Raw genomic sequence first — 71,195 nt, 5'->3', positions numbered from 1 at the left:
GTATAAAAGGTATGTTCTTGACCTTTAAAGTTTACGTAGTATTGAACGTTTTTACCTTAAAGGTCCAAGCTTTATAGTATATACGGGATATATATACGAACGAAAACGGTTAGGGAACGTAGGGGGTGATGTCGAACCATAACAAGGGTATTAAAATCGCCAAAATGCTTGATAAAAACCAAACCCGTAGCTGACCTGAACAACTTCGCCTGCAAAAGCTTAACTTCGCCTTCAAAGCATAACTTCGCCTTCAAAGCATAACTTCGCCTTCAAAGCTTAACTTCGCCTACGGCCAAGTTCGCCTAACTGGTAACTTCGCCTAAGGCCAAGTTCGCCTAACTGGTAACTTCGCCTAAGGCCAAGTTCGCCTAATTGGTAACTTCGCCTAAGGCCAAGTTCGCCTAATTGATAACTTCGCCTACGGCCAAGTTCGCCTAACTGATAACTTCGCCTAAAGCCAAGTTCGCCTAACTGATAACTTCGCCTAAAGCTAAGTTCGCTTAAGGTTTAACTCCGCCTAAAGTTAAGTTCGCTTAAGGTTTAACTTCGCCTAAAGTTAAGTTCGCTTAGAAAATAAATTAAAAACCTAATGGAAAATGTGTTAAGACAGTTAATGTAAATAAAATTTTTCCAAGCTGACCTGTCAGCTCGACCCCAGCCAGGGGCTCTGCCCCTTGGACCCTGCTAGGGGCTGCCGCCCCTAGACCCCACTGCCAGGGGCGCTGCCCCCGGACCCCCGTTCGTTGTGGGTAGTAGTTAAGACTAGAAAGATGATATGAGTAGTGATAGTTAATTGATACGTATACTTGTTATACAGTCAGCCGTACACAACTGAAGCAAGGGATTACGATTAACAGTGAACGTAACCGTGTTCAGGTGAGTTTCTAGCCCCAATTATGTGTTATGTTTTCGGGGCTGTGTGCATACTCGATATGTTTGTTAATACGTTTATCCTAAGAGATAAGTGTATACCTTATGTGAATGATGTGATATGTATGAATGATGGCTTGACGGTACGTGAACGATCTTCGGATATTGCACGTTCTGTCAGGTTGTAACGCTAAGTATAAGGTAAGTATGATATGTATGCTTATGTGTATGAATGTGATAAAGTTAATAAAAGAAGGAAAGGATGGTTGTATGGTTACGAAGAGGGTACCGGACCATAATAATACTCGAGGTATGATGTATGGTTGTATGGTAACGAAGAGGGAATCGAACCCTACTAATATTCGAGAACTAGGGAACCGAACCCTACTAATATTCGAGGAAGGAGGGTACCGAGCCCTAATAATACTCGAGGAAGGAGGGTACCGAGCCCTAATAATACTCGAGGAAGGAGGGTACCGAGCCCTAATAATACTCGAGGAAGGAGGGTACCGAGCCCTAATAATACTCGAGGAATGTAGGGCGTAATGCTCTTTATAACGTAAGATATGAAAGTAAGTTAATACAAAAGAAAGTATGGAAGTATGAAAGTATGAATGAAAGAATATAAGTTTATGTGTATTGTATAGTGTATGATTAACTAGAACTCACTCAGCGTAGCTGACTTTTAGTATGCACGCATGTGAGTAGGATGAGGCAGCTCGCTTGAGGAGACACGTAGCACTGAATAAGAGGCTGGCATCGGAAGACTCAAGACGTTTAAGTTTAATGTTTCGTTTATTTTGAAAGACAAAATGATGTTTTAAGACAAGACGTGTTTTGTTATGAAATGTTTTATGAAAGCTTTTATATTCCGCGAATGTTTTAATTAACTCTGATATTTAGAACTGTGTTTATGAGTAAATCCAACACGAAAGTAGGGCTACCGGTAACGGGGCCTTACAAGTTGATATCAAAGCTTATGTTTTTTATTTTTTTGTTTTTTTTTGTCTATTTGAGTTTTAAAGACAGTTAATGTTTACGGTTGCACACACAACATTAGTAAAATGATAATGCCGACAATTTGAATTATGTCATTTACAATGATAATAACTAATAAGTATTATAAAATACTCTAATAAATTTACACTTGTAAATAGAGGTGAGCACGGTTCGGTTCGATTATTGGGTGAAACCCAAACCTAAACCTAAGCTATATGTTATTTTAGAATACCAACCAATCGGTTTTCGGTTATTCGATTATTCGGTTTTCAGTTATTTTCGGTTTCGGTTTAGGTTATTTTCGGGTTTTTTTTATTGTGAGTAGACATTACAAAAAAAATAAAAAATGAGTACCTCATACATATTGAATTCAAAATACAAAAATAGGCACGTGTTATGTGGAACCAAACAAATACAAAGTTGTTTGAGTAGTAGAGTTTAAAATTCAACAACGTTCTTAATAAAAAATACTAAAGGTTTCCCGAATCTCTATTCATTGTCTTATTCATCTTCAAAGTTTAGACCCAATCTTGATCATCTTCATCACCATCAATGGTAGATTATTTTGGTGTTATGTTTCTGGTCATTAAATCTTAAAAAAAAAACAAGTAGAAAACATAGGTTCGATTAATCGGTTTGGTTCGGTTTTTTTCGGTTTTTTTAAAATTGATAACCTAACCTAAACCCAAAAATCGGTTTTTCGAAAAACTAAAAATTTAACCGTCGGTTAATACTTCAGCTCTGTTTTTTCGATTATTCGGTTTCAGTTCGGTTACTTCGGTTTTATGCACACCCCTACTTGGTAAACAGCCTAATATAAAGCTGCACAAAAAACCCAAACCCGGAACCGAACCCGAAAAAAAAACCCGGAACCGGTTTTTCTAAAACCCGGGTTTTTAGTACCCGAACCATAAACCGACCCTACCTGTAGGGTACGGATAGGGTATGACTTTCAATGTTGAAACCCGAACCTGATCTAAACCCGATAATACCCGAAACCCGAAACCCGGTTTAGCTATACCCGAAACCCGGTTCTAGTTATACCCGAAACCCCGGTTTTTTGCATACCCAAAACGGATTTTTTGCATGCTAGGATATTAGTGTTTGTGCACATGTTTTTGTGTGGATGTCCACAGATCTATAGTCGTTCTCCAACGGATCTTTTTTGGAGCACGTATATGATATAAATACTTGTTTAGAGCAACACCTTTTGATATACCAAACAACAACTGAAAACACATAAATATGTGTTTTTTGTATCATTGTTTAGTTGTTTATGTATGTTTGAATGAACTTTGAAGTTTGTATGCAAAAAAATGGAGTTAGGATAAAAAAATCAAGCAGACCTGTTAACAGAAGAAAACTATAGGAAATGGGTTTTTTTTAATACTTGGAAAATAGGGTATTCAAAACCCATAAAACGGGTTTTTTCAATACCCGAAAATAGGGTCTTCATATACCCGGGTATTGAATACCCGGTTCAATACCCTACCCGAACCCGGTACACAGGGTATGATTTTTCAAGCCAATACCCGACCCGATTATTGTTAATACCCGATCATACCTGAACCCGGTTCCATACCCAAACCCAGTTTTTCATAATACCGGATTTGTGCCTAATATAGTAATATCGTGTATTTGTGTGTGATGGATCTGTGAAACGAACTCATAAGCCCAATACACAATACAAAGAAAGTATTTAAAGCCCAAAACGAGGCGGGAAATAAACTATCCCAACCACCCAGACCGACTCATCAGTGAGATTTTAGGTGAGAGTGGGACCCACCGGATCCAAACTCACTTCACTAGATAATAATAATTTGTTCAAAATCTGAATCCATTCTCATTTTCGGTGACTGAAGATCTCAAATTCCAGTGGCAATATGCACAATTAATTAATTAGTTGGATTTGAATATCAATAAATAAATAAATCTGGCGAACGCGGTGGGATTGAGAGCACGGTCGTCGTTGAAGCAAGACCTAACTGGCAACGAAGACGACGACGAGGATCTCCGGCCGTGGCGTCGCCGCCTCTTATCCGCCATGAAACTCAACGTCACGTGGTCGTCTGCTGTTCGCGCCTCGTTGCTTATTATTCTTCTCGGTGCTTTTGCGTTTGCGTGTTTCAACCTTCCGATTGAAAAGGTAAATGATAATATAATATAAGCCTAATTTGCATTGTTTATTGCTTGGGGGACAAGTTTAGTGAAATAGACAGCAATTTCATTATTATTAGTTAATAATAGTTTTAGGCATCAATTGAGTTTAAGTTCAGTTCTTAATTGAAACCGACCCTAGGGTTGAGGATTTTGTGCAATTAGGAGTAATGATAAGCAGATGGTTTCTTAGGTTACTTTATGTCAATATGATATGTCTTATTTACTATTATGACTTAAGTTACAGTCACCTAAATCTAGACACAATGGCTCGCAAAATATAACAAACGCGGAGTAATATCATACAATGTCAAGGAAAAATGGAAAAGACCTACAAGCTAGAAATCGAAAAGCGAAAACCTAAAATCTAATATCATAGAGTTCGGCCAGACGGTTCTAATGCCGCTAGTTTGAGTTCAATTGGAGCCTGTTTGATGCCCTTCCTACGACTACCTAGTTTTAGAAGACTATGCATTTGAACTCAGCCCTATTTATTATTATTATTTTGTGTTTAATTTGGGGTTGCTAAAGTTTTTTTAACAAGTTTATGCACTGTGTGTGATTATTACAGCTTATGTGTTCACTTAGTTTTGATGTTGGTGTTGCCATGTTGGTGTTGTGTTATGCAGATTTTGAAGAACTTTTTGCTATGGATTAAGGAAGAGTTGGGGCCTTGGGGTCCACTTGTTCTGTAAGTTATTTTCAGTTTTCATTGTGTTCTACTAGATAGAATTTTTTTGTATTCACTTATGATTTAATATTAGTTGTTCTCATGCATCTCCAATTAAATACTATCTCTCATTTTATTCTATGCTCTTGAATTTGTAGTGCCATTGCTTATATTCCTCTTACAGTGTTTGCGGTTCCAGCGTCAGTACTTACGGTAAGAACTGAATACATATCTGCTCTTCACTTTACTTTACAGTTGGCATTGTATATATTACTCGAACATATATGGATTATTGGTTAAACCGATGCTTAGGTTAAAGTTTTGATGTGTATCTGTTATCCTTTTCATTGAAATCTGTAAATGTGTCCTTACATGTTTGTTTCTAACCAATATTTCAGCTTGGAGGGGGCTATCTCTTTGGACTGCCAGTAGGATTTGTTGCTGATTCAATTGGTGCGACCCTTGGTGCAACAGCTGCTTTTCTTGTTGGCAAAACGGTAATTTTGTTAAATAGTTCAACCCAACATGTAACTAAAAATGCATACAGAGAAGGATATAATTTGCATTTCTATTCAATCACTTTGCACAACAGCTCTTACAAAAAAAATAGTAATCTTTTCTTGAATATGTTAACGGGCACTTATATCTTATTAATTTAACAATGCCGTCTCGTATATGCACAGATTGGGCGGTCTTATGTCATTTCTAAGTTAAAGAAATATCCAAAGTTTCAGGCTATAGCTATTGCAATACAAAGATCTGGCTTTAAGGTATGATTTCATTGGATGTAATCTTGCAAATCATATGTCACAAGTTTTATTGTTCTTTTTGAATAACATTGCCATATAGATAAACATTAAAACTTTACATTATGCAACTACATTGATGGGTTTAGAACTTATGTCATTGTTTATACCATAAGTTGCAATCTTGTAAAGGAGATCTATAACTTAGGGTCAATTATGTGTAGCCCTCTGAAATGACTCTTTTACCTCTTTTTTCATACAACAGCGTTTCTTACATGGGCTGTTAGCTTTTATTGTTTCTCTCTTTTTAGATGTCTAATGACTGTTTTACCTATTTCTTCACAGATTGTTTTGCTTCTTCGTTTTGTTCCGTTGCTTCCATTTAACGTGTTGAATTACCTGTTATCTGTTACTCCTGTCCCCTTATGGGAGTATATGTTGGCCACTTGGATCGGGATGATGGTATGCACCTTCATATTTTTCTACAAATTAATTTTACTTCTATTTTATAATTATGACTCTTAATTGCTTGCAGCCAATTACATTCTTTTTTGTTTATATTGGAACAACCCTCAAGGATATTTCTGATGTTACACATGGATGGCATGGAATATCAAAAACCCGCTGGGTAAGTTATGCGTTTATTTTGTCACATGCATCTGTTAGTCTAAGAACATGAATATAATAATAATAATAATAGTAGTAGTAGTAGTAATAATTCAAGATGCCATATCACTAAATCACTAATTAACTCTTTTTGTAATTGCAGATGTTTATGGCTTTTGGGCTTACAATATCAGGTAAGTCAAAATCACGTATAACGAGCCTCTATGTTATTCACTCACTTATTAACAACATGCTAAACGTTTTTCGTTTTATATGATAACAGTGATGCTGATAGTTTTCATCATTAAAGTTGCAAAAGCTTCTCTAGAAAAAGCACTGGCTGAAAATGGTGAGATAGACAGCATTGATTTGGACTCACCCGGGCTGCCTATTATAGCTGACTCAACACTGGGTCTCCATAGACCTTTGATAGTTACAGTGGACTCAACTGTAGATGATCTTGTTTGATTCACCGCGCTTCTGTCGTTGTAAATTCTCTCTGTCTAGAATAAGGTAAGCTAGGTAAGTTGCTAAAATGAACACCCGTTGAACAACACAATTCAAAAATTATAAAAAAAAGGAACCCTAACTACCTTATTCTAAACAAAAAGTTGACTGAGAGTCAACTTTGTTTTCTTAAATATTAGTAGCTGACCTGTCTTTTTGTTTGGAACGGCGTTGGGGAGAGCCTAATAGTTGATGTTGGTAGTATGCTTATTACAGCTGATTCGTTTTGTATGTTATAAACCGAGTTCGGATCTTGTTTAGATAATTGTTGAGCAACAGGAAAAAGTGTTTATGCGGTCATTATAGTTCTTTAGTTAAAACTGGTTATGTATAACCATTGAACGATCTTTATATATATATTAAATATTTTATTGCAAGACATTTGGTAGTTATATTGATCAAGCCACTGATGATGGTAGTGGTAGCTTTCTACTTCATAAACGTAGTTCGAGTCTTGTTTAAATAAGTGTGCATCATAATTTAAGCCAATAAGTGATGGAAACTATGTATTAAGCTATTTATGATACTTATGCATATTAGTATCTTATTAAGGGCGGTGGATCCATCATTTGCATACCCACAATCGGGTGGTTTAGGTACTTTGGGGACAGGGGCGCAAATGGAATTGAAGTGAATTCGGGAAGAGATTTTTGGGTTGATGAGCCCGAATGTGAAGATGAAGAATAATGATTGTTTTGTGTTAGGTAGTGGACTTTTGAGTACATGAACACCACAACAATCAATTTGGGTGCTTTTGGCTTCATTCGGGTAAAATGAGGTCGCTTTGTATGATTGGTTGTTTGATTCGGGTAACTTGGATGGTTTGGCGAAATGTTTGGTCAAATGTGTAGGCTTGGTTTACAAATGTCCGTTTGAATGATATTTAAAAATCTTGTGTGTAATTGCTGTGGTTATTGATAAATTAGATTATTAACCTTTTGTGCATAAGCTCTCAGGTTGTAGATTTGGTTTACAAGTTGTATGATGTTCACCATTAAAATTTATAAGTTAAAACCTCTTTAAACTTTAAAATTTCACAATTTCAAACCTTTTTCAAAACACACAACTTGAATACAATTGCGGCTTCGGACACCTACTTACTCATGGTTTACCCATGACATATTGGTCTAGTGGTGTTGTGTCTCTAAAGATAAAGGAGGAATTTTGTTTAAAAAAAACAAAACAAAACTTACTTTAGCCTATTACTTTCTTCAACTTGGTTAAAGCCTCCTCCATTGGTCATTTGTATTTTGTACTGGGTGATTGGGTTTTATTTATTTAATACTGTCATGTTTTGAAAATGTGCATGAATTTGTCACACAATTATCAGATACATAAACTCGTAAATCTACAACTCCCAAAAATACTCAATTTTCTCAAAGATGTTGAACCTAGAGGTTCACTGTAAACTCATTGATCAAAAACCTATCGTGGATCAATCCTTAGAAAGTAGACAAAACATGATTCACACAATAAATAGACCATAACCATTACTCACTAACTTACCGACACTCAACACTCAGTCAAAACCATCCATCATCGGACTAGAAATGCAGAAATGTTAGTTTCTTTTTATTGGAATTGGTACCAGGTATTGAACATGAACTCGCACACGAACACGAATGTTATTATTGATAAACTTCACAAAACTCAATTACAATCTCTAACCCCAAAGCACACGTATTTATAATCTAACATATCATATTTAGACTACAACAAGGTTGCTAAATATTAGGACATAATAATTATACTAACAATTAAATCTAAGCACATTTAATTGTTTATAATTATCCACTCCATATTTAAATCATGTTATTTAATCTTGCACGCCAAGTAACCAGTGGCGGAGCCACCCTATGGTCACCGGGTTCGGCCGAACCCGGTCTTTTTTTGATTTTATATATAATCTATAGTATCGAACCAATGAGAGAACCCATCCTTTGTCGGTGAACGAACCCGGTGTCATTCTAAAAAAATATTTGAACCCATTAGTTATGAAAATTTTAGTTAAAATCTTTTTAGTAATGAATATTTTTTTATAAAATATATAAAACTTTAAAACCTGCTAACAAACATTATAATGAGTCAATAATAACCCATATATAGATTATATGAAAAAGATCCAAAATATTCATAGAATTGTCCACTAAACTCAACCCAATTAACATTTTTAAATATAATACTTAAGTGAAAATTAAATAAAAAATCAAAAACATCCATCGCCTCAACGACCGATAAATTATGTTTCTATCGACCATCGCCTCGTCGCCTTCTCCAGTTCGCCTCAAGGCTTCAACCATCGCCTTGCCTGCCGCACTTCAAACAGATGACAACAACGGCCGGTTGATCGACTCTTTCTTTGACGAGCCTTCAATTGATCCAAGACTACATATATGATGTTTGCATTTGTTATATTGAAAATGAATTCTTTTTTTGAGTCGCAATTGAAGATGCCAAGAATAGTATATAAAACATGACTATGCGTAGAAAACAATTATAATATGTAACATTTTTTTATTAAATATGACTGGGTCCGACCCGTTTGGATCCGAAAACTTTGAACCCGTAAAAAACCGAGCACCAAAACTACCGAACCCATATGAAAATATTTCTGGCTCCGCCACTGCAAGTAACGGTCTTGAACCGAAATTCCCAACACTTTTCCTTTTTACTGTTCTCCAAAAAAGTAGACACCGGTACCATAACATTGTATTTTTATGGTGTGTATTCTAATGACAATATGTTTTTATTATGATATCGTGATTCGCTATGTGACCTGAACTGAACCAATTTGAAAATTTTAACATATGATTGTTAGAAATCCGAGTATAAAGAACTAATGATATGTAGAAATATATTATGGTTACGTCCGTGATTGTTTGTACGCTTATTTCATCCGGTCATAACTTTCAAACAAATCCACTTCTTCTAAACAGTCTTTGCTTTGTCTCCAAGTTTCTGTTTGTATGGAGTATGAGTGTTGAAGCAGCTAACGAGTAAAGACTTGAAGGCTGAAGCATTCTTCTTTTTACTAAAAATGGACGTGTTCCCCAAGTTGTAACCTTGGTGGTCAACTATTGTTGGGGTCCGAAAATTTGACCTTTTACATCTTTTCATTAATTATTTTATTTTATCTTTTACACAGTTTAAAATTCTGTGTTTTTATGTTATTAATATTTCTAGATTTTAAAATCTGATATGATAATCTATTAGATATTTTTTTTAAATAATTTATGCTTTTACAGTTTGCTATATAAATGTTGGCCATTTAAAGGTATTGTTATTAAATATTATTTAGTTTATATCATTATGTTAAATTAAAATATTTTTATAAAGGTGAAGAGATTTCTTGCTACTTAGAGTGCTATTAGGCTATGAGTTATACATCATTCTCTATTATTCTTCATTATTCGTCATGCCAACGGCTCAATGCCACCTCAACTTTTCCTCCATCATTCAACCCCATCACTCAACACATGTTATACTTCATTATCCATCATCCGCTGCAATTCCATTTATTTATATTATTTAAAAACAAAAGAAATAAAAAGAAAAAAAGGCAAAGAAAAAAAAGTTGATTGGAGGAATGGGAGAATGACCAGCGTTGAGGTGGTCATTTAATTTGCACCCGGCCACCCGGCACTAATGACTACTCTAGAGGGCTGCATGGTGTTCTAATCAAGGGAGTCATGGAAGCCACCTCAACATCCCCAATGATTCTCTTTGTGTATACCTCATGGCCTTAAGGGATTGAGGATTCGAGAGACATAAATAATACGTTGAGTCTTTTCTTTATAACAACTTACATTTAGAAGAATTTTATATCTATTATATTTTGTTACTAGTAGTTTCTGAGAAAGGATAAAACAACCATCTACGTTACATGTGAATAACAATTTCAGGATATTATTGTGGTTGCTATTTGAAAACTTGGAGGGTCAATTAGGGTATTCAGTAACTGAAAGGAACTCAAACTCAAAATTTGATTTGAACCGTATTCAAAATTCAATAAACTTAACATACTAAAAGAAACAAGTACAATTTATGATTAAGGTGACACGAATTCGGTTGACATCTATCTTGATTACGTTCTTGACACAAAACCTAGAAGTTAAATTAATAAATGCTAAAAATACTCATATAACTTATGATACAAAAATGTAACACTTAACACAAAGTTTATTCGTCGATAAAAACCAGGTGTCGTGTTAGCGAGCTGATGTGAATTGAGTGAGCCCTTAAAAATATAACATAAAATAATTTAAAGCAAAGAAAAAAAAGAAAAAAAGGTTAATAAGAAATTAGGGGTGCAAACGAGCCGAGCTGCTCGCGAGCTACTCGGGATCGGCTCGTTAAAAAGCTCGAACGAGCCGAGCTTAATCGAGCCCGAGCCCGAGCCCGAGCTCAAGCCTAAAAGTAAGCTTGTTTAATAAACGAGCCCGAGCCCGAGCTTCACCTATCGAGCTCGAGCCGGCTCGCGAGCCTAAACGAGCCTGCCATTTATATAATTTTTTAAAATATATATTTAATAATTACTAATTAATATATTTATATATAGTGTTATAAAAATAAATAAAAATAACTAATATATATGTATATATATTATTTATACAGAAAGTTATAACAGAAAATAATATATAAAAATAATTATATTATTTAAAAAATAACTATAAATGGTAAAAGAGCCGAGCCCGAGCCGAGCTCGAGCTTGAAAATCTACTCACGAGCCGAGCTCGAGCTTTGGAAATAGAGCTCGAAACAAGCCGAGCTCGAGCTCGAGCTCTGTGTAAGTTAAACAAGCCGAGCTCGAGCCTGGTCGAGCTCGGACTCAGCTCGGCTCGTTTGCACCCCTATAAGAAATGATTTAAAACAAACAAGTAAAAAAATGTGGCCCGATCTTATGATGCCAAGGAGACCGACACCCTTTTTGGGATGGTAAAACCCGGGTTACGGTAACGAAAGTAAATAAAAATTTAAATTTTAAAACGAAAGAGAAAACAAGTTAAACGGGCAATCGGATGTCGTCAAATGAATAAATTATGTGTTTGTAACACTAAAGCTCAAAATATATATATATAAATATATATATATATATTAGGAAAATAATAATATAATCATTATATGTTTGTCTTTATAAATGACATAAACTTATAAAATGAAAGTATTAATATTATACTTTTTTATGTAATATATATAACACCCAAGAAGTATCCCACGATAATTTCCTACTGCAATCTCCTCTAATAATAATCTTCCAAAAGTTTCACTCAATCATGGGGTCTCCTGATGTTTTCCTGCAAGGCGAAAACAATGCTTTCTCATCGTCTTCTTTATTTCATCTTACCAAAGGTCCCGAAAATTTCCCATAATTTTACCACTTATATTCACATAGCTAGTTGTTTATATATAATTTGAATTGAACGTTTTTTGCTTATTGTTTGAACCTAAGTTCTAGCTTTGTGAATGCTTGCAGGCGATACTAAATCCCGAGGACTTGCAGTCGAGAAACAAATTGAATACCTTGAGAGCTTGAACGACAAAGTAAATTTAATCTGTCTTTAAATTTGTCCAGTGAAAAAAATAGTAATAGAATTAATAATTACCTTGACAGATGCAATGTTTATGCATAACATGTTTGTTACATAGGTTTGATAAGTTATTGTTATAAATTTAATGGCAAATCAATGATCTTGTTGTCCGCTTATTAAAATTTTGCGAACTTTTGAGTTATCTTGCTAGAAGTTTGATCTTTTTTGTTTGTTTAACTAATTTATCAGTTCATGATAAAGAAATCAAACTTGCAGCAGAAAATGAAAACATTTCATAACTAAATAACAAGAACATATTTTTTCCATTAAATTTAGAACGACAACCGTTTAAACCCATGTTGTCAGTATATAGCATTCTATATACAAACAACATCTATCAAGACTCAAGATATCAGTACAATCAACAAAATTTACTAGTTTGTATGCATTTTAGTCATTGATTAGTTTTTGACAATCAATTTTTTTCCAGGTTAGCAACAGACGAGCACGTAGATGGATAAACGATCGTATACTGTTGGAGCTTGTTCCTCGTTTGACTGGGGATGAAATTAGAGGCTTATTTGCTCCACCACCTTGGGGTAATGCACTTTTTTCGTATTCGCGTGTGTACTTGGATAGTGGTTGCTTGTATTTTTGACATGAATGAATAAATGGACAAACGAACGCAATGCAAACAAAATACATTTTATTCTTAATATGAAAACAGTATTTTTATAGGTGTTTGCTGTTATTTTTTTGTTCGTATTTGCTAATTTTCGATTATGGGACGTTATAAATATTTGCTGATTTATATTTTGTTGTTAATATTAGATTTTTTTCTTTTACTGTTATAAGTATTTGCTGTTATTATCTTGTTCTTGATTTTGATTCTTTTGTTGTAATTTTTAGGTTTTTTTCTTTGTTATTATAAATCATTGTTTATGTAGATTGGTATTGTTTCTTACGTTCTCATTTTTTTTATAAATTAGTATTATTTCCTACGTTATCATGTTAAGATTAAAATGTACATGAACCTTCACCTATATAACAATACACCAATTAAATTGAAGACTTCTAATTTTCATTTTTATTGCATCGCATACAATGTTAACCGAAAGGCTCGTTTTACAGGTGATGAGGCACGACCGTCGCCATTTAGCATGACAAATGTTGGGGAGTGGGATAAATTTAGGAATATAGACATGGATGAAGAGGTTTTCCTTTTCTCATGTTTCTATTGACACTATTTCAATATATTGTTCTGTTTTTAGTACTGCTTTCAATTTGGTAGGTTGGCTTAAAAGAAGTTCATATTATCGCAACACAAATAATATCTTACTCCGCTTATTTGATCTTATTTAGATTCTTTCTTATAAACATGGACTGTTTAATGTGCTAAATATGGTCATAAAAGTTGTATGTAAAAAATAATTTATATGTTTGTTCTCTTTTATAGGCTGGTGTGATCGAGGCCCTTAAAGGTTCCTCATCAAAGAAGAAAAGCCATGTGGATGCTGATAAGTTAGCTGCGATAGTCAATTGGCACAGGGTTGACTGCAAAACTCGAGACGCGTTTCGTAGATGCTTCCTTCCAGAGCTTGTTGATGGTTATGAGGTACTCGAATTTTTGCAAATGAAACGCCTAAAATGACCTTTAGCATAAACGAAACAAAAGATTATTCAAGACCCGAATTAATGTCACTGGTTAACTTTCAGGAGAACATACGGGCGTTTGTCTCAGAGACAGGTGGCAAGGAGGTTCTTGTAATTCGTGTCCAAGATTCGTTCCATAGGTTATTACTTCATGGTGTTTGCGAAGTACTCGTAATATTTATATAAAACTATTGTCTTTGTAATTGTTTTTGTTAAAACTGAAATATTGTTTATGTTGTCGATGATAGTTTTACAATTTACTCTCAACAATCGAATCAGAAACAGAAGGTACAAAGGTGTTGAAGATGACTAAAATAAAGAAGAAAAAAGTGGGCAATAACGAGCTCCCAACTATCACTCTTTGCCAGTTTCTAAAAATGGCAAAAGAGGGGTTATGGTAGGCGTTTTTAGCCCTAATCGATTCCGACCCATGTAAATAGATAGCTAAAAGTTTTACTTGATTGCAAGGTTATTTATGTGAGTGGGTTTAGGGTTTTCTTCCTTAATTTTGTTAAATTTAGATATGGGTTTGGGTCTTGCAAGGTTTTTTTTATTGGTATTTAAGATAAGATGTTTGGTGAATAATGATACCCAATATTTTACTTGAACTTGTATCAAGTTGAGGGTTGTAATTTCTTGAGTTGAATTATCTAATCATATTTGTGTTTTATTATCTCTTCATGTTAGTTTCTTGTTTAATGTTTTATTTTAATATGTAACATGTAATGTCTAATTATTATAATTTAGGGTAATTTTTATTTTTGGATTTTTGTAGACAGCTAAAGTAGTTAAACAAGAGCTGAAATGATAAAAAAGGTCTCATAAGTTCTTGTCTAGTTATTGAGTAGTCTATTGATTTAAAACTTGCTAAAACTTACATAGAAATGATATAATCTTCTTGATAATGTTTTTGTCTTTTTTTTGATAAAAATGGTAAAGTCAGTCATAATAAATACATTACAACAATTGTAACAGATGTGGATTCAAGCCGTAGCTATTGTTTAAATGTGGATTCATCGTTCATTATTCATACCTTATATATCCTCGGCCATGATCAAGAATCTATCCATCAAAACAGGAAATAAATATTAGTTACTTTATATAACCTTTAGAAACTATTAAAATTATATTTGGACTCAATAATACTTGGGCCCAAATATAATTTTTCATACTTTGATCCCACAGATATGCATATTGAATTATTGATTGTCTGATGCTGGTACATGAGTATCACGTGAAAGTTAAATTTTTTAAGTGTTTTTATGCAGTACAATTATTTTTTTTCTTTGGTCTAGAGTACCTTAACAACATGACTTTTTTTTTCATTAAAATGGAATGAAGAAAAATAACAATCGTACTATCCGGGTCTACATCATCAAATACATACATCATCTGAACCTAACGATAAACACCAAAATGAGACAGGACATATGGCGTGGAAACTCTTCGCCTTTCTCCTTGGAAATATTGTGAACTTACGAAGGTCCAATGAATCTCAAATCCCAAAGTCCAAACTTAATAAATATCGGAATATTTGTAATTATTTTTATCTTTCGATAGATTAAACTTCAAATTTATATGCAACATAATATTCATTAGATGGTTAAGTATAATAAAACATAATACATAATTTCAGTTTATAACAATTTACAGGTTGCTTCCATCTTGTTTCTTTGACCAAATTGTCGGAAGTTGGAAACGTTTTCAAATTGGTTTTCTCCTTCTATTTAATAGCTAATTTTCGTACCAGATCAAAAAATTAAAAATAACAAAAATCATGCATTAGTTTGACTATCTTACAAACCGAACAGGCGAAAATCAAAGCGGTTTCCTTGTCAAATCCTAGAAATTGCATACTAGGATGAGGTGGCTAAAGGTTGACTGCAGTGGGTGCCTGGGTGGTGACGCGGTGGGCGGCTATGGATGGTGGTTGCTAGGTGGTGAGAGAGCAGGTTAGCGGGCTGGTTGAAGACCAAATGTGATTAGAATGGATAAACGTAAAGCAAAAAATTTTATTTTATCGATTTCTTATGAAAACTAAGGTGTCATTCAGATTCAAATAGTACATACATTTTAATCGGCGTCAAGCAACGCTAGTCCTACAATACATGCGTCATGCTTAACTTATCGTACATCAAAAGGTTTTTTTGGATGAAAAAAGATGTTTCTAAACGTTTGTTATTAAGGGGCACTCATGGGTATTACCCATGCACCGATCAATCACGCACTGTCATCTCATTTCTACCCTCTTGTACCCATAAATCACAATATCACTGGTGACACCCACCCACAAATACCCTAAAACATTTATATGTAATAATAATAATAATTAACACACATTTATGTTATCCAACATTCATATATTTTTCATGGCAAAGGTTTGTCATGAATTGTAATTTGGCAATCTACCCACATGGGTCGGGGTGGGTTTGCTTTGTGGGTTGAAACCCATGAAGCTTACCCTTACATGTGCCCATTCCCTCGAGGTTTTAAACTTTTAAGGTAAACTTATATTTAAGTCTTAAGAGAGCATAAACTCTTTATCAGTGCCCTAAAGTTCATATATTACTTCTATAGTAACAACACTACATATAAAATAAATAAAAACTACACATCTTTCATAAATCACACAAACATAAAAGGTTAATAGTTTAGTGTTTAAACGGTTAACGTTTAATCACTAATCACACAAACTCTAACAAGATAATAGCGCAAGGTTTATGTATTTTTATTTTGTCGTATATCAAAAACATTATTAGAATATATAACAACGATTAGAACAATCACTAAATCGTCTCCCATCATCATTAAAAATCATACATGTTATTCACTTACTGCTTCGTATTACTTCATACACTTTGCACTTCTTTTTAACCGTGTATCCAATACAACCACTAATATAAGAGATGAACATTTTCAATTTTGTTTTTTTGATTGACAAATTAATACATCATTTTTGTGTACTACGATACTTAAAACTCTTATCATCTCAAAGAAACCGTATTTTAACAAACCCCTTAATACTTAATTAATACTATTGGCCTAACAACTCATCAGTCATCGGTTACAAGACATTATTAAAAGTTTAAATCTAGATATTCGTTAAAAGTATATAAATAATATTAAACTAACTTTATTATTGTTTTTGTATTTTAACTTATTCACCCACTAGTAACCAAACTGTTTTTGTATTTTAACTTATTCACCCACTAGTAACCAAACCAACACTGAACAATAAAAATATCAGTTGTTGACTCCGGCGAAGACAGAGTGGTGGTCCGACGTTAACCAAAACATCTCAAATGGCGAAGAACCTCATAAAATACTCCGTCGTAAGTTCATTGTTCTCAATTCTCACGACTTTCAGTTTGCTAATTGCTTTATCAATCGTGAGTCACAGTGGCCTAATTTACTTTTGTTTTAAACAAACAGGTGGACGCATTTACAGACACGCCGTTTAAAGGAAACCCGGCGGCCGTGTGTTGGTTAGACGGTGTACAGAAAGACGATAAGTGGTTGCAATCAGTTGCAACTGAATTTAATATCTCTGAGACGTGTTACTTGACTCCGATTGCTAATCACGATACAGAGAACCCTAGGTTCAATCTCAGGTGGTTCACTCCTGTAGCTGAGGTATTTGCCACTTTACACTTATTGTATAGAGCATTATGTGGTAGCTATGTAGTTAATGCGGGAAAATATCGGATATCGGTCAAGGACCGATATTATTTGAGATATTGGTTATTGCGGTGGGATATTGGTAATTATATGATTATGCAATATATGTATAGCAATTTAACATTAACAATTCAGTATGTTCTCATGCTATTAACAAATTAACCTTTTGCAACTTACAAAACACTAACAACCGTAACAAGTAGGAACTAATTTACAACTTAAAATGCTAACATTAAACACTAAAAATTTACAATTGAGACTTAAAAACCTGGTATCGGGAAAATCGGTGATATATCAGCCAAATATTGGTCCAGGACCGGTCAAATATTGCCGATATTATCAGTATCGATATTCTGACTGATATTTTGCTAGAGGTCCGATAACCGGTATAGCACCAGTATTGACTGCATAGTGTTTGGTAGGAATTCTTACAATCTCATCAATTTGACCTAGATTCATATATTGAATGCCATAGTTTGCTGATTAATGGTTATGGATAACGATAAACGAACCCAACTGAACGAGTCGATAGTTATGCTTAAATCTATATGATTTAAAGATTAGAATAGTCATTTAAAAGTATTAAAAACCTTTAATGAACAAACATAAACAAACAAACATTAAGGAACGTAAACGAACACATTATCGAACACAATTGAATGAACGTGGCCTCTGTTCATGTTCGTTCATTTAGTTAATTGAACAAAATCTCCTGTTCATGTTCGTTCACTTATTAAACGAAGGGTCATAAATGAACTTCTCGCCGAACATTCTCCAAATTTTCGGTTCGTTTACTGCCCTGTTTATGGAGTCTGAGATTGTATTCATTTAATGAAACTCCATTAATCCTCATTTGTTATACTTTATTAATAGGTGGAGCTCTGTGGTCATGCAACTTTAGCAGCCTCACACTTTCTTTTCCAATCTGGATTGGTGAACTCTGACACAATCGAATACTCAACCCTATCTGGAATTCTAACTGCCAAAAGAATTTCAGCTAACAAGATCAATGGTGAATCTAATGGTGCATTAGAAGACAGCTTCTACATAGAATTGGATTTCCCTGTTGTGCCAGTTTCAGATTACAATGATCTCGAGGTTTCTGCAATTTCAGAAATATTAGATGGTGCTTCGGTTGTTGATGTAAAGAAGAACACACTCGATGATATCTATGTATGTGTAACTTAAAATTGCTCTTGCATTTGCATATTTGGAAAAAAAAGTTATATTTTTCTTTGTTCTTTTCTACAGGTGGAGCTTTCTTCTGCAAAAGAAGTTGAAGAATACAAACCGCAGATTAATAAAATTAAGGAATCACCGGGTAGAGGGATAGTAATTACAGCACGTGCACCTATCGGGTCGGGGTTTGACTTTTATAGTCGATTCTTCTGTCCAAAATTAGGAATTGATGAGGTGAGTATATACATCCTTATAATTATAAATATTTGGAGCAAGCAAACATCATTATAATTGCTAATATTCTGTTTTAGGATCCGGTTTGTGGTAGTGCACATTGCGCGTTAGCAGCCTATTGGCATGATAAGTTGGGGAAATGTGATTTTGTTGCATACCAGGTATTCTCTCTTAAACGCTCACTACACCATGATGTACTTATTATTATTATGACTGACTGTAACATATGTTCGTTTATGTGTTTTGGGTCAATGCAGGCATCACCTAGAAGTGGTGTATTACATGTGCATCTTGATAAGGAGAATCAACGAGTGCTTCTTCGAGGTAAAGCCACCACAGTCATGGAAGGGTCTCTTTTGGTATAAGATCCGGGGCCGAATAAATTATCATCTATCATAGCAATGGAAATTGAATTTCAAGATGCATGAAAATAAAGCATAAAGATGCATGAAAATAAAGCATAAAGCTTGTATTTTTTTTTTCCTGAACTCATGAATATGTTGTTGTATGATGTTATATGGCATTTGCTATTTGAAATCTAATTTATAACTTTTTGTTCGCATCTGTTTTAAATGTGTTAAATTGAAAATCATATAATGTGTTGTATTTTAGTAAGTTTAAAAAACAGGATTTTATTACATTTTCACATGTACTTTTGCAGTTCTAATTGGCCAAGGTGTTATAAACAGTTTTATAAAGGTCAAAGTTGAATGCATCGCAAATAACATACCTTTATTGTAATTCACCAGTTATTTACAAAGAGCAACTAGTTACTCACTTGTGTATTACATTTACATGGCCAAGTAGATGTTTAGATTGGGCTGAGGTTTAAGCAGGACCTCATAACTTTTTCAAGGGTGTCATAAATATTGAACGTCTGATATCTATCAACTTGACTACATATTTTTTAGGCCGATTAACGATAATAAGGAGTACTTAAAGAAAGTAGAGAGATAATTACATTTATGATCAAGACAGAACACTCGAAAAGAATAATAATAAACACCAAGGGTATTCAGAAGACATATTCATATTGTGCAATTACTTTCCACTTGTTTTAAAATTTGATTTCATTGCCAAAAGAAAAGGCTTAATTTCAAAAAGGTCTTAATAAATTTCAAAACTACACTACAAAATAAAAGAAACTGAAAGACAATAAACAAAATTATGATGAAAAACCTACCACAAAATGCAAAAAACTTATACATAAATACTAACAAGAGAGCGAAAGTCAGGATTAAACTCCTGACTTCTAGAGAGAATGCCAGGGTAATGCGGATCAACCACTATAACACGTATTGTAGTATTTGTCCATAAATGCGTTTTATAGATATCCGTTGACCCTCTCAGGGACACTCTAGGTCCGCTCTTGCATTCATCCTCTCTCTTTTAACTCTCAAACACACATCACATCACATATCATTATACATAGATGCGTCATTTGGTCTGACCGCTTGATGTTCTTTTGAAGCTCTGATTTCATGTTGCATTTTAACAAGTTTATTTGTGTCCTTACTAAATTCTAAGCATAAAATATCTAGCACCTGTCTAGCCCAATAATCAATGCTCACACGACTAAATGTTGCATGACCACGTAAGTTATGGTATTGTTTGGTATTTTTCTAGTAACTTAATAAATTAACACACACTTGATATTAAAAGTAATCTAGTTTAATTTAGATAAATACCATCAACCGTGGATGTTGTATTGATTATTTTATGGACTCCAAGTTTATTAAATAAGAGAAAGAATTACATCTTTATCACAAACTTTTATAAGAAATATAAAAATACATTCTTCTTGACAAAATTACAAAGATTTCCTTTTATATTTGTACCAAATTTCGTCGCTTGTTCTTTATCTTCAACATTGACATGACTTTTATTTTACATTTTATTATACTACATCGTTGATCCTTTGACCTTAACCTGGTCAGTTTTTCTCGTTAAGTCAAATCATGGAGGGCAAATTAGTCATTTTACCTAATTATTTAAAACCATTATAATAATTTAAATTAAAAGATTATACATTCTTGTTTAGTTGTTTTGGGTTTTTACTATAAATTCCGATATAAATTTTATTAAAAGAATATCTTTTTAAAAACACAACACATAAATATATTTTTTTTAAAAAAAGCAATTAATTATTATAAATCTTAGATAAGGAATGTAATAATAGGGGAAATGAAACATTTTGAATACCACTGGTCTGTGTATGATTTTTTCTAATAGCCCGGTGGACGTTGGCCGGAAGAGAAGAGTTGTCCGTAAATTAAAATGGCGAAAAAGCTCATCAAATACTCCGTTGTAAGTTCATATTATACCATTCTCACCTGCCACACACAAGTATACTCACCAAAACATGCTTCAATAATTAACTTCATCATCAATATATAATCCGGACATCCGGTGTTTGTTTGTCTTTAATTAATTAATAAACAACAGGTAGACGCCTTCACCGACAAGGCGTTTAAAGGAAATCCAGCAGCCGTGTGTTGGTTAGACTTGGAGGATATTGAGATGAAAGATGATAAGTGGTTGCAACTGAATTCAACCTTCCAACTACCGCTTACCTCACTCCTGCTGTTGATCACGCTTCCGAAAACCCGAGATTTAATCTCCGATGGTTCACTCCTGTATCTGAGGTATTGACACCGAAACTTTAAATAAAATTAACTCAAATTTTGATTCTTATTCATTGTGATAAAATTAACCCAACCCATATACTTATTTGTGTCGAGGTCAACCCATTTTACGTTCATTTACTAATGTGAGTAACACCTAGTGACTTGGTAACAATTTAAATAATTAATTACTCTTATTCATAATTTCATATAAAACATTTTAGTAATTTGTGATAGATCTAAATGTTTTTGTATATTTATCTCTCATTCTCAATTAACACACTTGCCTTTACATATTTAGCCCATATATAAGAACAAACGAATGCAAATAATCAAAGATTAGACCGTTATAACTAATAAAAAAAATGTTGGAAGTGAAGAGTAGATAAAAGTAGTTTAAAAAGAAATTAATATATATATATATATATGAAAAATTAGAAATCTAAGTATTTAACTTTAAAATTTAACACTTCTTATCTCTAAAATCAAAATGTTAACTTCTCTAAAATTCTTAAACGTGTTAATAGGTCAACCCACTTTTTAACGTGTCGTGTTCGGGTTGACATGTTTTTAAAACGGGTCGTGTTCCGGTTGACCTGTTTAAGAAAACAGGTCATATCAGCCAACCAAAACCTATATTTTTTCATGTCGGGTTCGGGTTGTGTTTCGGGTCATGTAAGGTATTGCCGCCCCCCTAGGAAAAGTTGTATCAAACAACCCCTAGACTATAAGCCCGGTCACTTTTTGCCCGAGCTTACACGAGATTACGCTAACAAATTTGCTCGTTCTGCTAATCAGGTTGAACTGTGTGGTCATGCAACTTTAGCAGCCTCACACTTTCTTTTCCGGTCCGGATTTGTGAATTCTAACACAGTTGAATTCTCAACTCTATCTGGAGTTTTAACTGCCAAACGAATTCCGGATAACAAGATCAATGGTGAACCAAATGGTGAATTAGAAGATAGCTTCTACATAGAATTGGATTTTCCGGTTGTGCCTGTTTCGGATTACAATAAACTTGAGGTTTCCACAATTTCGGAGATATTAAACGGTGCTTCTGTTGATGTTCTAAAGAAGAGTGTGTTTGATGACATCATTGTACGAGTTCAACTTGCTCTTACATTTGGATAAAAATGGTTGTTGTTAAAGACTTTATATTTTCTTGTTGCAGGTGGTGCTTTCATCAGGAGAAGAAGTTGCAGACTTGAAGCCACAATTTAATAAGATCAAAGCGGCTCCAGGACGAGGAATAATCATTACAGCACCTGCACCTAACGGGTCAGCGTTTGACTTTTATTCTCGCTTTTTCTGCCCGAAATATGGAGTTGATGAGGTGATTATGTTGGAATAATGTTTCTTCATGTTCCAGTTTAAGAAGCTAAAGTGTTCCAAGCAAATATGGATGATTATTCTAATCATAATAATTTGGTAATGAGATTTAATTTGTTAGAATGCATATTTTACATTAACTATGCTTGTTTCTATTTTAGGATCCTGTTTGTGGGAGCGCGCATTGCGCTTTGGTAACTTATTGGCATGAGAAGTTGGGGAAATGTGATTTTGTTGCATATCAGGTATCGCAGGGTGTGAATTTATAACATGACATGAACCTAAACGTTATTTACGGGTTGGGAAAACATAGTGTCAAACCAAATAACTTATAATAGTTAAGTAATTGTCATTGACTTTTATAGTTTACACTTAAATACGCCATGTTCATGTACTTATCTTTATGACGGTCACCGATGTTGAACTTTAATCCTTGTTGACATTTTTGGGTCAATGCAGGCCTCAAGTAGAAGTGGCATATTACATATACATCTCAATAAAGAGAATCAAAGAGTACTTCTTCGAGGTAAAGCCGCCACAGTCATGGAAGGATCTCTTTTGGTCTAAGATTCAAGGCATAATTTACTGGATATTGTCTCCAAGTGTATATCATTATTAATATGTTGTATTATTAAAATGCTGCATTTGCTATTTGAGACAAAGTTAATAAACTTATTGTCTTTCATTCTTCATCACACCTAAAATATCAATGTAGATATTGAATGGTGGTTGTAAATATAAGAAGAATTAATATTTTCAGTGGATGCGATTTAATTTCAAACCTAGAAAGGGCCAAACAAAGTAGAATAAACTGCAAACTGCAGACCTTTATTGTAATATGGCATTTGTTGTTTGAAATCAAATTTATCAACTTATTGTTGCCATCAATTAATGTATGTGAAAGTTGAAAATCATATATACTTTAGTCTTTATATTAAAGGTTTTTCACGATTAAGAAATAAGAGATAAAGGAACTTATGACCTTTTCACTTGTATTTCTGTAGTTTTAAACATAAAAAACATTTAGTATTTCAGATAGATGTAATTCAACTGCAAACAGATTGTCAAAGTTGAATAAATTGCAAATTAACAGAGATATTTTATGTGATTCACTCAATCTTTTCAAAGAAGTGAAGAAGGTGCCGGACTCATGATTTTTTTTTCAATGGAATCCCAATTTTTCGGTGTTCAGATTTTTCTAGTCGCTTGTTGTTTGGGTTGAGGCGAGGAATATAATAAAAAACAATATCATAATAAAGGGATTACTCTATAAATAGTAACCAACTCTGAAAGTCGTTCCAATCAGGTCACTGATAAAAACTTTTGTTTCAATCAGGTCATTGAACTTTCATTTTTTTCCCTAGATATTTTACCTGGATAGCAGGTAATCTAGGTTTTTTTTTTTAATTTTTCAATGTTTTTACTATGCATAATAACTTTTAAAGGTTGCGAAAATTAGTAAAAATACGGAATATAATTTTAAAATTCCGAAAATTTACAAAAAAAAGTTCGAAAATTGCAATAAATTGCAAAATTGAAAAAAAAATGCAAAAATGTTCAAAACTTTGTTTTTGAAAAATTGCAATAAATTACAATCATTTGTTAAAATATTGTCAATTTAGTGGGTTGAGTTGGGTCGAAACGGGTCATGGGTCGGAACGGGTTATGGTCGAAACGGGTCACTTAAAAAAAGGGTTGTTTTGGTTCGGGTCGGAATGGGTTAGGGTCAACAGGTTCAGGTCAGAACGGGTCAAGGTCAGAACGAGTCAAAACGGGTTTCGGGTCAGTTTTTTTTTGAACCAACGAATCAGCGCGTTTTCAACACGTTACAGTTCGTTTTAACAGCAAAAGCTCGTTTAAGTGATTTTTGCAGTTCGTCTCAGCACTTAACAGCTCGTTTAAGCGATTTTTCAGTTCGTTTCAGCACCTAACAACTCGTTTAAGCGATTTTTCAGTTCGTTTCCGCATATAATAGTTCGTTTAAGTTTGTTTCAGCACCTAACAGCTCGTTTAAGCGATTTTTCAGTTCGTTTCAGCACCTAACAGCTCGTTTAAGCGATTTTTCGGTTCGTTTGAGCACCTAACAGCTCGTTTAAGCGTTATACTCTATCCTAGCATGCATTCTAACAAGTGGAACATGAACATCCATAAATAGCAAGTGCAAATAAATTAGGTAAAGTGAAGTGATTAATTTCTTGAGGCCTTGGTTTTTTCTTTAGGAAATTGCAACGGCTTGATCATATCCAACCATTGTTGAAACATGAATCATTTTCTCATGGTATCATGTTAAGAAAGGTTGATTGCCTCGTATCTTGAATGCAATATATAATAACACAAAATAAAAGATAATCATGTGGCATTAACATCAATACAAAAATAATAAAATTGCAACTAGTGAACAATCAAGCCATTAACCAAAGCACTGGTCTACGGGAACCGGGACCGGACCAGGAATAAAACCCTGCTGATAAAACTGCAACCCAAAGACCACCAAGATCCCCACCAACGACAAGTAGGACAACCCTTCCACCGCACCCAACAACCCATTCGGCAAACCCGACCCGGTTTTCGACTTCGTGTACAAAGACCAGCCCACAATCCCTACCGCCACCAAGTAACTAACCCCTTCCAATGGATCCACCGGGCCCTGGCGGAAGGCCGCAGCCGGTGGTCTTGAGGGTGTAAAGAGACCATCCAATTACCGGTGTGGCTACTAGCCCACCGGCTATAGCCAGTGTTTCAGCAAGTCCGGTGGTAGAAACTTGGTCATCAGATTGCTTTGCCATGGATACGACGGCGAGGAAGGCATTGGGAGATGTAGGGTGTGAAACAAGGTGATCGGAGTAACATGTTTATGGAAAGGAAAGAGATAAGGTGCTTGGTGGGTTTGGGAGGAACAAGGATATGTGGTAACGCTTGGAATGTGAGTCAGACATGTAATCAAATATGGAACTGAGTTCGTTTCAGCACTTAACAGCTTGTTTAAGCATCTAATTGCTTAAACGAGCTGTTAAATGCTGAAACTAGAGCACTTAACAGCTTGTTTAAGCATCTAATTGCTTAAACGAGCTGTTAAATGCTGAAAAGAACTGAAAAATCGCTTAAATGAGCTGTTAAATGCTGAAACGAACTGAAAAAATCGCTTAAACGAGCTTTTGATGTTAAAACGAGCTGTAACGTGTTGAAAACGCGATGATTCGTTGGTCAAAAAAAAATTCTGACCCGAAACCCGTTCCGACCTTGACCCGTTCTAACCCGAAACTGTTAACCCTAACCCGTTCCGACCCGAACCAAAACAACTCTTTTTTTAAGTGACCCGTTTCTACCCTAACCCGTTTCGACCCTAACCCGCTCCAACCCATGACCCGTTTCGATAAAACACAACCCATTTGTCACCTCTAAATTAACAATATAACAAAGGATTGTAATTTATTGCAATTTTCCAAAAATAAAAATAAAAAATTGAACATGTTTGCATTTTTTTTCAATTTTTGCAATTTATTGCAATTTTTCGAATTTTTTTTGCAAATTTTCGAAATTTTAAAATTATATTTCGCATTTTTACTAATTTTCGCATCCTTTAAAAGTTATTATGCATAGAAAAACATTGAAAAATAAAAAATAAAAAAAAATAAATTATCTGCTATCTAGGTAAAATATCTAAGATTTGAACAAAAATGAAAGTTTAATGACCTATTTTGAACAAAAGTTTTTATCAGTGATCTGATTGGAACAACTTTCAGAGTTGGTTACTATTTTATTGAGTAATCCCCATAATAAAACACACAAAATACAATGACATTCGAAACACCTCTCAACACTTGCCGTTACAAGTTGCAATAGGTAGAACTAATGTTAACTTTAATTAACGATAAACCAACGAATATCCCAAATGTTTCTTTGTTTCCAACATTTTTTTGCAAGATTAGATATACCATTCACACTGACAGCCATAAAAACCATTGGGTTGTTAGTGTAAGTTTGAAACCTTGAGATGTATGTACAATATTGATTCAATTATGCCTGAGTACTTGTATTATCATGTATTATAAGTAGATATCCATTGTCCCTGCGCTGTGTGTGAATGTTGGTTGTGTCTGATTGTGTTCTACCTCTGCGCGCACAGTGAAAGTTTAACAAATATAAAGGGTGTCTTGTAAGACTTGAACTCATGACCTTTCACACATAAAACAATGGACTTACCGTTACACCACAATAGTATTCATGGGAACAGCTCAATTTATTAATTATTATGGGGTTCATAAAAAGTTTAATATACCGTCTTTAAAAAGTTTTTAAAAAACATTGGGGGTCCTATGATACGCGAGTCAACCCCTGAGTGAAGAACAACCAAGTTCTTTGCGTAACTCACAATTAATGTAGATTTAACCTGTTTTAGAATAACATTAAACTCATGTCTAAGGAGACCTTGACTAGGCTACCTTCATCGCTATCCACCACCTTCACATATGGTGCCAGCCCATAGCTGCATGATACCACACTGCCATCACTAGTCGCTATAAAAGAAAATATAACCGGTGAACCCAGTTTGATAAATTATTTCTTCGTTCTAAAATAAATTGGTTTTGACTTGAGTAAAACTGATACCTGAATCCATTTTGACCCATTAACCGACTCAATTTCGCACACCAGTCTCCTAGCAACTATCTCTCATACTTTCACTCTCTTAACTCTCATACACATTATATACATGGCATATTATATTATTTATATTATAATGGATACACCATATTAAAATGAATGCCCATGACGAATAGCCCAGTTAACAAAATTATTTGGGATCGATGAAAGTGTGGTTGACGTGAAAAAAATGACAACAAATGTCAAAATTGATTTTGAAGATAAACCTTGTATTTTCATTTAATTAATAATAAGTCATGAGTTGTCACCAACTCATGCAACTTATTAGTTTTTCAAGTAACTTATTCATTGTCGTATTTAATTTCTTAATTTCCAGTTTGATGATAAATGTTAGAATTTTCTTTACAAAAGGAAGCTCCACTTTAAAGTTTAAACATAAAAATACCAAAGTACATGGTCTTTTATATCGAAAATTATTCCTCTCATGTTTTCCATTTTCCTTCCGCCATACCAAAGTACATGGTCTTTTATATCGAAAATTATTCCTCTCATGTTTTCCATTTTCGTTCCGCCATATGATACATGATAATTTATAATTCTGTCCTACGCCACCATCACATGGCGGGTTGTTTCAGAGCTCTTTGAATTTTAACGTGCTTATGTTGTCTCATTAAAATTGATGAGTAATGGTTGAGCATCATCCACCTAAATATTGTAGCAAGACGTAAGTTATGGGCTTATGGCATCATTTTGGCAACATGAAGATCCTTTTCCCAACTTAAAAGTACATTGAAACATTATCCTATTTTATTTCATAAATCATAAAGATCCTTTAATTTCAAGATGTCACCAATGAAAGTTGGTATGTACTTGTTGACGGAGACCTTTTAACTTTCTTAAATTAACATTAATAAGACGATCTCCAATGCATGGTGTCGAAGCACGAAATGAATCTGACCTGATCCATGACGATGTTTTCACGGATTTTCGAGATGAACGAACCACGCCTTTGTCTTCTTCTTCTTCGGCCTGCTTGAGATCTGCAATGGCTTTTCAGGGGAGTGGAGGTGACTGCTAAGAAATCTAAAAGATCTCTTGTTTACAGACACAAAAAGTGGTGGTGGCTCTTATTGAGCATGACCCCTAATAAGGAGGTGGAGACCTCCTTATATAGAGAGCCTCATGGCCACCATCATGATACCCTAATGGGCCTAGCCCAGTTAGGGTTACCTCCACAAAACCCCCTCAGCCCAATAACATTGTATTAGTCCATGTAATAAAATAAGCCAAACATAATAGATTTAGGGTCGTAGAACCGGGTTTTAGTACCATACCCCTACAAGCCCCCCAAGTCCAGCGTTGCTCCTGGGCGCGCAAGCGTCTAGGTGGAGCGCTGGACTTTATAAGGTGTGAGGCGGTTTTTTCCCTTTTCTTTGGCCTTGTCTTTATTGTCTTTTGAGTTTTGGGAGGTTTTCATCATGATGGTGACATGTTGTAATAAAAGCCTGCGCGCGAGGCGACTTACAAGCTATGAGAATAATAAAGCTTGCGCGCGAGGCGACTTACGAGCTATAGGAATAATATAGAGCTTGCGCGCGAGGCGTCTTACGAGCTATAAGAATAATTAAGCCTGCGCGCGAGGCGACTTACGGATCTATGAGAATAGTGCAGCATGCGCGCGTGGCGTCTTACGAGCTATAAGAATAATAAAAACCTGCGCGCGAGGCGTCTTACGAGCTATATGAATAATAAAAGCTTGCTCGCGAGGCGTCTTACGAGCTATAAGAATAATAACAGCTTACGCGCGAGGCGTCTTATGAGCTGCATGAATAATAAAAGCTTGCGCGCGAGGCGACTTACGAGCTATAATAATAATGAAGCTTGCGCGTGAGGCGACTTACGAGCTATAAGAATAATAACAACTTACGCGCGAGGCGTCTTATGAGCTACATGAATAATAAAAGCTTGCGCGCGAGGCGACTTTCGAGCTATAATAATAATGAAGCTTGCGCGTGAGGCGACTTACGAGCAATAATAATAACAGCTTGCGCGCGAGGCGTCTTATGAGCTGTAATAATAATGAAGCTTGCGCGTGAGGCGACTTACGAGCTATAATAATAATAACAGCTTGCGCGCGAGGCGTCTTATGAGCTGTATGAATAATAAAAGCTTGCGCGCGAGGCGACTTACGAGCTATAATAATAATGAAGCTTGCACGTGAGGCGACTTACGAGCTATAACAATAATAACAGCTTGCGCGTGAGGCGTCTTATGAGCTGTATGAATAATAAAAGCTTGCGCGCGAGGCGACTTACGAGCTATAATAATAATGAAGCTAGCGCGTGCGCGTAGACTGCGCGTCATGCGACGCGCGCAGATGTTGCATGCGCGTGCGCATAGGTTCTGGCTTTGTGTCATGCGCCATGCGCAGATGTTGCGTGCGCGTGCGCGTAGACTGTGATATGTGAGAGCATGTGATGCTTAACCATATGGGATATTATGAGGATTCCCAACCTTTAAGTATGGCGCGTAGCCATATGGGATATTATGAGGATTCCCAACCTTTAAGGGTGGCGTGTAGCCATATGGGATATTATGAGGATTCCCAACCTTTAAGCATGGCGTGTAGCCGTATGGGATATTATGAGGATTCCCAACCTTTAAGCATGGCGTGTAGCCGTATGGGATATTATGAGGATTCCCAACCGTTAAGTTTGGCGCGTAGCCATATGGGATATTATGAGGATTCCCAACCTTTTAGCATGACGCGTGGCCATATGAGATATTATGAGGATTCCCAACCTTTAAGTTTGGCGCGTAGCCATATGGGATATTATGAGGATTCCCAACCTTTAAGTTTGGCGCGAGGCCTGATGCGCGCATGCACGGCAATGGAGTGGTGACTCGCGAGTGCGCGTGCATGGCGGGGGTCTTTGCCAAAACCCACATGGTGGTTTACGCGGTGGTTTCCACGGGCGCTCACGCATGTCGGCGAAATGGTGACCCGCTGGCGAGCATGCGTGATGGCAGTCTTCTGCGCAACACCCGCATGGTGGAGGTCTTTTGCGCGAAACCCACGTGGTGGTTCCCACGGCGGCACATGCACGGCTGCGGAATGAGAATCCGCGGGCGCGCGTACATGGCGGCGGAAGTCTGGTAATTTTTGGATCTGCAATTTAAGAGTTAGACCTGCAATTTTAAACCTAAAATCCAGGTCTGTAATCTAGATCTAGATCTGTAAATCAGATCTGGATAGATCTGAAGCTCGGAGCAGATTTAAAACCATCACAGATCCGGAGACTTGATCATTCGAGTCCGGCAGTTTCTTTTCGCACAGATCTGGAAGCCTCTTTTAGATCTATGGATCTTTTTGAGCTTTAATAGAACAAGCCTTGAAGCTTTTTTCTGTAAACTTCCAGATCTGGGTTTTTCCTGGGAGAGATCTGACAGCCGAGATGAAGATCGAAGGGTAGTTCGTTGCCGTCCCACGGATGGCGCCAATGTCGAAGCACGAAATGAATCTGACCTGATCCATGACGATGTTTCCACGGATTTTCGAGATGAACGAACCACGCCTTTGTCTTCTTCTTCTTCGGCCTGCTTGAGATCTGCAATGGCTTTTCAGGGGAGTGGAGGTGACTGCTAAGAAATCTAAAAGATCTCTTGTTTACAGACACAAAAAGTGGTGGTGGCTCTTATTGAGCATGACCCCTAATAAGGAGGTGGAGACCTCCTTATATAGAGAGCCTCATGGCCACCATCATGATACCCTAATGGGCCTAGCCCAGTTAGGGTTACCTCCACAAAACCCCCTCAGCCCAATAACATTGTATTAGTCCATGTAATAAAATAAGCCAAACATAATAGATTTATGGTCGTAGAACCGGGTTTTAGTACCATACCCCTACACATGGCTTAACAAATGTTGTGCATTTTGAGACTATTTCAATTAAATTTTCAATATTCTTTGATTAGGTTGATTTGACTGTGAAACAATAAGATAGGATCAAATACAATGATTTGTTGATTCTTAGTCTTCTTTCAACACACAGGGCACAAATGAATGGAGCAAAGCAACCGGAAAAGAAAATAACCTTGAAACCTCATAGAACAGTGATATATTGAAGCCAAACTAGCAAAGTAATCAAGGCGATTATCCGATTAAAACGTGAATCATGAGTGAATGCTAGTTTCCTTTTTATTCTTATATTGGTGCTCGAGCTTGAAAATTTAAAACTGATGCATTTTGAGAAGTTAAAATTAGATGTCTATGTGATGGTATACTAGACACCATAAGGAAAAAAAACCGACCCCCCCCCCCCCCCCCCGGCACACACACACAGTAAAAACCATACCAAGCTTTTACAGCATGGATAACAACCGAATAAAAAGAATAAAACAAATAAAAATGATACCATCAAGGCATCAATTGACACCATAACGAAATTTTATAAAATTTATAAAATTTCCTAGTATATTACAATCGATAAGTAGATAATGATTTTCGATGCTATTCCGATTCTCATGTTGACGTGGTAGATGAAAAAGCAAAATTTTCATTTTGTACATGAAAAGTCAATGTTTAGTTAGTTAATGTTTGGTGGTCAGATATTGAATTTCCTTCAGAAAGAAAATTCACAAATTAGCCTTTTTATCAAACTTATTATTACCTTTTTAGTTTTTTAATACTATTTAAAAAACTTTTGGCTTACGAAGTACTAAAAAATTAGGGTAATTTAAAATTCTTTAAAATTTCGAATTTTGAATTTTAATAAGCATAAGATTTTAATATTTTTAAAATATTATTTTTAACAACTGAAGTTTTTTTAGCGATTTAAAAGTAAATTTTTTTAGTTTTAAACTTTTAAATATTTAAATCAAATCTATACTTAATAAACTGAAGTGTTTAATTATTTAAAAAAATAACTTTTTAGTTTTCCAAAAGATTTTTTAACTAATTAAACATAAGGTCACGTGGTGTGGATTAGGCACACGGAAGGGTCCAACGTGGCACCCAGGTCACCCGAAGGGTTCCTTGGAACACCACCCCGGCCCTCCTCATTTCATGCATGATGGGTCGCTGTGATGGTTCTCACGTTGGTCAAGCGCCAGACGAGAGCTTTAAACAATTATTATTATTATTATTATTATTATTATTAATTTTAATCTAAAAATTGTATTAAATAAAAAGGACTAATAGTAAATGGAACTAGAATGACAGATAATGAGAACAACAACTTGTAAAAGAGGTTAAAAAGTGACGTTGAATGACATAAGAAAAACCACAAAAGTTGAAACCAAACTTGTAAAAGAGATTAAAGGATGAGGTTGAATGACATAAAAAAACCCAAGTTGACACCATCACATCTAGCGAATGAAAACTTAAATAAAAAATACCTCATGGCCCAAGTATCATTGGACGAATATTTTGGTCAAACTAAATTACTATTAATATCGGTTTCATGACTTTATATCAGTAAAGTCACTTTGTTTTTAATATTCTACCTTAAATAATTCAACCATTCTTGTAACCGAAGTGTAACCAACTTATATATATACCAGTGTTCACCGGAAAAGAAAAGTCTATGCAAAAATGGCCGTCAAATACTCCGTTGTAAGTTCATCATTCTCACTTACCAAACACAGATCATAACTATGTGTATTATTCATTAATATGAATCCGGTGATCACACAGGTGGACGCGTTTACCGACACCGCGTTTAAAGGAAATCCGGCCGTCGTGTGTTTGTTAGAGGATATTGAGAAGGATGATAAGTGGTTGCAGTCAGTTGCAACTGAATTCAACCTTCCAACCACGTGTTACTTAACTCGCATCGTAGATCAGGGTTCCGAAACCCCAAGATTCAAGCTCCGATGGTTCACTACTATATCCGAGGTTATACAAATAACTAGAATAATTATGCTAACAGTACTGGAGTAACTAAATTTTAAACTAGAGTAATTATTACATTTATTAGTACTCTACCTCTTTTTTTTTCTAATCATAAGTGTAGAGTAATAATAATTACTTTAGTTACTTGTATGTTTAGTAAGTTAATTTAATTTGAATTGGAATTGACCTCAGTTCATAATTACTTTAAAATTAATCATGATTTGATCTTAATTTTGTTAGGTGGAACTTTGTGGTCATGCAACTTTAGCAGCTGCACACTTTCTTTTTCGGTCTGGATTTGTGAATTCTAAAGCGATTGAATTCTCAACGTTATCCGGAATTCTGATTGCTAAACGAATTCCGGATAATATTTTCGGGAAAGTACCAAATGAGGAAATAGATGATAGATTCTACATAGAGTTGGATTTTCCTGTTGTGCCGATTTCAGCTTACAAAGAAGTTGAGGTTTCCGCAATTTCAGAGATATTAAATGGTGTTTCTGTTGTTGATGTTGTGAAGAAGAATGTACTTGATGATATTATTGTATGAATTAATTTACTGTCACATTTGGTAAAAAAAAAAAAGTGGTTGTGATTAAAGAGTTTGAAAAGTATGAATTCATGTTGCAGGTGGTGCTTCCATCAGAAGAAAAGGTTGTAGCATTCAAGCCACAATTTAATAAGATCAAAGAAGCTCCGGGCAAGGCGATAATAATTACAGCACCTGCGTCTAACGGGTCAGGGTTTGACTTTTGTTCTCGTGTGTTCGGGCCTAAGATTGGTGTTGATGAGGTAATTATTATATGTTAAAGTTTTGGACACTTTGGTGGGGTGGTAAGGTGTGCAACAGGAAGTCAAGGGGTCAAACCCTTTAGTGCAACATTTAGTCGTTCAATAAATAAAGAAATGAATATTTAGTACCTTTTTTGGCTGTTGAAAAATTTGAAAATAATTGGTTTGTTTTGTTATAGGATACTGTTACCGGGAGTGCACATTGTGCATTAGCGGTCTATTGGCATGAGAAGTTGGGGAAATGTGATTTTGTTGCATTACAAGTATGATGCATTTATTTTTAATCCTTTTTGCCACGTATGTAAAACTCTAACGTTCGTTTGACTTTTTTGGTCAATGCAGGCATCTCGTAGAAGTGGTGTATTACATGTCCATCTTGATAAGGAGAATCAACGAGTACTTATTCGTGGTAAAGCAACCACAGTCATGGAAGGGTCTCTTTTGGTGTAAGATTCAAGGCTTAATCATACTGTATGGGAATAAAGCATGCATTTTTCCTTAACTTATGGATATTGTGGCATCAGCTATTTTAGAGTTGAGACAGAACTTATGAACTTAATAACTTTCTTTGTTAGACATTCTAAAATGTCAATGGTAGTTGTTATGGTGGTTGTAAATATAAGAAACAAGTAATAGTTTCCGGGTTTATGTTTGATCAAATCGATTATGGCCATGTAGACATAACCACCGTCATTTCTAGAATGAAATCTAGGCACATATACTACCAAAATGCCATCTTATCCATGACTAAGAGCTAAACTAAGAATGGAATCGTTACACTTGATTCTTTTGACTTGCAATGAGGATACAAATGGTAATTATTTGGCTGAAGTTATGATTTTCATCTAGTTGTTTCGATTATGCTTTGAAGCTTATTACTCCATCCTTGTTAATGAATAAATACACAGGTTCACTTCATTAACGAAACTTGTCAATGTACGAAAAGGATTCCAGTGGAATCATTTCTCAGAGGACGAGCAATTGCATACGATATGACCATTGAATGTTGATTAGTTCAGTGATATGTACTAGGTAGGTGCTATATATGAAGGGGGTGATCATAATTATAGTTATTTGAGTGTTTGATGTATTTGTAATTGAGTTGTTATATGTGTTAATATGAATTACAACTGGGATAATAAATGATTTAACTATTTCAATACGGAAGCTTACTAACTTTAAATGGGTGTCATTCTAAAACCTTACTTAGTAAATTGTTTATTTATTGATTTACCTTACTTTGTTGGCTTAGTATTTTAGTTCTCTTTAATATTTAAAACAACACCTATCATACCCAGTAAAATCTCACCAATAACACACCTATTAGCAGATTATAAGGAGGTGTGCATGTATCACGAAGAATAAAGATGCTGCTTTCAAAGAGACCCCAACTCCAAAACCATTCTTTAGTCTTTAAAGCCTGAGTATCGATAGGTTAATAATAACTTCAATTTGGGATACTTGTACATCATTTTGCGCTATAACAGACCCGATTATTTGTCATTGCCATTAATGTTAGGCTACACATCAATAAACAAGGTGCATTTATATATGTGGGGTCAAGCATCTATAGTACACCCATAAGATTGATATTTGGTTTTAATTACAACATATATGGTCATAGACGCTACCACATCCATGACTTTTACTCAGTGGAGGCAAAGGATGTGCCGGTTAAAATGATTTTCTTCTTAAAAATAATACAAGTCAGTCAAATCAGCTTATTCTCAAATAATATGACGTTGGTTAATCGAATTTAAGGCATGACTCATGATGTTGTCCGATCAAGAACATCACACATACCTAACAAGCAAACCAAAGCCAAGCATTCATAAAGAAATATCGAGCAGTTACGATGGCTCCTTCCTAAATAAGTTAATTTATCTAAAAGTCAGTCTTTCTTTTTGTTTTCAACGATCTAGTGCTTGGTCCTTCACTGCCATGTATTGGCTCTCTTTTCGCTGATTGAGCAGTTTGCTAGTTTATATTCCTCTACCTGAATCTTTAACACTAACAGGCTACAATCACCAACTTCATCACTGCCTTCACCCTCTCGAGTTTCCGGCTGTTTTCTATATTGAAGTTGCCTTTCGTCGCCCCAAAAGAGGTCACTATCAAAGAGCTCGCCATACTGAAGTACCAACGGTGCGCTCAGCCTGGTGACTAAGAAATGGCATTGTTTTAGATGTAAACTTTTCATACAAGGGCCTCTGAAAGGTGTGTTAAAGAAACATATGCTACCACTAGACTCAAAGGGCATGAAATTATTAGCTAGCTTTGAACATCTGAAAAATGTGAAACAATGGTTTGAACGAATGTTAACGATATAATTGACAAAGTAGCATTCAATCAAGTAATCTAAGCAAGAAAGAGATTATTGCACTTGTGAGCTTTTTTGATAAATATAGTTTAGCATTTCAAGAATCAATACGAAGTTGCATAAAAAAGTAATGGACATTTTTATCAGCTCTTTTGATTGTTTAAAGTTTAAACAATATGAAGCAATTGAGAACGATATATTAGAAAATATAGATTATCAAGAACTGATCGACGGTTTTGCTTCAAAGAATGCTACGAGCCTCACGCTTCATTTAGGTATTTAAGTTAGACCACTTTGCTACAATATTTATGTTTTGATTATTATCACAATTATTTGTGGATTATTCACTTTATATACATGAGTTCCTAAGTTCATAATTTACTTAGGGCCCCAATTTTTTTACTCGCTCATGGCCTGTAGTTCTTAAGGATTCTTAGAGATGACTTGTTACTTTGTTAGTGATTTTAGTGTAATTGGGGATTAGCTTGTTGATCAAGTTAATTGTAATATGAATCTAAATAAGTTGGGTACTGAGTGCACACTTATTTTATCTTATTATAATTGGAACTTAGGAATGAAGCCCCTACGTCAGGGGCGGGGGGGGGGGGGGGGTTGGTTCCGGGGGCAGCGCCCTTGGTAGCAGGGTCCAAGGGGCTGGCTGCGGTTAAGCTGATTAATTCTTGCACTCAATCTAAGTTTTATCGGTCAAAACATTTGGGAACCAACAAATAGTTTTGATCTGAAAGTGTTTCACGACTCTCAGATTTTCCTAAGATATACGATTACAGAAATCCCCAACATGACTCGTTAGAAACGCATTCTAAAGCACCATCTATGAGCCTATATATGTAAGAGGAATCACCAACGGTAAATCATCCCACTCTTTCTACATTCACTGTCACAACACACTTTGATGTTCATCGAAGAACCTCTTCTTGATTTCCACGCCGAAGGGCTGATCACAGAACCACCTTCTATAGTGAAACAAACAGTGTTCGCTTTCTTAGCAGGTCCCCTAATCTTAGCACACCTGGAGCCCCTTCCAACCCCTACACTTGGTCTTTGATTTCGTTGAAGCAACACAAACATAAATAACAATAAATCAACAAATACTTTGGTATTAATTTTTTTAATTAATATTATATCATATTATAAAGTCAAGGATGTGATCTCGTAGCAACACATAAGAATCACGTTGTGATTATTTTATGGACGAAGATGTTGAATAAACAATAACTAATTAGATACATCTTTATTTAAATAAACTAAGTTGTTCAACAAGGGACACCTATATATCTTCATATCAAATTTTAAAATACACAGGCTAATTATATGTATATTAGGTAGTTCAGTAGATAAAAAAAGCTATGTAGTCGGTTTCAAAAGTTTAGTATATTATAACTGAAAATGACAATATCTTTTAAGGCGTGTGCCATGTGGTCTGCATGTAATGCAAGAAACGACCAAATTAGTTCTATGTGAATAAAATGAATCTGAGACCTTATAATTCACCAGTTGTTTTCAACTACCCGTAAACTGTTGGCATCTGATTTCGGTGGATGTTGGCCAGAAAAGCGTGTGAACATGGCGAAAAGGCTCGTAACATACTCCATTGTAAGCTCATAATATTATTATCCTCGTATAAGCGGTTATATATGCATGTTAATAAGTTATCCATAATGTGTCCAAAGGGTTGCAGTGTTTCCTGAAAGGTTACAACGGTCTAGATTAATATTTATATAGTTATTATCATTATTGTGTTTAGTTGTGTCTCTTGGATAGGTGGACGCATTTACGGACACACCATTTAAAGGAAATCCAGCAGCTGTGTGTTTGTTATTAGGGGACACAGTGAAAGATGATAAGTGGTTGCAATCAGTGGCGAATGAGTTTAATCTTCCAATGACGGCTTACTTGATTCCGACTGATGTTCACAGTGCAAGGAAGCCTATATATCAGATCAGATGGTTCACGCGTGTATCTGAGGCAGGTTTTTACTTTACAGTATCTGATTCTATACATGATGTTAATCTTAATCATTTTCTATTATGCTTACAGTTCCAACTTTGTGGTCATGCAACTTTAGCAGCCGCACACTTTCTTTTTCAGTCCAGATTGGTAACTTCTAGCACAGTTGAATTCTCAACCATGTCTGGAAATCTTATTGCAAAACGAATTCCGGATAACATGATAGAAGAAGAATCAAACGATGAGATAGATGACAGTTTCTACATAGAATTGGATTTCCCTGTTGTGCCTATTTCAGATTACAATGATATTGAGGTTACTGCAATTTCTGAAATATTAAACGGTGTTTCTGTTGTTGATCTAAAGAAGAATGCATTTGATGACATCATTGTATGAGTTCAATTTGCTCTTACACTTGGATAAAAATTGGTTGTGATTAAAGAATTTGAAGGTTGCGGGTTCTTCCTTTTTTTTTCTTTTCATGTTGCAGGTGGTTCTTCAATCTGGAAAAGAAGTTGCGGCTTTCAAGCCGCAATTTAATAAGATCAAAGAAGCTCCAGGCAGGGCGATAACAATTACAGCACGTGCGTCTAACGGGTCAGAGTTTGACTTTTATTCTCGCGTTTTCGGTCCTAAAGTTGGTGTTGATGAGGTAATAATTATATGGTCAAAGTCTTGGGTGATGGTTCTAATTATATATATTTATCGTGTTTTTTGCTGTTATTATGTAATGCTGATTACATATTAGTATTTATTTATTTATTTGTTGTTGAAAGAAAGAAAATATTTGGTTTGTTTTGTTTAGGATCCTGTTTGTGGGAGTGCACATTGTGCATTAGCAGTATATTGGCATGAGAAGTTGGGGAAATGTGATTTTATTGCATATCAGGTATGATTTATTTATTTTAAATATTTTTGTCACATGTTGAACTCTAACGCTCGTTTGACTTTTTGGGTCAACGCAGGCATCGCAAAGAAGTGGTGTATTACATGTCCATCTTGATAAGGAGAATCAACGAGTACTGATTCGAGGTAAAGCCACCACAGTCATGGAAGGGTCTCTTTTGGTCTAAGCTTCAAGGCTTAATCATACTATATGGGAATAAAGCATGCATGTTTTCTTTTAAGTAATGGATTTAATTTGTTGCATTGGCTATTTTAGAGTTGAGACCAAACTTATCAATTTAATTGTCTTTCTTTGTTAGACATTCTAAAAGGTCAATGGTAGTTGTTGTTATGGTGGTTGTACATACAAGAAGCAAGTGATAGCTTCTGGTTTTAGATTTGATCAAAATGTTTAACGATTGCTTATCGATTATGGCCATGTAGACATAACCACCGTCATTTCTAGAATGAAATCTAGGCGCGTATACTACCAAAATGCCATATTATCCTTGACTAAGAGCTAAACTAAGAATGGAATCGTTACACTTGATTCTTTCGACTTGCAAGGAGGATACGGATGGTAACTATTTGGCTGAAGTTATGATTTTCAACTAGCTGTTGTTTCGATTATGCTTTGAAGCTTGAATTAATGCGTGCCTGTAAGGCCCCGTTACCGGTAGCCCTACTTTAGCGTCGGATTTACTCATAAACACAGTTCTTACAAATCAGAGTTCATTAAAACTTTCGCGGAATATAAAACTTTCATGAAACGTTACAGCAATCCAAAACTTGCCTTAATTAAACATTCTTGTCTTTCAAAATAAACGTCAATTACATTAAAACATCTTCAGTCTTCAGATGCCAGTCTCCTATTCGCCCACCATGTGCCCGCTCAAGCTAGCTGTCTCATTCTACTCACCTGCGTGCATACTAAAAGTCAGCTACGCTGAGTGAGTTCTAGTTAATCGGACGCCATACAATACATACACATACATACATATCCGAAGATACATATCCATACTTAACTAGTTACCCTTCTGTTCTACATACATACTTACTACCATACATACATACATATCTACAATCACTAACCTCAGTCTACCGAGAGTACGTTCATAATCCGCCGTCTATACCTGTACTCAAGGTCGAGAACACGTAAAAGGCCCGCAGTCCTTACCTATGTTCACCATTTAGGGTACGTGCAAGGTCCGCAGTCCTTCCCTATACCATCCTACATCCACAACACGTACAAGGTCCACAGTCCTTCCCTATGTTGCAACTTAATTCATAGCACGTACGAGGTCCGCAGTCCTCCCCTATGCTACCACATCACAAATACAGCACGTATAAGGTCCACAGTCCTTTCCTATGTTGATGCCTATCTATAATACGTATAAGGTCCGCAGTCCTTAACTACGTTGTCGTCTATTATCTGTAACACGTATAAGGCCCACCGTCCCTATCTACGATTACATCTATCATCTACATTACGTATAAGGCCCGCAGTCCTTAACTACGCCATCACCAGCCGAGTCTATGTCCGACAGAAGCTAGAGGGAGTTGCCATCCTAACTTACTATGTCGAACGTAGAACTCACATACCATTCGTGTACCTGTATACACATACTTCACATATACAATAATTACATTATAGCATAAGAACACTCTAGGCGTTCTTTACATCATTCATTTAACAACCATACCCCTTGTCGATACGTGCAATATCCAAGATTGTTCACGCCCCGACAAGTATTCATTTGTAATGTTCATACATCTTCGATATATAATATTCGTACCTTTATTTTTAACCTGACAGTACGCGCAATATCCGAAGATCGTTCGCGTACCGACAAGCAATCATTCATATCCATCACATATATCACATATGGCATACACTTATCACTTAGGATAAATGTATTAACAACACATCGAGTATGCACACAGCCCCGAAAACATAACAAGGAATGGGGCTAGAAACTCACCTGAACACAATTACGTTCACCGTTAATCGTAATCCCTTTCCTCAGTTGTGCATGGCTGACTGTATAACAAGTATACGTATCAATTAACTATCACTTCTCATATCATCTTTCTAGTCTTAACTAGTACCCACAACGAACGGGGGTCCGGGGGCAGCGCCCCTGGCAGCGGGGTCTAGGGGCGGCAGCCCCTAGCAGGGTCCAAGGGGCAGAGCCCCTGGCTGGGGTCGAGCTGCCAGGTCATTTTGGAAAAATTTTATTTACATTAACTGTCTTAACACATTTTTCATTAGGTTTTTAATTTATTTTCTAATCGAACTTGACTTTAGGCGAAGTTAAACCTTAGGCGAACTTAGCTTTAGGCGAAGTTAAACCTTAGGCGAACTTAGCTTTAGGCGAAGTTAAACCTAAGCGAACTTAGCTTTAGGCGAAGTTAAACCTTAGGCGAACTTAGCTTTAGGAGAAGTTAAACCTTAGGCGAACTTAGCTTTAGGCGAAGTTAAACCTTAAGCGAACTTAGCTTTATGCGAAGTTAAACCTTAGGCGAACTTAGCTTTAGGCGAAGTTATCAGTTAGGCGAACTTGGCCGTAGGCGAAGTTAAGCTTTGAAGGCGAAGTTAAGCTTTGAAGGCGAAGTTGTCGATTTCCAGGCGAAGTTGCCCAGTTCGCAGGCGAAGTTGCCCAGTTCGCTACGGGTTTGGTTTTTATCAAGCATTTTGCGATTTTAATACCCTTGTTATGGTTCGACATCACCCACTACGTTCCCTAACCGTTTTCGATCGTATATATATCCCGTATATACTATAAAGCTTGGATCTTTAAGTTTAAGGACGCTCAATAAAACATAAACTTTAAAGGTCAAGAACATACCTTTTGTGCTCGTTCAATCTCGTTTAACTTGTTTAATCACAACTAATCGTTTACACTCTCTCGGATCTTGCTCGTTTCTCTCCCTCGGCCGCCGGCCGTATATGGCGGTGTGTGGTGTGTGTGTGTTTTGGAGTGTGTTAGAGAATAAGATGGAAATGAAATGAGGGTTTAGGGTTTTAGGTTGGTTTAGGGGATATTTATATCCCTTAAAGCCCATGGACCAAAGGCCCATTCTCATTTAACCCATCTTAATTAATCTAAGTCCATGATCCGTTCTTTACTCAACATTAATTAATAACGCGAAATCTCTAAACGTAACTTTCTTTATTTAACATTATAAATTTTAGGATGTTACAGTGCCAGTTCACTTGATTAACAAAACTTGTCAATTTAGGAAAGGATTCCAGTGGAATCATTCCACTCTTTATTTTGGTATCAGATAGTTGACTTAATGAGTTTGGATGTTGATGGTTGACAAGTTATTTTTGTTTATACATTCTATATGCAACTAAGCAAGTGAATACTAGTTATAATATAAGTTATATGTGCAACAGTTTATGCTATTTGGAATGAAAACCAGCAACGTCTCCAAGTGCTTCAACTTCTTTTGCAAGTACTTCCACTTTATCAACAATCCCCATCAATAAAAACAGCAAGTTTGCAATGGCAAGAAATTCAGCATTTGCAATCCCTTTTAGCTTTGATGAAGATGAAAGTAAGATGAGTTCTTGTTTAATCGACTGCAACTTTGGCATTGTTTGGAGCGTCGTCTGACATCTTTTCATATTCTTGATACTTCTCCCAAGCTCTTGCATGGTTAGCACAAGTGTCAAGCCAACATTTTCACATGGTTCTTTGATTATTGCGTGTGGCAACGGTGTCAAGGGCTGAGTAAGAAATGGTAGCAATGTAAGTTGGTTTAACTGAATATTGAACAAATTATATGATGCGCGTGTGTTACAAACCTGTAATGGTGATTCGAGGCATTCATGCAATGACAGAATGATAGAAGCAAGTTCCCTTGTGAGCTCTCCTATTTGTAAATATTTATCCCAAGGATAATAGAATCCAAATCTTCCATGCCAAGGTTCCCACCTTGCAAAATTTGCCTAAAAATCAAATGGGATATCAATATTTGCTCATGTTAGTTGAAGGTTTTTGGATTAGTAGGTGGTTTTATATTAAAATATTTCTAGGTGTATTTTGGAAGCAGTTTCTTGTAGTTCTAGCCAGTTTGCCACCCCTACATTCAAATGCGACAAGTTTGCTTGGGTGGCATACAAACTCCATAAAGTTTAGTGAAAAACTGTAAATGATGGGTTAAATTTGGTGAAAAACTTTATGGAGTTCACTTGCCACGCTTCCAATCTCCAAAATAATTATCAGAACTTTGCATACGTTTGATTGCAAGGGTAGCGAATTGTCTAGAATTACCAAAACTTTTAAAAATGATTTTACTAGCTATATCTTAAACCACATACTAATACTGTCTTATACATCAAGATTGAACTAGTAATGATCAACATATGTTACCAATGATTCGTCATTTGATTTGGAGTGCAATACTGCCTTGCAATCCCTCATATTTATTTTTGGTTTGCTTTCTTTTTCACCAACTACCTTGAAGTATGCTTTCATGCAATCTGCAAATCATCATTTAAATTTTTTTTATATATAAAACTGCTATAAAAATATTAAATCTTTTCATGTGGCTGTAAGCCTTTAACAACTACCTTCAATGCAGCAAGCTAATTTGTCAAACTTGGAGGATGTCAAGTGGTGAAGTTCATCACTAGCCCACATTGGAAAAACAAGTAAACTAATGAATATGCATACGGCGAAACCCATGCCTATCGTTGAGAGCCGCTCACGGGCTAACTCAATAATTTTGTCAGCACGTAAACCAGACACGGCTACCAAATTAAAAGTTAGGATAAATATCATGAACCCATAATCATATTTTCTTTTTATGCTTGGAATCAATCGACAGTATGTAGCAGCAGCGCCTGCACATCACAAAAAAACGATAACAAGGTTAATGTATATGTATATAAGTATAGTATACACATGATGCCACTTTGTCAATATGTGTGTGCATGTTACACTTGTTATGTTGTCAGAGTATAATATTTATTATAGTTAATTATTATTATTGATCTTTATATTTGTTGTTAATCACTATTCTATCTCTATATGACATTTAATCATAATCATTACTCTTTTCATTTATCGTAATCCTTTTGTATAAGGACACGTAACATAAAATAATTCACCAATACGGTTTCAGTTATTTTAATTTTTTTTTTGCTTACCAAAAATAAACACAGTTGAACCAACCACTGCTGCATTTCCAATCTTTCCAAAGTTGTCTGCTAAAACTGCTGCCAAACACCCTAATCCACCCCCAAGTATGGTTCCAAATCCGCGGAGTAACCCTTTGCTTAACGTTGCACCTAGAGTATACATGTGTCAATCATTATAATTAGTTTTAATGCAAAATAGGTAAAAGAATAATCGTTCTTAATGCTATTCGATCTTTTTTGTAAGAAAATACAAACGAGTATTTAGAGAATTGATGACGAACCTGCAAAGAACTCGAAGACAACGACAACAGTCATGATAGCCCACATAGCATTTTCACCAACTTGCTCAAAAAGTGGATCTAGGAGATAAAGAAGTGAAACTAAAACTAAAGCAACTCCAACCTTGATGCCATGAATGATCTTTTTCATATCTTGTCTAATCTGTTTTTCTGTAACCGATGGCAAACGATAAACAAAAGAAAGTTTCTTGTAGTTGGGAGTTTTTTCATTTTCATTTGAAATGTGAATAACGGTGCTCATTGTTAGCCAATGCGGTCGGGTTAGAAATTATTGTGTAGGTTAGCTTGTGGAGATAGAACTTATATACATGACCATTGCCCATTAGATATGGAACATAGGCAAGTGCTAAAGTAGGCATCTGTTTCATGGAAATTCACTCATTTTGACTAATGGTCACATTTGATGGAATGATATTATTATTATTAAAGAGTAGTAGTAAGTGGTTTCATTTGTGCATTAAGTGGAACTTGCTTGTCTTTTTTGTATATATGGAGGATGATCTTTTCACACATGTTAGTGCCATGCCATGTTATTTGAGCAAGACAAAGTGGTCTAGCCAATTGCTCAGATACCAAGCTTTGATTGATTAGAACATGTTCTGGTGAGTGGTTAGACGATATTGTCACCAGGTGTAGCTTGCATGTCCACCAGTATGACTAATACCGAACATAAGTTAACTATTAACTTTCTCTAGTTGTCTTTTGAAAGAATTACATAGAATAAAATGATATTGGTGAATCAGCCAATTGCTATGATTATAATCAACCAATTACATATCATAAAATGATATTATGTGCATTGAATAATAGCAAACCATTTCTCTTTACATGAAAAGATCACAAATTGAAAAGATAATGATAAAGTTAATCAACCAATTGCTATGATTATAATAAAATGCCAGTAGTATTTAAACCAAAGATAGAATACTCACTAACAAGCAAACTTCAAAAGCATTTTATTCAAAAGCGAATATTTTTATCAAACTGATAAATTTTTACATCATATTTTTTGCGTTACTTTTTTATGACTTTTCAAAAAGTTTGATTTACAAACCAAGTGAAAGTAAATTATATAATCTTTATCAATACTAACAAAGCTTATTTTCTACGAAAATTTAAGATGCAAGAAATAGCATAGGAATTTGCAACACGTTTTCAACAACAAAAATAACTATATATATATTATATTTGTCGTTACGTTAACTTTTTTACAAACCTGCTCATATTACATGACGATCATCGGATCATGCGATAAGATACCGAAGCATCAACTTCTTGACCATATACATTATAAGCCAAACAAAACGAATAGTTGCCAAAATGGGCATGTTGACCCTTTTTTTTCCTTCTCAAAATAGACTTCGAAAAAATTCATTACCAAAATAGACATGGTCAATCACATCTTGTCACATAAGCCTCTTGAACTCAATCGAGCACCATAGGGGACGAACATAGAGTAACATGTATAATGGCATGTCACATGTGACATGATTGGGCTACAATGGTGCCTAAACGACAATAAATGGGCTCTAGTGTTGCCCAACACTTCTTTTTATATTTCTTGACAAGGAAAATCTGTGCAATAATGGTTAGGCTACTCTACATCTCACCATCATCGCCTGGGCCTTGGTTTTGTTTTGGTATGTGATTACTGGTTTGGAAGAATTTCATCATTTTTTTCATCACAGAATTGAGAATTCTTGATGGCTTTAATGCATTGATTAGGTGTTGTAGATTATTAACTTGGGGAAAGAAGTCATATTGCTAAATACATATAACACGAGAAATGTAATTTACTCTATAAACATATATATATATATATTGCTTTCGGAGGGAAAGAAATAATATTTAAAATCAACCCAACCTCAACTCTCGTTTGAAGTTGCCCATCAACAATGGTTTAAACTTTAATCTTCACGGGCGTTGTGCTCTAGTCGTGCCCCTCTCACAGACTTCTCTATCTCAGCCACAAACCCGAACGTCCTTAGAAGATGTTACCATCACTACCTAAAAGTAGAGTTACTTTGGGGAAGTATAATTGCCGTACTGAAAGTTAATAATAGTCATCTGATTTGACATCAATGTATATTATAAAAATAAACAATAATCCCTGGTGACGTTGACACATAGATTTAGTGCTAAAAAGCTAAATAAATGGGAACACATTTGTACCACAGTTCGTACCTGTCATGCTAGTAGTTTCTTGGAATATTCTAGGAAAAAAAAAAGGAAATAGTCATTTTTGATTAATTTTAGCCATCAATTAGTCATAATTCTAAAAATAATCATCAAGAATCGTCATATCCGACATAAGTTGTTAAAAAACCATCGGATCCGACGAAACTCGTATTAACATGATGGATCCGACGAAAATTTTCATCTCCTACCTCTTAAACCCTAAACCTATATATAACCAAACCTCCATCTCCATGTTTCCTAATTCTCCACAAAATAGTTTAATCGTTTAGTTTTTCAAGGAAAACACAATCATAGTGTTTGTTTTCCACAAATCACATCTATTGTTGAGAAATTTGCGCAAGAAAGTGGCGAACCCTAGATTTCGAGTTCATAGAATGAAATTAAACATTATGGTTGTGTTCTCCTCGAAAAACTAAACGATTTACATTATGGGTTTGCTTGATTTATGGAGAAAAGAAACATGAAGATGGAGGTTGGTTATGAAAGTTTAGCGTTTGAGAGATAGAAGATGAAAATTTTCGTCGGATCTAACGGTTATTTAACGAATTCCGTCGGATCCGTTAATACGTTAGCACGAGGAGCAACTTTACAGGACAACGAATTCCGTCGGCAATAGATGAAATTTCGTTGGATCCAACGGAAAAAATGACTGTGTTGGATATTTTTTCAAAACTATAGCTAAAGTTGGAAATACTTGATTAAAAATGATTATTCTGATAATTTTTATAAAAGCAAAAAAAAAAGAAAAAAAAGAGAAGTTTTACGACGCGGGAAACGTTTATTTATGCATGCAAGAAACGCGTGTGGTGATAGAAAGTAGAAACTAGAAACCATCAAATATTTTATGGTTGTAAAGTAAAAGATTTACATGTTTACCAAATTTACTTCGTGATTGGTTGGAAGGACTTTAAGAAACTTTTTTTTTCTTTAATTTTTACCAAATTTTGTTTTTTTTACTTTTGATAGGTATACATGATACATCATCTTTGTTTCATTTTATATTGGAAGGGGATGCTTCATTGGCCATGCTTAATGAATTACTTAGCGTGCATAGTTAGCACTCTAAAACCAATTAACATTGAACAAGGTTTAAAGTTGTCAATAGACTTATATGTAGGCAATAACTTTTTTGATGTGGGATTGGGTTTAAACCCAACCCGTTCAATGACATTCTGAAGAACCAGCAATAGTATAACAAAAGATATCGCTCTAAATAAAGTCTACAAAACAATGATAGAAGATAAAGGATATAAGGATTTAGATGTTTGTTGAAGTAGACTTTGATTTGATTAAGATACAAAAGAAGTAGGGGAAGAGAAAGAACTTTTTTCCCTTAAGTGTTGCATTAGTTATTCTACCTTGATTCTCCCATGGTACATCTCGATTAGATTTACATTTGTCTTCCAACTTGATTAAGCTTATTTATTTATTTAGTTATTTATTTGATTATTATATATTTTAGCATTTCTCGATTTGTGTGTGTCGTGTATTAGGGTCATGTTATGGTTTCGGTTTCAACTTTTTAGAATTACACATTTAGTGCTTGTTGTTCACTCGAACATAACACGTTAGTCCTTGATAATAACCAATAACTTTTACATAAAATGACTAAAATACCCTTACCATTACAAACAAAAAATAATTTAAATTACAACAGTCCATATTTGGTCGCCTCAACATGTCATCATCACCAATCGCCCCGACCCAACCATCCATCTTCGGGCGACCCACACCCACTAGTCTCTCCCCAACTATCTTCTACAACAAACAATAACTATTTGTTATAGATACCAATGGATCTCCTAATTAAACATCATGTGATCGCTGAGTGATTAAAAATTGCCATGTAACTCGTAGTGAACCCCCCCCCCCCTCTCAATATATGACATCCGTCAGTTGAAGTTTTCAAACCTATTCGATACTTTTGTATTCCCAATTGGTTTGACATCCAAGTGGCATTGGAGTTGTTTCCGTGAATGATCTCCATTATGAGGTTATGAAGTAAAGTGATGGCCCACTCGTCACTCTAAGGTGGGTTGGTCAGCCGAAAATGGTATGATCGAGAAAGAAGAAGAAACGGGTGAGGTTGGATTTTATTTATTTTTATTTTTTAATTTCAATTTAAAGGATAAAATTAAAGAACTTTTCATGTGACCTTAGCATAAAATTTTAACAAACATCAACTCGTAAACCTCGAAAAGTAAGAACTAAATATGTAATTTATGAATAGTTGAGAACAAAATCGTAATATAGTCTCAAGTTTTAATGTAAAATAGTTGGTGTTTTGTTTAGACTAGGTAAGGGATTTGTTAGGATTTCCATTATTCAGGATTTAATTAGTGAAGTTGGCAACAAAGGCATAGTCGTCATTGCTTGTTTATATAAATATAAAGTATGTAGCATTATATTCTTAATTCGTTAAAAGTACAAAGTCTAGCATGCTTACCTGCGGACAACAAAATTAATTGGTATTTCTTGTAAAAAAACATTTTCTATAAAACATAAATGGTACCATGAATTGTACTAGAAAAAGAACTCCAAACATAGATTCACGAACCGAGAAACAAGTACAAAGTGTTAATATGTTATCTATCTTGAGTTACGAGGTCCACAATATATGGACGAAAACAACATAATGGATCATGCTTTATTATAAATGTCATAAACGATTTGCCTGACTCTTAACCCCAAGTTCCCTCATTTTTTATATTTTTTTTAATAAGATGGGTTTTGCTATTCAAAAGAGGATTGCGGCGCAGCTTGTTCCCCGTTTTTCTGCTACTTTATTATAATAATGATATAGTAAGGGCTCTCAAACAAAAAGATGATTTTGATTTTGACATTGACGGTTTTTTTTTTCCAATTTCATTTAGTAGAGTTGCTTAATTTCCATTTTCTCATTATAACTCTTCTTATACCTTCATCGTTGCAACAAATCGATAGCTAAAAACAATACCGCTATGGTATGCTTATTAGTAAGTTCACATAAATATAACTTCTTCTATGTTGGTTGAAAATGGTGTTATTAAGAAAGACAATTAAGATTTAAGAATATTATCTTAAACTAGACACTTTGAAACTTATGTAGATGGTGGTTTAAACGTGGATGCAAATGATGATGATTATGATGATACGGTTGTACACTTGTACCAACATGCATCCGTACATATCATGGTTGCACTTAATTACTCATCATAGATGAGGAGAACGTGTACTAACTCGCCTCTTGATTTCTATTTCATAATCATTCTTTCACCACATTAAACATTTCTTAAAACCTTTATATTAAACAATGATTTTTTTTGTTGTTTTATAACGCGTCTAAAGCGTGTTAGGTCATATGCCCTACTTGATAAAACTTTTAATGGAATTGGTCACTAGTGACTTTACTTATATGGTGTGTTTAAAGTTTTAACTTTTATTTTTATATATGCACCGACGAAGTTATGCACTACGACATCATACGTGGGATTGATATTGACTTTTAGTGGTAGCTAGATGGGTGGGTGGTTTGAGTAGTTGATCAAAATGGCATTGGGTCATAACATAACATAATTAGTGTCTTTGTAGGTAGAAGCAACACAACATAGGTTTTTAAGAGGTTGCATGACATGTTAGTTATTTTTTATTTTTTTTAACGGACTTTCATGAGTATTAGGCCACTACACTTCTGAAATTTAGAGAGCCCCGTTCCCGTACTCTAGTCAGACTGTTATTTTAACCAGACTTACGCTGACTTCAGAGTTTGGCTTAGACGTTTCCCTAGGAAAACCATACCGTCGACTTGTACTTGACAGCCGTTGTGTCACCAAAAACATAACTCAGTTAGTTTTTTAGTTATTGTTTATTTATACACGAATCAAATATGCTAATATAATACTTTATAATTTCTAATTTCTGTAAGTTTCTTGTCTTTTTATATAAATAAATCGTGATCTTCTTATAAAAAGAAAGAAGAAGACGAAGAAGAAGAAGACAAATTCAACAGGAAATATGCGACGTTTCAACAAAATATGAAATGGGTTAAATCTTTGAAAAGAAGGTTTTAGTGATGGTCATACGGACAGACCTATCTGGCTTTCTATGTTGGTGTTTAATATGCATATATATAACTGAATGTAACATTGTGAGGTAATGTAAAAGGAAATGTTTGGTTGATCAACATAATGAAATGATTTATTAAACCTCTCTTTAAACACATCAAACCATTTATATATACTTGCTTACTTTTTTCATTAAATTTCCTATTCACCCTACTCTCTCAGTGTCACCACCGGCCTGACCACTACTGCCATCATCACCACAACCATCATCGTCATTGCCAGCACCACCACTGTCACTACGTCCACCATAACCACTAATGCCGCCGTTCCCTGACCACTTTCGCCACTAGCGCCATCACCACGTCGACAATGAATGTGATCACTTTTTTCCAAATTTAACATAAAGCAGAACATGACAATGAAGGAAAAAAAGCTAATTAAATAGTAACAAAGTTTCATAATTATTAAATTTAAATCAAATTATAAAAAAAAAAACCCACTATATACTAACCAAGATTAATATTTGTTTATTTTGTCTGACTTCATTTTAATAAATTTAAACATTTATAAAAAATCATAAAATAAGTATGTTAATGAGAATTGAGTAACTTTATATAAATCGAAAAAGAAACACTTGAAGCGACAATTGAAAAACTTTATTATTGCTGTTAGGTTTTCAACGGTGGTTTGAAACGAAAACGGTCAAATAAATTCAAACCCGTTTTAGTTATAAGTTTCGTTTCGGTAAGTATTAATCAATATTAATATATGTATGAAAACGAACAACAAAACGCAGCGGATATTAACGAGTTAAAACAAACCAAAATCGGAAACCCGAACCCGGATCCGATTACAACAATACGAGTACGATTAAATAAACAACCATAGAGGGGTATTCGATATACCTCGGTTAACAAGAACCGGGAAGACACCGAAGGTAAACGAAAAATGCTAGAAATGACACAATCCAAGATCCGACAGCAATTCCGGCTAGATCTACACACCACGGCAGCTGACGGCGATTGGCGGGAGTCTCCGGCGATGGCGGCAGCAGCTAGTATTGATGTCAGAAGGCGGTGAACAGTTGCGGCGGCTCAGTTACTCCAGAAACGCAGCTCCAACAGCAACCGAGTAGCGGCAGAGGCTGTAGTTGGCTGAGACGGTATTCCGGCGGCCTAAAATAGCTCGCCGGAAAAACGTGGTAGCCGGAGTAGGGCTAAAGGTGGCCGGAGACGAGCAAGGAACAACACCAGAAGCTTGATAAGGGATTGTGGTGGTGGTTTGCAAGTAAATGGCCGGAGAAGATGATGTGGTTGACATTCCGGTGGCCGGAATGCGTCGCCGGAAAAGCGGCTGCCGGAAAACGGCGCCGGTTTTAAGGTGGCAGCTAGGGTTTAGGCTTTTGTTAACCCTTAATATGATATTAATATTTTATTTAAGGTGGCAGCTAGGGTTTAGGCTTTTGTTAAGGGTTAAATAAAATATTAATATCATATTCTATATATAGTAATATTTGTAGGGTTTAAGCATGTTAAACCAATTGGGCTTGAGCCCAATTAACAAAACCAAGCCTTGTCCATCATCTTGTCAATCTAATAAATTTTGTGTCGGGCCTAATTAACATTTAAGTAGGCCCATCTCTCGTTACCCCCGGTGTAACTCTCCGGGTCACATTCGGATCGGTCGCGTTAACTTGACCCGAAACGACCATAAAATCCAACAGTCTCCCACTTGGACGCATTTGGGTCAAGTATCACAACGCTGACAGCCAGAGGTGTTCTAGCTACACATAGCTGTCCTCAACCGAATATGACATTTTAAATCCATAACCAAAGTATCTTGGAATACCTTATTGCAAGATAATGAATTTATAGTAATCGTTGTCATCTATCCTTTCTGTATTAGACATCAGTTGAACAATGAGACATGGATCATATCAATCTCATATAGTGTTCAATTATTGTAGTTCTCGATATAGAGTCAAAGTGGTCCAATCAAACACACAGTAAGTTTGGGTGAGGCCTCACACTTTACCAGTTTGAATCAACGAGGGTGCCAATATGTCTAACTGTTACATTTTAAATGTAAGAGTACAGAATCCCATCTTGACTACATACCACTCCCACTGAACTCCAGAACATTCCCAACCAATGCCTTTATGGCTGGCAGTTACGCAACAGCGGTTGACATGATCAAAGAATATTCCTCGGTAAACGAAAGTTCTAATATGTATCTCAGGTCTAAGGATACTAAATGAGCATACTATTATCAAAACATCTTATGATCAAGATCCATGAAGATGATTTGATGCGAGTTACATCCAACGTCATTCATAATGAGGTCTGTGAGTTTGGAAGTCAACTGCTTGAGTCCAAAGTCAGAATAGTCTTAATTCAGAATCGCTCCCACGAGTCTGACCGACTACGGATAATTTAGAATACAATGTTCACGGATTAAACGTATTAAAATGAACACAGTTGTATCATTCAACGTTTGCATTTAACCATTAAATCAAAAGTGAACAGAAATGTACAACTGATAAAACGTTCATACATCCAAATACTAAATCAAAATAAATCACTAGCAAGTCTAAGCCCGATAGCATCTCTATGCTGATCATGTTTGTCCTGAGTCATTGGCTTAGTGAACGGGTCGACTAGATTTTGATCTGTGTCTACTTTGCTTATCACGATGTCACCTCGTTCCAATATTTCCCGAATAAGATGGAACTTCCTTAGAATGTGCTTGGTTCTGTGATGAGACCTTGGCTCTTTGGCTTGAGCAATAGCACCTGTGTTATCACAGAATATCTCGATTGGTTTGTGAATACTCGGAACCACATCGAGATCGGTGATGAACTTCTTCATCCAAGCAGCCTCCTTAGCAGCATCAGATGCAACTATATATTCGGATTCGGTGGTAGAATCCGCCACAACACTCTGCTTGGAGCTCTTCCAATAAATAGCCCCTCCATTGAGAGTGAAGACGAAACCCGACTGTGAGCGAGAATCATCTCGGTCAGTCTGGAAGCTAGCATCAGTGTAACTCTTTACAGTGAGCTCCTCTTCCACTCCCCCAAACACCAAGAACATGTCTTTGGTCCTATTCAAGTACCTTAGAATGTTCTTCACAGCAGTCCAATGGGCAATGCCAGGACTCTGTTGAAAACGGTTGGTCATGCTCAAGGCATACGACACGTCAGGTCTGGTACATAACATAGCATACATGATAGAGCCAACCGCAGAAGCATATGGAATTGCTTGCATACGCTTAGATTCAATGTCCGTTGCCGGAGACTGCGATTTGCTCAACACGGTTCCCTTAGTCATTGGAACAACTCCTTTCTTGGAGTTTTCCATTGAGAAGCGTGCCATCACTTTGTCTATGTAGGTACTTTGACTAAGCCCTAGAATCCGCTTAGATCTATCTCTATAGATCTTAATTCCCAGAATATATGCGGCTTCTCCAAGATCTTTCATTGCAAAACAAGATTCCAACCATTGCTTAACTTCCTTAAGCATAGGAATGTTGTTTCCAATGATCAGTATGTCATCCACATACAAGATGAGGAATGATATAGTGCTCCCACTAGCCTTTCTGTAAACACAAGGTTCATTTTCATTCTTGACAAAACCAAACTCTTTGATTTTCTCGTCAAAGTGAAGATTACAGCTTCGAGATGCCTGCTTAAGCCCATAAATGGACTTGTTCAATTTGCAAACCTTATTAGGATATTTTGGATCGACAAAACCTTCGGGCTGAACCATATAGACATCTTCAGAAATATGTCCATTTAGGAAAGCGGTTTTGACATCCATTTGCCATATCTCATAATCATAGTATGTAGCAATGGCAAGCAATATCCTAATCGACTTGATCATAGCAGCGGGCGAAAAAGTTTCATCATAGTCAACACCTTGAGTTTGAGTGAAACCTTTCGCGACTAGCCGTGCTTTGTAGGTTTGCACATTTCCATGCATATCGGTTTTCTTCTTGAAATCCATTTGTTCCCTACTACCCGACAATCGGGGGTAGCTCAACCAAGTTCCAAACTTGGTTATCATGCATGGACTGCATCTCAGCATTCATGGCATCTTGCCATTTCTTGGATTCCGGATCCAAGATAGCAGACTTGTAGTTAGTAGGCTCGTCCCCAGACTCGGCTACTAATAAGACTTCAGCACCATCTAGATGACATAAGTATCTAGAATTTGGTACAGGAGTCCTACTACTTCTGCGAACGCTTGTGTTCACGTCTGATGTATCAACAACAACAACCTGTTGATCAGACTCTCCAACTACCTCAGCGGTTGATTGTGGTTCTTGAATTTCTTCAAGATCGATAATATTACTTCTAGTTCCTTGACTAAGAAATTCTTCTTCAAGGAAGTAGCCTTTCCTCCTGACAGAAATCGTTTGTATCAGGATGAAAGAAGTAATAACCGCTCTTGTAATAGTATCCGATGAAAACAACCTTTTCGCCACGGGGATCAAGTTTGTCATCAGACTCACTTGTGATATATGCATCACATCCCCATACTCTAAGATAAGACAACTTGGGTTTCTTTCCCTTATGCCATATCTCATATGGAGTCTTGTCTATCTTCTTAGTTGGAGCTAGATTGACAATGCGGGCGGAGGTCATAAGAGCGTAACCCCAAAAGGAGTGAGGCAAGTTGGTTCTACACATCATCGATCAAACCATGTTTAGCAAAGTTCAATTTCTCCTCTCGCTCACGCCATTAAGTTGGGGTGTGCCAGGTGGAGTGAGCTGTGAAACAATTCCATGCTCTTTTAGATGAGTGATGAACTCTGTGCTGAGATACTCTCCACCTCGATCTGATCGAAGTATCTTAATGGTTTTGTAAAGTTGGTTTTCCACTTCGCTTTGAAACTCTTTGAACTTTTCAAAAGTTTCGTGCTTGTGTTTCATAAGATACACATAAGCGTATCGACTATAATCGTCGATAAAAGAAACGAAGTATCTTTCATGGTTTCTAGTCATGGTTCTAAAAGGTCCACATACATCAGTATGTAAGAGTCCTAATAGATCACTTGCTCGTTCACTTTTATTAGTAAAGGAGTCTTTGGCGAGTTTGCCAGCTAAGCAAGATTCACAAGTGTTAAAAGAGTTCGGTCCTGTGTATTCAAGAATACCTTCGGATTGGAGTCTTTTAACTATTGCCTTGCTTATGTGGCCAAGTCGGCAATGCAATAGAAAAGTATCGTTGACACTAGTCTTGATACGTTTTGAAAGATGATATACGTTATTGTCAGGTTGAAGATCAATCTCATAAATACCATTTCGAGGTTTAGCCTCAAAATAAAAGATATCATTTAAGTAAGCAGAAATAGCCATACCATTAAGAACATACTTAAATCCTTGTTCAAATAACAACGAAACTGAAATGATGTTTCTAGTCAAGCCAGGAGCATACAAACAATTATTTAAAGGAAAAACTAGGCCAGATGGACAAGTAAAATGAAATACTCCAGTTGCCAGAACCGGTACTCTCTTCCCATCTCCAACGATGAGTTCCATGCTGCATTTATTCAGTTTCCTCCACTTCTCAGGTTCCTGCAAGACATTAACGATGTGGTAACCACATCCGGTATCACATACTCATGTGTTGCTAGAGACAGTGAAAAGTTCAAAAACGTATATGGAAATACCTCCAGAAGAGCCTTCACCATTGGCTCTCTTCCTTTTGATCTCAACAAGATACTCAGGGCAGTTTCTCATCCAGTGCCCCATTTGGTTGCATTTGTAGCACTTGCGCTCCTCAAAGGGCGGCGGCTTTTTCTTTGCAACTACCTTGTTAGTGTTGGTGGCAACATTGGCAGCAACAGTAACTTTCTTCTTGCCTTTTCCCTTAAAACCCCGATTCTTTGGTCTTGGCTTCTTGACACCAGCAGATCGAATCATCAGAACTTGATTGGTCCTAGAAGGAATGTTCATCTCAGCCGTCTTGAGCATGTTATGAAGCTCCGACACTGTCTTCACCCAACCTTCATGTTGAAATTCATTACGAACTGGTCGTATGAGTTGGGGAGAGAGTTGAGAATGAAATCCGATGCCATCTCATCGGGCATGGGATAATCAAGTTTCTTGAGCTGATCGATGTGCCCCTTCATCTTTAGAACATAAGCACTGACGGGAGACCCCTCTGCCATCTTGCAACTGATGAGTTGTTTCATGGTGTCGAAACGTTTTTGACGGGCTTGTTTCTGGAACATGCCCTTGAGTTGCTCAAGCATCTCATAGGCACCAAAGTCTTCCAAGCCTTTAGCAAGCTCAAAAGTCATGGTGGCTAGCATAATACAAGAGACCTCAGCCGAGTCATCCTTATGTTTGTCAAGAACTTTTCGTGCAGCGGCTGTGTTGTTTTCAGGCTCGGTTGGAACAGGTCCATCGAGAACATACAGACGCTTTTCCATGGTGAGAACAAGTCTTACGTTGCGGTGCCATTCGATGAAGTTGGTACCATTCAGTTTATCCTTCTCAATGATAGTCTTAAGGGCGTAGGGTGAAATTTCGTTTGACGACATCTGATTAGTTAAGCAAAAGTAAATTTAATTAGTATTTTCGATGTTGTAGTCCTATTATTAATGACCTAATAACATTAATTAATTAGGAGTATGAGAATCCGGCTTCCAGTTATTAAAGGCAGCTGTAACACACAACATTAATAAGTGGTTAGGCAGATTGACAACGATTGCCAATTGTGAATAGAGCACAACTCTCGGTTATGAGGCTTATAGGGACAACGATTGTCTGTATAGATACGTTTAGCCTCATCTTTGCCCACTTTAAGTCTCCAGACAGCTTTAGCACGTAACAGGAGAGTAAAGTAATAGTTGTCCTAGTACCGTGACGTGTGAAAGGGCCGGATGTGTCAACGAAGCGCTTTCACCTTGATGGGATATGCTAGAAAACAAGTGCGGTGCTGTAGCTCCAAACACTCGAAATTTCGCAGTATGCCTCAAGTGTGACTTGTAGTAGGATTGGCATAAACTATTGGTTTTAAAATGGGATAAATTTTAAAATTACCAAATAGAGTAAAAGTCAAATTTTACTGTATTTATTACCGCGACGCATAGATGAACCATTTCATCTCTCAGGATACTTAGTTTTAAATAACCTATCAAAACTAAGTTTGTAGCGTACGACTAACCAATTTTAAGTTATAATAACTTATTAGTTTTGGAAATCAAAACGCTTTTAATTTGCAAAAACAAAATCGGTTAATAAAATGTTTATTTTTCCAATTTATTTGGTATTAGGTTGGTGATATTATAATCCTATTATAATCAAACCAAGCAACCACAAATAGCAAATAAAAAAAATATGTAAATCCTTTATGGCCAAAAGTTGATCGGTCTCACTAGAGCCAATTAGGGAGACCGATCAGGTCAAGGGGTTCACAACACAAACAACCATAAGGATGGACTTCACGGCGCATCCCGTCGTCTTGTCCGAACTCCCACTAACTCCAAAAGGTCCTCGAGCTCGTCCTCGGTTATCTTCGCGTCTTCTTAATTACAAATTTATAAACTAACATTAATATGTCCTATTACAAATTTGAACCATCTTTATGGCCAAAGAAAACCAAAAATTAAATAATAACCTTTTTACAACTTTTGAACCAACCATATGGCCAAAACAAGCTCAAACACCAAACACAACCAATCAATCACATAGGTTGGGGCCGGATTTACATATTTACAATAAACGAATTTCTGGTCGTTTTGACTTGGTCAAATAAAATAAACAAAACTTTGACCAAACCAAAATCACCCGAAAATAATTCTAGATCTATAAACTTTAAACGATTTAAAGTTTAAGATGTAGATCCGGTTTTAAACGAACCGGTATCGACTCGTACATTGTAACCGCGGCTCTGATACCACTGTTAGGTTTTCAACGGTGGTTCGGAACGAAAACGGTCAAATAAATTCAAACCCATTTTAGTTATAAGTTTCGTTTCGGTAAGTATTAATCAATATTAATATATGTATGAAAACGAACAACAAAACGCAGCGGATATTAACGAGTTAAAACGAACCAAAATCGGAAACCCGAATCCGGATCCGATTACAACAATACGAGTACGATTAAATAAACAACCATAGAGGGGTATTCGATATACCTCGGTTAACAAGAACCGGGAAGACACCGAAGGTAAACGAAAAATGCTAGAAATGACACAATCCAAGATCCGACAGCAATTCCGGCTAGATCTACACACCACGGCAGCTGACGGCGATTGGCGGGAGTCTCCGGCGATGGCGGCAGCAGCTAGTATTAATGTCAGAAGGCGGTGAACAGTTGCGGCGGCTCAGTTACTCCAGAAACGCAGCTCCAACAGCAACCGAGTAGCGGCGGAGGCTGTAGTTCGCTGAGACGGTATTCCGGCGGCCAAAAATAGCTCGCCGAAAAAACGTGGTGGCCGGAGTAGGGCTAAAGGTGGCCGGAGACGAGCAAGGAACAGCACCAGAAGCTTGATAAGGGATTGTGGTGGTGGTTTGCAAGTAAATGGCCGAAGAAGATGATGTGGTTGAGATTCCGGTGGCCGGAATGTGTCGCCGGAAAAGCGGCTGCCGAAAAACGGCGTCGGTTTTAAGGTGGTAGCTGGGGTTTAGGCTTTTGTTAAGGGTTAAATAAAATATTAATATCATATTCTATATATAGTAATATTTGTAGGGTTTAAGCATGTTAAACCAATTGGGCTTGAGCCCAATTAACAAAACCAAGCCTTGTCCATCATCTTGTCCATCTAATTAATTTTGTGTCGGGCCTAATTAACATTTAAGTAGGCCCATCTCTCGTTACCCCCGGTGTAACTCTCCGGGTCACATTCGGGTCGGTCGCATTGAATTGACCCGAAACGACCATAAAATCCAACAGTTATGGGGAAAATTAACGTACAAATGAAATTAACATGCTAAACGTGAGAATCAAATAGAAAAATTAAAAATACAAGTAGAATAATTATGTAATTACATCATAGAGTAGATATAATTACATAATTATTCTACTTGTATATATAATTACTAACTTGTATTTATAATTACTCTACTTGATTTTCACGTTTAATTAGCACGTTAATTTCACTTGTATTTGATCAAAACCATATTGTTATTATGTAAGATTATATAAAAAAAATAATTAACTATTGTAATATATATTTTGTTATTTTGATTTTTTATTAGTTATTAAAATATGGGCATAAACCTATCAATCCACTCATGTATTCGGTTGAGTATAATGGATACTAGTGGATGAGTTATCTCCAATTATGTTGCAGTTTGTGTTCGAGATAGGACCATGTCACCTTAAGTTAGGTTTATGTCGCATTTTACATCCTTGTTTTGTTGTTATGAGTATATACACAAAATGAATATCCAGATCTTTTTTTCTTTTTTTTTTTTGTTAAAACTAGGGATGATGATTTTATGACAGTAACTAAACATGATATGATACGAAAATAAATTAGGATTTGAGATGTCCTGTATAACTTGTTAAGGTGTTTGGCTAAGTTTTTAAAAATTGCTTATTTGTTTTGTAAAAAAACAACTAACTCAATAAGCTATTTGAAAAAGCTTCATTTTGAAGTTCACCCACTTAATATGTCATGCTTGGATTTGGGGTGAGCAAATATCAGGTTTACTCGATAAAAGCTGTTACCTAGAGACCAAAATATGTCATGCATGTTTTTATTATATGTTAGTTTCATAGTCATGATCGTGAGATCATCCAAGTTCTCCATGAAGTGGTAGAGTATGCATGTTTACTTATTTTCATGTATTTATGGTTGATTTTGGAGTTAATGAAAACAAGAAGAAAATCGTCGTAATTTATATATCTCTTTCTCTTTACTACTTTGGAGCCTAACCCCTCAAATAGTCTATCTATCAGGAGATTGACCATCTAGAATTGGTCCCTATCATCCCTATAGAAGTCCATTAATAAGATTTTATTTTGGCAATGGCGGACGAAGACAACCAGGGGCGGACCCAGAGCCTATCGAAGGGGGGCAGCCGCCCACCTTATAATTATTTGGTTTAGTGTTACTCATACGTAAAAATCTCGAGCGCCCCCCGCAAAATTTTGCAATTGCCCCTCTAAAACATTTGAAACCATTGAGAAAAAGGAAAAGAACTTATCATAGTTTGACCACATTTCCGTCCAGAAGAAGCGGAGGGTGAAGGTAGCAACCTCTACTATGAAAAAGATGAAGACTGAAGACGTATACGTGTAATATACAATATTTTATTGTTACTTTGTGGCTTCTCTAGACTAGTCTACAAAGCAACATTTAAGTGCATCTCTCAACTATAATACTTAGTCACCTACTCACATACACTTATTTAATTATCAAATATATAAGTAAATTTAAGTTTGTTTAATTATTTTTGTTTTTCATTGGTTTATCCAATCTAATTGAAGGGTTGAGTTATAATAAGAATATTAGTTTTATAGGAAATAATCTTGTCCATTCATTTGAGAATTGAATGGTTGAGATTAAAGAGATAATCAAGTGTAAAACAAGGGTAAGGGCATAATAGGGATAACACATTTGTTGACTTTCTCTCTCCACATGCAAGGCACATGTCAAATTCTCCCATCATTTTAAACGTCCATAACTTTTTTATACAACATTTTTTTTTCAAAACAATTTCACCATAAAAACGAGTGTTTTTTTATCTTTTATATGATTACCATATTGTTTTATAAAAATAAAAATAAAAATTCATGGGTTTTTACAAAGTGTGTTTTATCATAATTGTGTTTTACAAAATTGTGTTATACAAGTGTGTTTTATTTTTTCATGGTGTTTTTTTGCATTATGTTTTTTACATTATGTTTTCATTGTGTTTTTGTCATTGTGTTTTTATTTTCATAGTGTTTTTTCCATTGTGTCTTTTTCATTGTGTCATAGCGTTTTATTTTCCGGCGAAATTTTCGAAGAATTTTCCAGCGAAATTTCCGAAGACTTTTCCGGCAAGGTGGTAACGGTGGGTGGCGGTGGTGATTGTAGGAGATAAGTGAAAATTTAAGTGGGTTTTAATTAAATGGGTTTTTAAATTAAATTAAGTGGGTTTTCAATATTAAAGTATTAGACAAAAATACCCTCCTTTCTAACCTTCTTAGAAAAAGCAAACTTCTTATTTAATCCTTTCTCTCTAATTGAAAATATTAGGGCTTGGTATGTTATTTTTATTATTTATATAAATATATTTATTTATTCAAGTTTCCATTTAACTCAACAACTTTGTTTGTTTTAATAATTTATAGTAGTAGTACATATTATTTGATGTAACCAATTAAAGAATGTGTTTTTATAAATAGGATACGTATTCATTTGTTTATTATTTTTTGTTAACATGACCTTGTCCTAATTCGATCAAAAAAAAATATTATGTTGTAATAGTTGACTCTTAAAAACTTTCCGCCCTCACGAAAAAATTTTCTGGGTCTGCCACTAAAGACAACCCTGGACATGAGGTGTCTCCCAATTTTGCAGCGTTGGGCCTAGAATGGACTTGGTTTTATGGGCCCCCTCTCTAACACACACACATACACAATTATAATAATTTTAATAGAGTTTGTGAAGGTTTGGTATTATAGAAGAAATATGTGTTTTTTATTAAAGTTTGGAGTTTGAAGTTGAATATATAACTAAATGATATAATGAAGTAGTTCAAACTTCAAACGACATTCGTCCTCTACTCTAGGGTTGTTCTTTGCGTAAGTTAATCGGGCTTAAAAATTCAAAACAAAACCAATAACTAGTATTTGTATTCAATAGTTTGGGTTTGCGTCGTTCAGTTTACGGTTCTATCTAGAGGTGTACAAAAAAGGTTTTGGTCAAACCATGGTCCAAACCGGTTTGACTCAAACCGGTTCTGTTTATAAACCGGTTTAGGAGCAAGAAAGGTCGAACTAGTCCAACTTGATTTGGTTCGGTTTAGAACCGGTTTTTTCTCAAACCAGTCCAATTTTAAAACCGGTTTGGTAGTTTAGAAGGGGAATTTGTCCCAAAACCGACGGGATGGGTTGGTTTGGGACCCGTTTTGAGTGAAGCCGTTTTTTTTTTGTACAACTCTAGTTCTATTCAGCTCGGGTTAATCGGTTGGGATTTTGGGTTGCTAATTTCTCACTGGCTGCTACATTTTGTTGGGCTGATATATTTTATTGTCTTTGTTGGGACCCGGGCCTACTATAAACTTTATTGGGCTGATATATTTCTTATTGGGCAGCTGTGTATAAACTTTGTTGGGCTGCTAGTAGGATACAAATTACAATAACGTATGTAAACTCTATTGGGCTTTTATTCAAGAGAAACAAAGCTTTATTCGGCTTCAAATACATCATTCATACAACATTTTGTAAAGTTAGGTTAATGAACATTATGTTAACAATGTGTAAACACGAATGATAATTAACGGACAAAGTTTCATTGTATAACTACAGTCGGTGTTTTGGTTAAACCGATTACCAGCTATTCAACTTGTTAACCAATATATATATAACTACAATTGGGTTCAGGTTTACAGTTATTCGGATACGGGTTCTTTGGGCTTCTTCTAATTCAGATTCGGGTGGCTTCGATTTCGGACCGGAATTTAGGTTTTAGTTTAAAATGTCAGCCCTAGTTCCAGTTTTCCTTCTAAATATAACATGAAAAATGGGAGGGATAGTATTTTAGTTCCTTCAAATAGAAAGTAACATTATTTATCTTGTCATCAACTTTCTATAAATAGCAACAAAGTTTTGTTAATAACCATTGGGTGTTTCAAGCCTAAAATAGCAGCCTTCGTGCATTTCAAATATGGCATACTGCCATACTGTTGTTAATGGATTTGATGGAATTGGTGATATCGGTTAAATCCTTCGGTGTTGAAGTTGTCCATATTTTGTTGAAAAGACCACTTTGAACGAACTTTAGTACGTTGCTCATGATCTGTCGGTTATGTCAACCACCAATGATATGTCGCAAATGAGATTGCGCACAACATTACTGATGGACGTTTCCCATCATTGCAGACGGATTACCACGATTTTGACCGTGGATACTACATCAATTTGTGGTGTAAATATTGTTTCATTCCAATAATGGTTGCTATTAACAAGTGTTATTTTCAAAAATGCTTTCTAAAGGCTTTAGTAGGATGTTTCTACTTGTGCTTTTTCTTGGAACTGTTTAATGCAACAAAAGGGTTGTTCACTTTGTTAGTTACAAATCACAAATATAGCATATCTTTTAAACTTGAAAATGGAGACATTTAATTGAATGCATGAGGTTACAAATCGTAAATATAACCGGTCCTTTTACCTTTTTAAGGAAATTTTTTATACTCCATGCAACTTAAACCCATGACATTTGGTTGTTAATAGACTCTATCTCTTGTTGGTAATTACGGGCTCCAAGTCACAAGTTAGCGAACTTGAGAGACCAATATTGGCAAGTCTGTCATGGTTGGTTATGTTTTCTAATCGCATTGTACTTAAAATAATTAAGTATTTGATAGCAAGTTAAAATAGTTTATATAAACCAAGTTATGGTGAGACATTATAGAACAATAATCGAGTTAGGGTTTATTAAAAGAAACACGAGTTATACGTAATAGGGGGTTTTGAGTTATTTTTTCTCTATAATATATTGAGAGTTATTCTATAATCGTTTCATGGGCGTTTACGATTGGTAAGCTATATCAATTCGTTCTTGATCTCTGCCACTGGCTACCAACCCTAGACACTTGTTTTTTACCTGCATTGACATTCTGACATTTTCATTTGTTCATTCGATTTTATGGTTTATTTATAACAGGTTTTTGTGTCAATGAGCCTTCACGTGGACTAGATATATAGCATCGGGCGAGCTTTCATGTGTTATTGCTCACTATTTTATGCTATGAAGAACTTGACAAAAGCATCTTGATCATTGTTGAAGAAACTAGTACATTCGCAGCATATTTGGATATAACCCATGTTACATATTCTAGAGTTTATTGTATTTAACGAATGTTCCTTCTTGAAGACAAACATAGTAGGTTCTAATATATGGATTCATCATCAACAGTCAGAAATCTAGTTGCAATATTTTGGCAATGTGTGTGATCATCTCTACCACTAAATATATGTTGAAGGTGGGTCTAGTATTTGGTGAACAGAATGAGTATTCTTTGTTTTCCTCACATGTGCTAAACTTCATATCATGTTTGCTTGTATATATGTCATCGCTTCAGAAAAGTAAAAGTATATACTTTTCTTATATTTGTACAAAAGAAATTCAAAAGAAAACAAATAGAAATGGACTAGAAGTGTTTCCGAAGATTGGCTTTATTACTATACTTTTCAAATGATGAAAATATCCATTTTAATAAACTTGAGTTTTTGAAAATCATATAGAAAAATGTCGTTTGACTTATTTATGTTAATTTCCCACAAAATTCTACCAATTACAGGAAAATTACAATTTACAGGAGGAAACGTGTCATTAATCACTTGCTGATTATACCCTTGATTAAAATGTGTTGCAACTTCGGAATAGCAGATTCAATGTGCTGTGACAAAGGATCCAATCTATTACGCTAAATTGAAACTTGTTATGTCATTTGTCACGCTTTGATTGACGGTTTATTTTAAAAAGTAAAGATTGTTTTGTTAGTTTTCTCGATCAAATGGATATCTTCATGATTTTCATTCATGATATGCTTGAAAATTTTTACTTGATCAAACCTAGCAATGTACATACGACTTTCATCCAATACGGCTTTCTGCAGAATTCTATATGTATCTATGAGATCGAGTATGGAATTATGTTTACTCACTTTCAATTGAGTATCCGTTCCCTCATTTTCCTGCTAGGATTGGAAATCCTGTATTTTACATATCCATAACGATTGAGTCCTTGGGTTTCTGAAATAGTGTAAAAAGAATTGCTTCAAATCATTGCTATTTGACTCGGACCTGTTCTAAAAAGTCGAGGTATTTCGAATTTTTTGTTGACACGGACAAAGTCAGGGAAAACCTTTGAAATTTTTTCAATATTGAACCTTAGACATATAATAAATACTTACAACCTTAACCTTAACCCCAATATCCAAAACTATTACTCCTAGTTGTTAGACAACTACCAGTAACATGTTATTACTATAACTAAAATCGTTATTAAAAAATAATTTACATAATTAAATTCGTTAAGTCCTAAGAGACATATTTTTTCCATAAGGCACGTGTGTTTAGTAAATGAAGGTAGATGACAGAAAGAGACATCTTACCTAAAATGTATAAATACAAACGCATCCTTTCTTATTTTATGGAAATCAAGAGCACAATCCTAATTCATATATAAGATAAAGGGCATAAGGCTGAAATTATATCTCCACCCCGTGTATACTATAAAGCAATGTTTTGAAACCCGGACCAGACCGGCCGGTCTGACCGGGACCCATAAGAAACACTGGTCCGGTTCATGTATTTAGCCCGTTTTCTAAAAACCCGGCCGGTTCTCGCGGTTTGCGGTCGGCCCGGACCCGGTGAACCGCCCGGCGAACCGGTAAGATGTATAAAATCTAACATTTTAAACGATGTTGCAAAAATCTGATATACTCCGGCGACAATTCCGACGGCAATTACATCTGCCGACTAAAAATAAGCGAGTTTGCGAATGAATAAAAGGCTTAGGGGTGTGAAGGAGATGGAGATGAATATGGTGAGATGATTCACTCATTAAAATCCCTTAGATATGAGGTGTGAGATAAGATGAGATGAGATGAGATGAGATGAAATTAGGTTGGAGTTGGACTTGTGAAGAAAAAGAGACGTCGCCAAAGTTAGACCTAGGTTAAAACCAACTTGCATCTTTACTTTTATAACCTTTATTATAGGTATATTTCAACCACTTTTATTTATTTGCAGTTAAAATAAATTACAGACTTTCAAGTACACGTTTCTATATTAACATCCTATTTTAATTTATTATTTATTTATTAAATATATATATATTATTTATGACGTCATCCGGGTCAAACACCGGTCGGTCCGACCTTTGACCCGGTAAGAAGCCGGGTCGATGCCCGGACCGGGTCTGAAAACATTGCTATAAAGTATTAAGTAAATGTGCTTTATATTTGGGTTATGATGTTATGACATAATTGCCCTGCCAAATCGATCATTGTAGGGCCCATATAGGGTATGGTTAGGATTTGGGCTGCTCTGCATTGATTCAACTCCCAAATTGATGCTTGTGTTGGAAGATAGATGAGATTATGTTGGTAGGTTTATCTCTTTGTTTGCATGTGGATATTACATTTGCACCCACATGGCTTGTGCTTTATGACTTTAAGGTACACCATGGTTTAAACATTGGAAGGCTTGATTTGTACTCTTTGATTTTCTTGTTTGGGTTTACTTTCATGAGGGTCAAGAAATTGTTAAGTGTTCGGATGTGTATAAAGAAGGATTTGTTGTTGGGACGGGTCATTTAAATTATTTACTGGGTTAAGTCAAGTCATGGAACCTTTTTTACCGGATTCATCAAAATATTTCGGGTTTTTTATTTGGTTCATACATTCATAGGGTTTTTTATTTTTCCATAACTTTATTTTGTTCATTATTTATTATATTGCCTAAAATCAATCAACAAGTTCCATTTCACACCTTCTTTCAAACATCAAACAATTGTAAACCTAAACATGATTACATGAAGCGTTTAACAGTAAATATCAAGCAATCAATAAACTAAACACGAAGCGAATGAACAAATAATCAAGTATAGTGGGAAAAGTTCAATGAATTACCTAAAATTAAGACTAGTTTAGAGGGGTGGTAGAGGCAACACTACGACTGCAATAAGCGGCACTCCAACAGCATCAAGCGGGCGCTCCATGGTGGACAAAATGTACATGTTTAGAAGTAATATGTGTGTGAGTTGATCATTCTAAAATTGATTGGAATGATTTAGGTTATTATTGGACTTAAGCGGGCGTCATGCTAAATATGTCATATTTTGTCATTTTTGTTATTGAACTATTATTCTAATCATATTACACATTTACACATATTGAGTCATGTAATACCATTATTGTTAAACATGACAAGTTAATGGGCCGTTTTGTTAGTTCTTTCCTTCTAAATAAGCTTCAAAGTAGTTTAAGAAAATTTAGAGGGTGTACTTACTAAGTTCACAAGTGAACTAAAATGGCAATGATAATACTTACAACCATTAAAAGGTTACTTTATTTATAGTTGCTACAAAATAATTAAACATCTAAAACTACTTTAATAATAGTGTTTCTTAAATAAGCTGGTAGTTTTTAATGCTAACATGGTCATTTATTCATATAAACACCACCACAGGAACACCAGCCATCAGCCACCGGACCCTTGCTGTCACCACATCACCTAGGGTTTCCAAATCCACCCCTTTCGACTGCGTTCCCACTAAAAGATCACCGCACCACCACGAACCCTAAATCAACAATAACACAAATGCCCATGAACACGATGGTGGTGATGGCGATGGTGGTTGAAGACGGTGGTACCTGAAGTTGAAGACAATGACAATGGTGGTGGTGGTGCTAAAGCCAACGGTGACGATGGTTGGAGACAGGAGCATGGATGTGATGATGGGAAGAGAGAAAATTTGTATTAAAAAATAAAGATACAGCGTACCCTTAATGTGATGATAACGTGAAAGCAATACAACTTAAAGATATAAAATGTAAAGAGAAAAAGCTCACTCTATCCAACCTCGCATTATTGTCAATTGTAGATTGTATTAAAAGCCATAAATGATAAATAGAGGCGGTAATAAAAGCAACTGACTTATTTATAGTTTAGCAATTAAAATTCTTTGAAATAGTAAAATTTACATAAAAAACGTAACAAAAAAACACGTCACTAAAACTTAATAAATATATCCGTGGCTGGTTCCACAATTGTCACGTGCTTATGGTCCAAGTCACCAACCCCCTACCCTAACCCATCAATCCAAACCTCTCACTTAGGCTCGGACTACCGTTGATTCTACCCAAACCCAGCACCCACAATTACTAAAACAACCACCTCAAAAACAAAATTGAATTAATAATAAAATCATGTAACAAACAAATTACAAATGTACTCTGTCTTCTCCTCCAAGAAGCCAACCTTTTTCTGGTTTGCGTTCTCTCCAATCCATCATCATCATCATCACCGCCTCTCTCTCTCTCTCTCTCTCTCTATACAAAACCCAAATAACCATCTACCTGTTTTTCACGGCCTCAAATCTCAATTTCCCACCAGAAATAAATAAAGGCATACAATCACTCCCTTCACGCTTAAGCTTTCACCTCCTTCATATATATTCCAATCCATTCCCAAATCATTTCACAATGAAGTTAATACAAAGTTTTATATCAATTTTCTCACTTATCCACATTTGCTCTGCACTTTTAGACCCGGCTGATTTCCTCGCGTTACAATCCATTCGGAAATCACTTCAAGACATGCCGGGGTCTAATTACTTTTCATCATGGGATTTCACTTCCGATCCATGTAACTTCGCAGGCGTCTACTGCGAAGGCGAAAAGGTTGTCGCTTTGAACCTCGGTGACCCTCGAGCCGGTGCTCCGGGTCTCTCTGGTCGCCTTAATCCTTCAATTGGAAAATTAACCTCTCTAGCCGAGTTTACGGTCGTTCCGGGACGGATAATGGGCGCACTGCCCGCCACATTGTCCGAATTAAAAAATCTCTGGTTTCTGACCGTCAGCCGGAATTTCATATCCCATGAAATTCCGGCTACATTAGGAGTTCTCCAAGAAATGAGAACTCTTGATCTGAGTTATAATCAGATCACTGGCGGGTTCCCTTCGGCAATTGGGAGTTTGCCGAAGCTAACCAACCTTATTTTGTGTCACAATCATCTAACCGAGTCAATACCAGTTTTTCTGTCTCAGACATTGACCCGGTGAGATTTGAAACACAATGAGTTATCGGGCCCAATTAGGCCCGATTCACTTCGTACTTCATTACAATATCTTTCTCTCTCCTGGAACCAGTTTAGTGGGCCGGTGGACCGGCTCTTGCCTCGGCTCAATAAATTAAACTACCTTGACCTAAGCCTGAACCAGTTCACCGGCCCGATCCCTGTTTGCGTGTTCGGGTTCCCGATCACGAACCTACAACTCGAACGCAACCATTTTACCGGGCCGGTCCTGCCTGAAAACTCGGTGGCAATCCAGACAGTTGATCTTAGTCATAATATGTTGTACGGACAAGTGTCTCCGCTTTTCGCAACGGTTAAGAATCTTTACTTGAACAATAACCGCTTCACGGGTTCTGTTCCGAAGTGTTTCGTGGACCGGTTATTGGGTGGGGACATACAGCTGTTGTACCTTCAACATAATTTCTTGACCGGGATGCCAATAAACCAGAGGACTGCAATTCCTCTGACTAGTTCGTTGTATGGTCCAACCGGTTCAGACTCCATGCCCGATTAACGCGGGCACACAGAAGACCCGACCCACTTCACAATGCATGAAATGGAAAGGGTAAAATAGGGATTTACTTGTTTGGTTTTGGGACTTAATTAATTTTTGTGGAGGGTGGTGGTTTTAGATTCAATTTTTGTTGAAAAAAGTTGGAAAAATTTGTGATGATGATAATATATATATATATATATATATATATATATATATATATATATTTCTTGTGAATAAACTTTTTTTGGTTGTCATATGTTTTTGCTTTTGGAAGAATAGGTTAATATAGTTGTCTTATTATACGTAGAAAATAATAATATGTTTAGTTGTGTGATAACTGATAATAACAACAATAATAATAATGTTTTTGGATGTTTGTGGAGGGAGCAAGAGATATATGGATGAGTGTGTTTTCGTTTTCAGCTGTTAATATGGTCTGCATGGATGTTGTTGTGGAGGAACTCAAACTACATCATTGCCTCCATGTTCCATTGTGTGGTCTCTTTCTCTTGAGTAATACCATTTTTTGTTTCTTTCTTTCCTTTTTTAACTCTTTTCTATATATTAGCATGACATTTTTATAGGTAGAGAAAGATATTTCTGAATGAATCCTTTTTTGTCTTGAGTTGAGTACTTTAGAGTAGGGTAAAACTTTGGCTTGTTTGTTTTAGGCTAAAGCTTGGAACTAGATTCAATTAAGCCCCTTTTGATTCAAGATTTAATGAACCGTGTCTCGACTCGTTTACACCCTCACTTTGTTGCCTCTTTATTGTTTCATAATGAAAATATG

General features: G+C 35.7%; 7 protein-coding genes and 2 pseudogenes across 9 annotated transcripts; 7 read left to right on the top strand and 2 right to left on the bottom strand.

The window, feature by feature from the left end:
* The first annotated feature begins 3,710 nt into the window (after positions 1-3,710).
* LOC143585779 (uncharacterized) lies at positions 3,711-6,631 on the top strand. Its single transcript, XM_077067480.1, has 9 exons — positions 3,711-4,015; positions 4,656-4,717; positions 4,855-4,909; positions 5,095-5,193; positions 5,380-5,466; positions 5,788-5,904; positions 5,978-6,070; positions 6,212-6,242; positions 6,332-6,631. Exons 1-9 carry the CDS (start codon positions 3,914-3,916, stop codon positions 6,514-6,516), a joined length of 831 nt encoding a protein of 276 aa, XP_076923595.1. The 5' UTR covers positions 3,711-3,913; the 3' UTR covers positions 6,517-6,631.
* A 5,197-nt stretch (positions 6,632-11,828) lies between these two features.
* On the top strand, positions 11,829-14,203 carry LOC143585777 (uncharacterized). Its single transcript, XM_077067479.1, has 7 exons — positions 11,829-11,904; positions 12,029-12,096; positions 12,574-12,682; positions 13,215-13,297; positions 13,540-13,698; positions 13,800-13,901; positions 13,985-14,203. Exons 1-7 carry the CDS (start codon positions 11,829-11,831, stop codon positions 14,135-14,137), a joined length of 750 nt encoding a protein of 249 aa, XP_076923594.1. The 3' UTR covers positions 14,138-14,203.
* A 2,748-nt stretch (positions 14,204-16,951) lies between these two features.
* Positions 16,952-19,364, top strand: LOC143585773 (uncharacterized). Of its 2 annotated transcripts, XM_077067476.1 has the most exons (6): positions 16,952-17,068; positions 17,169-17,369; positions 18,288-18,587; positions 18,666-18,827; positions 18,905-18,988; positions 19,085-19,359. In XM_077067476.1, exons 1-6 carry the CDS (start codon positions 17,039-17,041, stop codon positions 19,190-19,192), a joined length of 885 nt encoding a protein of 294 aa, XP_076923591.1. In that variant the 5' UTR covers positions 16,952-17,038; the 3' UTR covers positions 19,193-19,359. The 2 variants fall into 2 exon arrangements, with proteins under 2 accessions (XP_076923591.1, XP_076923590.1); XM_077067475.1 differs by having other exon boundaries at positions 18,905-19,364.
* A 1,740-nt stretch (positions 19,365-21,104) lies between these two features.
* On the top strand, positions 21,105-23,572 carry LOC143585774 (uncharacterized; annotated as a pseudogene). Its single transcript, XR_013144598.1, has 6 exons — positions 21,105-21,134; positions 21,273-21,472; positions 22,250-22,549; positions 22,623-22,784; positions 22,942-23,025; positions 23,240-23,572. The product of XR_013144598.1 is annotated as an uncharacterized LOC143585774 (transcript).
* Positions 23,573-25,190: 1,618 nt separating this feature from the next.
* On the bottom strand, positions 25,191-25,566 carry LOC143585782 (uncharacterized). Its single transcript, XM_077067482.1, has 2 exons — positions 25,483-25,566; positions 25,191-25,427 (listed from the first exon to the last, which is right to left on the bottom strand). Exons 1-2 carry the CDS (start codon positions 25,564-25,566, stop codon positions 25,191-25,193), a joined length of 321 nt encoding a protein of 106 aa, XP_076923597.1.
* Positions 25,567-32,869: 7,303 nt separating this feature from the next.
* LOC143585775 (uncharacterized) lies at positions 32,870-34,601 on the top strand. The gene is made up of 6 exons (XM_077067477.1): positions 32,870-32,996; positions 33,078-33,278; positions 33,516-33,818; positions 33,905-34,066; positions 34,246-34,329; positions 34,409-34,601. The coding sequence occupies exons 1-6, from the start codon at positions 32,976-32,978 to the stop codon at positions 34,514-34,516; spliced, it is 879 nt and encodes a 292-aa protein (XP_076923592.1). The 5' UTR covers positions 32,870-32,975; the 3' UTR covers positions 34,517-34,601.
* Positions 34,602-38,160: 3,559 nt separating this feature from the next.
* Positions 38,161-39,551, top strand: LOC143585776 (uncharacterized). Its single transcript, XM_077067478.1, has 4 exons — positions 38,161-38,744; positions 38,845-39,006; positions 39,160-39,243; positions 39,320-39,551. The coding sequence occupies exons 1-4, from the start codon at positions 38,289-38,291 to the stop codon at positions 39,425-39,427; spliced, it is 810 nt and encodes a 269-aa protein (XP_076923593.1). The 5' UTR covers positions 38,161-38,288; the 3' UTR covers positions 39,428-39,551.
* Positions 39,552-42,628: 3,077 nt separating this feature from the next.
* LOC143585788 (aluminum-activated malate transporter 13-like) lies at positions 42,629-45,082 on the bottom strand. Its single transcript, XM_077067487.1, has 6 exons — positions 44,673-45,082; positions 44,401-44,541; positions 43,822-44,094; positions 43,622-43,731; positions 43,054-43,197; positions 42,629-42,975 (listed from the first exon to the last, which is right to left on the bottom strand). Exons 1-6 carry the CDS (start codon positions 44,929-44,931, stop codon positions 42,649-42,651), a joined length of 1,254 nt encoding a protein of 417 aa, XP_076923602.1. The 5' UTR covers positions 44,932-45,082; the 3' UTR covers positions 42,629-42,648.
* Positions 45,083-69,312: 24,230 nt separating this feature from the next.
* On the top strand, positions 69,313-70,576 carry LOC143585787 (uncharacterized; annotated as a pseudogene).
* The last annotated feature ends 619 nt before the right edge of the window (positions 70,577-71,195 follow it).

This window comes from Bidens hawaiensis, unplaced genomic scaffold, assembly GCF_021521415.1.
Source record: "Bidens hawaiensis isolate Kalapana, Puna unplaced genomic scaffold, B.hawaiensis_p1.1 tig00034168_1, whole genome shotgun sequence".
Classification (NCBI taxonomy): Eukaryota; Viridiplantae; Streptophyta; class Magnoliopsida; order Asterales; family Asteraceae; genus Bidens; species Bidens hawaiensis.
Note: the sequence above shows the minus strand (reverse complement) of the source record. Positions and strands in the feature narration are given on the sequence as shown.

Excerpts from the sequence above, each read along its gene's own strand:
- LOC143585779 (XM_077067480.1), top strand. The coding sequence starts at position 3,914 with ATGAAACTCAACGTCACGTGGTCGTCTGCTGTTCGCGCCTCGTTGCTT. Across the intron at positions 5,194-5,379 it reads CTTTTCTTGTTGGCAAAACG|ATTGGGCGGTCTTATGTCAT; the intron begins GTAATTTTGTTA and ends GTATATGCACAG. Across the intron at positions 5,905-5,977 it reads CCACTTGGATCGGGATGATG|CCAATTACATTCTTTTTTGT; the intron begins GTATGCACCTTC and ends AATTGCTTGCAG.
- LOC143585777 (XM_077067479.1), top strand. The coding sequence starts at position 11,829 with ATGGGGTCTCCTGATGTTTTCCTGCAAGGCGAAAACAATGCTTTCTCA. Across the intron at positions 12,683-13,214 it reads ATTTGCTCCACCACCTTGGG|GTGATGAGGCACGACCGTCG; the intron begins GTAATGCACTTT and ends CTCGTTTTACAG. Across the intron at positions 13,699-13,799 it reads AGCTTGTTGATGGTTATGAG|GAGAACATACGGGCGTTTGT; the intron begins GTACTCGAATTT and ends GTTAACTTTCAG.
- LOC143585773 (XM_077067475.1), top strand. The coding sequence starts at position 17,039 with ATGGCGAAGAACCTCATAAAATACTCCGTC. Across the intron at positions 17,069-17,168 it reads ACCTCATAAAATACTCCGTC|GTGGACGCATTTACAGACAC; the intron begins GTAAGTTCATTG and ends TTAAACAAACAG. Across the intron at positions 17,370-18,287 it reads GGTTCACTCCTGTAGCTGAG|GTGGAGCTCTGTGGTCATGC; the intron begins GTATTTGCCACT and ends CTTTATTAATAG.
- LOC143585782 (XM_077067482.1), bottom strand. The coding sequence starts at position 25,566 with ATGGCAAAGCAATCTGATGACCAAGTTTCTACCACCGGACTTGCTGAA. Across the intron at positions 25,428-25,482 it reads GTGGGCTAGTAGCCACACCG|GGCCCGGTGGATCCATTGGA; the intron begins GTAATTGGATGG and ends GCCTTCCGCCAG.
- LOC143585775 (XM_077067477.1), top strand. The coding sequence starts at position 32,976 with ATGGCCGTCAAATACTCCGTT. Across the intron at positions 32,997-33,077 it reads TGGCCGTCAAATACTCCGTT|GTGGACGCGTTTACCGACAC; the intron begins GTAAGTTCATCA and ends GTGATCACACAG. Across the intron at positions 34,330-34,408 it reads GTGATTTTGTTGCATTACAA|GCATCTCGTAGAAGTGGTGT; the intron begins GTATGATGCATT and ends TGGTCAATGCAG.
- LOC143585776 (XM_077067478.1), top strand. The coding sequence starts at position 38,289 with ATGACGGCTTACTTGATTCCGACTGATGTTCACAGTGCAAGGAAGCCT. Across the intron at positions 39,007-39,159 it reads CTAAAGTTGGTGTTGATGAG|GATCCTGTTTGTGGGAGTGC; the intron begins GTAATAATTATA and ends TGTTTTGTTTAG. Across the intron at positions 39,244-39,319 it reads GTGATTTTATTGCATATCAG|GCATCGCAAAGAAGTGGTGT; the intron begins GTATGATTTATT and ends GGGTCAACGCAG.
- LOC143585788 (XM_077067487.1), bottom strand. The coding sequence starts at position 44,931 with ATGAGCACCGTTATTCACATTTCAAATGAAAATGAAAAAACTCCCAAC. Across the intron at positions 44,542-44,672 it reads TGTCTTCGAGTTCTTTGCAG|GTGCAACGTTAAGCAAAGGG; the intron begins GTTCGTCATCAA and ends TGTATACTCTAG. Across the intron at positions 43,732-43,821 it reads ATTAGCTTGCTGCATTGAAG|ATTGCATGAAAGCATACTTC; the intron begins GTAGTTGTTAAA and ends GATGATTTGCAG.